The sequence below is a fragment of the Lolium rigidum genome, chromosome 3 (genome assembly GCF_022539505.1).
Source record: "Lolium rigidum isolate FL_2022 chromosome 3, APGP_CSIRO_Lrig_0.1, whole genome shotgun sequence".
In the NCBI taxonomy this organism is placed as follows: domain Eukaryota; kingdom Viridiplantae; phylum Streptophyta; class Magnoliopsida; order Poales; family Poaceae; genus Lolium; species Lolium rigidum.
Genome location: NC_061510.1, coordinates 122,357,722 through 122,429,810, shown reverse-complemented (window position 1 = coordinate 122,429,810; position 72,089 = coordinate 122,357,722). Strand labels below are relative to the sequence as shown.

General features: G+C 44.9%; 4 protein-coding genes and 3 non-coding genes across 7 annotated transcripts; 6 read left to right on the top strand and 1 right to left on the bottom strand.

Moving 5' to 3' along the window:
- Positions 1-14,044: 14,044 nt before the first annotated feature.
- Positions 14,045-19,427, top strand: LOC124702245 (uncharacterized mitochondrial carrier C8C9.12c-like). The gene is made up of 2 exons (XM_047234366.1): positions 14,045-15,138; positions 18,878-19,427. The coding sequence occupies exons 1-2, from the start codon at positions 14,155-14,157 to the stop codon at positions 19,079-19,081; spliced, it is 1,188 nt and encodes a 395-aa protein (XP_047090322.1). The 5' UTR covers positions 14,045-14,154; the 3' UTR covers positions 19,082-19,427.
- A 184-nt stretch (positions 19,428-19,611) lies between these two features.
- Positions 19,612-19,682, top strand: TRNAG-GCC. The gene has a single exon. It is a non-coding gene; the product is annotated as a tRNA-Gly (tRNA).
- A 6,236-nt stretch (positions 19,683-25,918) lies between these two features.
- On the top strand, positions 25,919-27,031 carry LOC124695447. Its single transcript, XM_047228294.1, has one exon. The coding sequence runs from the start codon at positions 25,931-25,933 to the stop codon at positions 27,029-27,031; it is 1,101 nt and encodes a 366-aa protein (XP_047084250.1). The 5' UTR covers positions 25,919-25,930.
- A 19,035-nt stretch (positions 27,032-46,066) lies between these two features.
- Positions 46,067-46,137, top strand: TRNAG-GCC. Its single transcript has one exon. It is a non-coding gene; the product is annotated as a tRNA-Gly (tRNA).
- Positions 46,138-48,222: 2,085 nt separating this feature from the next.
- On the top strand, positions 48,223-49,651 carry LOC124698133. Its single transcript, XM_047230653.1, has one exon. The coding sequence runs from the start codon at positions 48,270-48,272 to the stop codon at positions 49,368-49,370; it is 1,101 nt and encodes a 366-aa protein (XP_047086609.1). The 5' UTR covers positions 48,223-48,269; the 3' UTR covers positions 49,371-49,651.
- Positions 49,652-66,418: 16,767 nt separating this feature from the next.
- On the top strand, positions 66,419-66,489 carry TRNAG-GCC. The gene has a single exon. It is a non-coding gene; the product is annotated as a tRNA-Gly (tRNA).
- Positions 66,490-67,565: 1,076 nt separating this feature from the next.
- LOC124695446 (GDSL esterase/lipase At5g45910-like) lies at positions 67,566-69,502 on the bottom strand. The gene is made up of 5 exons (XM_047228293.1): positions 69,232-69,502; positions 68,915-69,130; positions 68,584-68,732; positions 67,944-68,220; positions 67,566-67,798 (listed from the first exon to the last, which is right to left on the bottom strand). The coding sequence occupies exons 1-5, from the start codon at positions 69,500-69,502 to the stop codon at positions 67,566-67,568; spliced, it is 1,146 nt and encodes a 381-aa protein (XP_047084249.1).
- Between the last annotated feature and the right edge of the window lie 2,587 nt (positions 69,503-72,089).

Sequence of the window (72,089 nt, the reverse complement as noted above, 5' to 3'; positions counted from 1 at the left end):
TCACAAGAATGTACGTCACGTTTGGAGGGGTGGAGGTCCCACGAAGGATTCCCCAACGCCACGAAGGCTCACCCTATTCTCTGAGCCAAACCCACGAAGGATAATGGCCCTTTCCTTATGGTTAGCTTTTCCTCCAATCCGGAGATGGGAAGCTCCACAATCACTTCACAAGCTCCACGAAGGAGAAGCCCGGGCCTCTTCACAATCTTCCTTGAAGAGATCACCGGGACACCAACCAAGCCAACTAGGAGGTCACCCTCCAAGAGTAACAAGCTCACGGTCTCTCACTCAAACTAATCGTGGTGGAGAGCTCAACACTATGCAATGATGCAAAGCAAGAACACTAGAGGTGTTTAAATCATTCACACTCAAATCCCACCAAAGCAACAAATGCTAGGATGAGATTAGAGATGAAGAGCAAAGGGAAAATCAACAAATGACTCCAAGATATAGATCCAAAGGGTTCCCCTCACTTAGAGGAGAAATGGATTGGTGGAGATTGTAGATCTAGATGTCCTCTCTTAGATCCCTCAAAAATGAGCAAGAATCATGGGGGAAACAAGAGATAGGGCAAGTTCTTCAAAGACAACAATGGAGGAGAGAGAGTACAAGAACTTGTACAGCCCAAGGTGGAAGAAGGGCTATTTATAGCCCAAGCCGAAATATAATCGTTGGGGAAGTGACCATCTCAGCATAAGTCGAGGGAGCCGGTCAACCGGGCCTAGGGCCGGGCCATCCGGTCCAGGGGCCGGCCAGACCAGGCCACAGGCCGAACCATCCGGCCGGCACCGGATCTGGCGCCGGGCCGTGACCGGGGTGGATTGGTGATATACAGAACATGGCCCCGGTTGTCACCGGAGCAGGAGCCGGTCCGACCGGGCGTGGGGCCGGACCAGTCCGGTCCAAACCGGACCTCAGGCCGGGCCATCACCGGGCGAAGCTGAAGACCTTACTGGATAGTGCCCAGTGTGCACCGGTCCAAGGGCCGATCGGCGCCGGGCTGGCCGATGCCACAGCCGACGGTTCCGGGCGGTCGGCCGGACTGCTTCAGGCCAAAACCCTTTTTCTTTTTCTTTAAAATAGAAGATGCTCCCGAACTCTGATTGACATGAAACCAATTTTGTTCGAAAGATAACGACGAATAGAACCCCAACAAAAACTATAAATATGGAGACTCCTCACAGGTTATATTTTTAGATAATTCTAGAGAGGGAGTCTCCCACCGTCAAGAAACGGTGAAGACGTCCAAACTCGAAAATGCAATAGAAGATGCATGCGGATTCCGTTTTCGATGAACTTGGGCTTGTGATGGCGTGTATTTCACACGTTCGTTGGGCAACCCCAAGAGGAAGGTATGATGAGCACAGCAGCAAGTTTTCCCTCAGAAAGAAACCAAGGTTTATCGAACCAGGAGGAGCCAAGAAGCACGTTGAAGGTTGATGGCGGCGGGATGTAGTGCGGCGCAACACCGGAGATTCCGGCGCCAACGTGGAACCTGCACAACACAACCAAAGTACTTTGCCCCAACGAAACAGATGAGGTTGTCAATCTCACCGGCTTGCTCGTAACAAAGGATTAACCGTATTGTGTGGAAGATGATTGTTTGCGAGAGAAAATAGTAAAAACAAGTATTGCAATGAGATTGTATTTCAAGTAAAGAGAATTGGACCGGGGTCCACAGTTCACTAGAGGTGTCTCTCCCATAAGACGAACAGCATGTTGGGTGAACAAATTACGGTTGGGCAATTGACAAATAAAGAGAGCATGACAATGCACATACATATCATGATGAGTATAGTGAGATTTAATTGGGCATTACGACAAAGTACATAGACCGCCATCCAACTCGCATCTATGCCTAAAAAGTCCACCTTCGGGTTATCATCCGAACCCCTCCAGTATTAAGTTGCAAGCAACGGACAATTGCATTAAGTATGGTGCGTAATGTAATCAACAACTACATCCTTAGACATAGCATCAATGTTTTATCCCTAGTGGCAACAAGCACAACACAACCTTAGAACTTTCTCGTCACTCGTCCTGGTGTCAATGCGGGCATGAACCCACTATCGAGCATAAGTACTCCCTCTTGGAGTTAAAAGCATCTACTTGGCCGGAGCATCTACTAGTAACGGAGAGCATGCAAGATCATAAACAACACATAAGCATAACTTTGATAATCAACATAACAAGTATTCTCTATTCATCGGATCCCAACAAACGCAACATATAGAATTACATATAGATGATCTTGATCATGATAGGCAGCTCACAAGATCCGACAATGATAGCACAATGGGGAGAAGACAACCATCTAGCTACTGCTATGGACCCATAGTCCAGGGGTAGACTACTCACTCATCACTCCGGAGGCGACCATGGCGGTGTAGAGTCCTCCGGGAGATGATTCCCCTCTCCGGCAGGGTGCCGGAGGCGATCTCCAGGATCCCCCGAGATGGGATCGGCGGCGACGGCGTCTCAGCAAGGTTTTCCGTATCGTGGCTCTCGGTACTGGAAGTTTCGTCACGGAGGCTTTAAGTAGGCGGAAGGGCAAGTCGAGAGGGGGCACGAGGGCCCTGGATGACAGGCGGCGCGGCCAAGGGGGGGCCGCGCCGCCCTAGGGTTTGGCTCCCCGTGGCCCCACTTCGTTTCGTCTTCGGACTTCCGGAAGCTTCGTGAGAAAATAGGCCTCCGGGCTTTTATTTCGTCCAATTCCGAGAATATTTCTTTACTAGGATTTCTGAAACCAAAAACAGCAGAAAACAAGAATCGGCACTTCGGCATCTTGTTAATAGGTTAGTTCCAGAAAATGCACGAATATGACATAAAGTGTGCATAAAACATGTAGATAACATCAATAATGTGGCATGGAACACAAGAAATTATCGATACGTTGGAGACGTATCAGCATCCCCAAGCTTAGTTCTGCTCGTCCCGAGCGGGTAAAACGATAACAAAGATAATTTCTGGAGTGACATGCCATCATAAACTCGATCATACTATTTGTAAAGCATATGTAGTGAATGCAGCGATCAAAACAATGTGTATGACATGAGTAAACAAGTGAATCATAAAGCAAAGACTTTTCATGAATAGCACTTCAAGACAAGCATCAATAAGTCTTGCATAAGAGTTAACTCATAAAGCAATAATTCAAAGTAAAGGTATTGAAGCAACACAAAAGAAGATTAAGTTTCAGCGGTTGCTTTCAACTTGTAACATGTATATCTCATGGATATTGTCAACATAGAGTAATATAATAAGTGCAATAAGCAAGTATGTAGGAATCAATGCACAGTTCACACAAGTGTTTGCTTCTTGAGGTGGAGAGAAATAGGTGAACCGACTCAACATTGAAAGTAAAAGAATGGTCCTCATAGAGGAAAAGCATCGATTGCTATATTTGTGCTAGAGCTTTGATTTTGAAAACATGAAACAATTTTGTCAACGGTAGTAATAAAGCATATGCATCATGTAAATTATATCTTATAAGTTGCAAGCCTCATGCATAGTGTACCAATAGTGCCCACACCTTGTCCTAATTAGCTTGGACTACCCGGATTATCACCGCAATACATATGCTTTAACCAAGTTTCACAAAGGGGTACCTCTATGCCGCCTGTACAAAGGTCTAAGGAGAAAGCTCGCATTTGGATTTCTCGCTTTTGATTATTCTCAACTTAGACATCCATACCGGGACAACATAGACAACAGATAATGGACTCCTCTTTTAATGCTTTAAGCATTTGACAACAATTAATTCTTTTCTCATTAGAAATTTGAGGATATTTGTCCAAAACTGAAACTTCCACCATGAATCATGGCTTTAGTTAGCGGCCCAATGTTCTTCTCTCACAATATGCATGCTCAAACCATTCAACTCAGTGTAGATCGCCCTTACTTCAGACAAGACGAACATGCATAGCAACTCACATGAAATTCAACAACGAGTTGATGGCGTTCCCCAGTAAACATGGTTATCGCACAACAAGCAACTTAATAAGAGATAAAGTGCATAATTACATATTCAATACCACAATAGTTTTTAAGCTATTTGTCCCATGAGCTATATATTGCAAAGGTGAATGATGGAATTTTAAAGGTAGCACTCAAGCAATTTACTTTGGAATGGCGGGAAAATACCATGTAGTAGGCAGGTATGGTGGACACAAATGGCATAGTGGTTGGCTCAAGTATTTTGGATGCATGAGAAGTATTCCCTCTCGATACAAGGTTTAGGCTAGCAAGGTTATTTGAAACAAACACAAGGATGAACCGGTGCAGCAAAACTCACATAAAAGACATATTGAAAGCATTATAAGACTCTACACCGTCTTCCTTGTTGTTCAAACTCAAAACTAGAAATTATCTAGACCTTAGAGAAACCAAATATGCAAACCAAATTTTAGCATGCTCTATGTATTTCTTCATTAATGGGTGCAAAGCATATGATGCAAGAGCTTAAACATGAGCACAACAATTGCCAAGTATCACATTACCCAAGACATTTATAGCAATTACTACATGTATCATTTTCCAATTCCAACCATATAACAATTTAACGAAGGAGAAACTTCGCCATGAATACTATGAGTAGAAACCAAGGACATATTTGTCCATATGCTACAGCGGAGCGTGTATCTCTCCCATAAAGTGAATGCTAGGATCCATTTTATTCAAACAAAACAAAAACAAAAACAAACCGACGCTCCAAGAAAAAGCACATAAGATGTGGCCGAATAAAAATATAGTTTCAGGGGAGGAACCTGATAATTTGTCGATGAAGAAGGGGATGCCTTGGGCATCCCCAAGCTTAGACGCTTGAGTCTTCTTGATATATGCAGGGGTGAACCACTGGGTGCATCCCCAAGCTTAGAGCTTTCACTCTCCTTGATCATGTTGCATCATACTCCTCACTTGATCCTTGAAAACTTCCTCCACACCAAACTCGAAACAACTCATTAGAGGGTTAGTGCACAATATAAATTGACATATTCAGAGGTGACACAATCATTCTTAACACTTCTGGACATTGCATAATGCTACTGGACATTAGTGGATCAAAGAAATTCATCCAACATAGCGAAAGAGGCAATGCGAAATAAAAGGCAGAATCTGTCAAAACAGAACAGTTCGTATTGACGAATTTTAAAATGGCACCATACTTGCTCAAATGAAAATGCTCAAATTGAATGAAAGTTGCGTACATATCTGAGGATCATGCTCGTAAATTGGCGTAATTTTCTGAGCTACCTACAGGGAGGTGGAGCCAGATTCGTGACAGCAAAGAAATCTGGAACTGCGCAGTAATCCAAATCTAGTACTTACTTTTCTATCAACGGCTTAACTTGGCACAACAAAACTCAAAACTAAGATAAGGAGAGGTTGCTACAGTAGTAAACAACTTCCAAGACACAAAATAAAAACAAAGTACTGTAGGTAAAAACATGGGTTGTCTCCCATAAGCGCTTTTCTTAACGCCTTTCAGCCTAGGCGCAGAAAGTGTGTATCAAGTAACATCGAGAGATGAAGCATCAACATCATAATTTGTTCTAATAATAGAATCATAAGGTACCTTTATTCTCTTTCTAGGGAAGTGTTCCATACCTTTTTTGAGAGGAAATTGATATTTTATATTACCTTCCCTCATATCAATAATAGCACCAACAGTTCGAAGAAAAGGTCTTCCCAATATAATTGGACAAGATGCATTGCATTCAATATCCAAGACAACAAAATCAACGGGAACAAGATTATTGTTAACGGTAATGCGAACATTATCAACTTTACCCAAAGGTTTCTTTGTAGAATGATCAGCAAGATTAACATCCAAATAACAATTTTTCAACGGTGGCAAGTCAAGCATATTATAAATTTTCTTCGGCATAACAGAAATACTTGCACCAAGATCACATAAAGCATTACAATCAAAATCTTTAACCTTCATCTTAATGATGGGCTCCCAACCATCTTCTAGCTTTTTAGGAATAGAGGCTTCACGCTCTAGTTTCTCTTCTCTAGCTTTTATGAGAGCATTTGTAATATGATGCGTGAAAGCCAAATTTATAGCACTAGCATTAGGACTTTTAGCAAGTTTTTGCAAGAACTTTATAACTTCAGAGATGTGGCAATCATCAAAATTCAAACCATTATAATCTAAAGCAATGGGATCATCATCCCCAATGTTGGAAAAAATTTCAGCAGACTTTATCACAGGCAGTTTCAAGCAGTTTTAGTAGTTTCGGGCAGTTTTTCGCGCTTTGCATTAGAAGTGGAAACATTGCTAACACCAATTCTTTTATTAGTATGAGTAGGAGGTGCAGCAACATGTGTAGCATTAGCATTACTAGTGGTGGTAATAGTCCAAACTTTAGCTATATTCTTCTCTTTAGCTAGTTTTTCATTTTCTTCTCTATCCCACCTAGCACGCAGTTCAGCCATTAATCTTATATTCTCATTAATTCTAACTTGGATGGCATTTGCTGTAGTAACAATTTTATTTTCAATATCCCTATTAGGCATAACTTTCGATTTCAAAAGATCAACATCAGAGGCAAGACTATCAACTCTAGAAACAAGAATATCAATTTTATTGAGCTTTTCCTCAACGATTTGTTAAAGGCAGTTTGTGTACTAATAAATTCTTTAAGCATGGCTTCAAGTCCAGGGGGTGAATTCCTATTATTGTTGTAAGAATTTCCATAAGAATTAGCATAACCGTTACCATTATTAAAAGGATATGGCCTATAGTTATTACTAGAATTGTTCCGATAAGCATTGTTGTTGAAATTATTATTTTTAATGAAGTTTACATCAACATGTTCTTCTTGTGCAACCAATGAAGCTAATGGAACATTATTAGGATCAACATTAGTCCTATCATTCGCAAGCATAGACATAATAGCATCAACCTTATCATTCAAGGAAGAGGATTCTTCAACAGAATTTACCTTCTTACCTTGTGGAGCTCTTTCCGTGTGCCATTCGGAGTAATTAACCATCATATTATCAAGGAGCTTTGTTGCTTCACCAAGAGTGATGGACATAAAGGTACCTCCAGCAGCTGAATCCAATAAATTCCGCGAAGAAAAATTTAGTCCTGCATAGAAGGTTTGGATGATCATCCAAGTAGTCGATCCATGGGTTGGGCAATTTTTAACCGAGAGATTTCATTCTTTCCCAAGCTTGAGCAACATGTTCAGTATCTAATTGTTTAAAATTCATTATGCTACTCCTCAAAGATATAATTTTAGTAGGGGGATAATATCTACCAATAAAAGCATCCTTGCATTTAGTCCATGAATCAATACTATTCTTAGGCAGAGATAGCAACCAATCTTTAGCTCTTCCTCTTAATGAGAAAGGGAACAATTTTAGTTTAATAATATCACCATCTACATCTTTATATTTTTGCATTTCGCATAGTTCAACAAAATTATTAAGATGGGCAGCAGCATCATCAGAACTAATTCCAGAAAATTGATCTTTCATAACAAGATTCAGTAAAGCGGGTTTAATTTCAAAGAATTCTGCTGTAGTAGCAGGTGGAGCAATAGGTGTGCATAGGAAATCATTATTATTTGTGGTTGTGAAGTCACACAACTTAGTATTTTCAGGGGTAGCCATTTTAGCAATAGTAAATAAAGCAAACTAGATAAAGTAGATGCAAGTAAACTAATTTTTTTGTGTTTTTGATATAGAGTGCAAGACAGTAAATAAAGTAAAACTAGCAACTAATTTTTTTGTGTTTTGATATAGTGCAGCAAACAAAGTAGTAAATAAAACTAAGCAAGACAAAAACAAAGTAAAGAGATTGAGAAGTGGAGACTCCCCTTGCAGCGTGTCTTGATCTCCCCGGCAACGGCGCCAGAAAATATGCTTGATGGCGTGTATTTCACACGTTCGTTGGGCAACCCCAAGAGGAAGGTATGATGAGCACAGCAGCAAGTTTTCCCTCGGAAAGAAATCAAGGTTTATCGAACCAGGAGGAGCCAAGAAGCACGTTGAAGGTTGATGGCGGCGGGATGTAGTGCGGCGCAACACCGGAGATTCCGGCGCCAACGTGGAACCTGCACAACACAACCAAAGTACTTTGCCCCAACGAAACAGGTGAGGTTGTCAATCTCACCGACTTGCTGTAACAAAGGATTAACCGTATTGTGTGGAAGATGATTGTTTGCAGAGAAAACAGTAAAAACAAGTATTGCAAGTAGATTGTATTTCAAGTAAAGAGAATTGAACCGGGGTCCACAGCTCACTAGAGGTGTCTCTCCCATAAGACGAACAGCATGTTGGGTGAACAAATTACAGTTGGGCAATTGACAAATAAAGAGAGCATGACAATGCACATACATATCATGATGAGTATAGTGAGATTTAATTGGGCATTACGACAAAGTACATAGACCGCCATCCAACCGCATCTATGCCTAAAAAGTCCACCTTCAGAGTTATCATCCGAACCCCCTCCGGTATTAAGTTGCAAAGCAACAGACAATTGCATTAAGTATGGTGCGTAATGTAATCAACAACTACATCCTTAGACATAGCATCAATGTTTTATCCCTAGTGGCAACAAGCACAACACAACCTTAGAACTTTCTCGTCATCGTCCCAGGTGTCAATGCAGGCATGAACCCACTATCGAGCATAAGTACTCCCTCTTGGAGTTAAAAGCATCTACTTGGCCAGAGCATCTACTAGTAACGGAGATCATGCAAGATCATAAATAACACATAAGCATAACTTTGATAATCAACATAACAAGTATTCTCTATTCATCGGATCCCAACAAACGCAACATATAGAATTACATATAGATGATCTTGATCATGATAGGCAGCTCACAAGATCCGACAATGATAGCACAATGGGGAGAAGACAACCATCTAGCTACTGCTATGGACCCATAGTCCAGGGGTAGACTACTCACTCATCACTCCGGAGGCGACCATGGCGGTGTAGAGTCCTCCGGGAGATGATTCCCCTCTCCGGCAGGGTGCCGGAGGCGATCTCCAGGATCCCCCGAGATGGGATCCCCGGCAACGGCGCCAGAAAATATGCTTGATGGCGTGTATTTCACACGTTCGTTGGGCAACCCCAAGAGGAAGGTATGATGAGCACAGCAGCAAGTTTTCCCTCAGAAAGAAACCAAGGTTTATCGAACCAGGAGGAGCCAAGAAGCACGTTGAAGGTTGATGGCGGCGGGATGTAGTGCGGCGCAACACCGGAGATTCCGGCGCCAATGTGGAACCTGCACAACACAACCAAAGTACTTTGCCCCAACGAAACGAGTGAGGTTGTCAATCTCACCGGCTTGCTGTAACAAAGGATTAACCGTATTGTGTGGAAGATGATTGTTTGCAGAGAAAATAGTAAAAACAAGTATTGCAAGTAGATTGTATTTCGAGTAAAGAGAATTGGACCGGGGTCCACAGTTCACTAGAGGTGTCTCTCCCATAAGACGAACAAGCATGTTGGGTGAACAAATTACAGTTGGGCAATTGACAAATAAAGAGAGCATGACAATGCACATACATATCATGATGAGTATAGTGAGATTTAATTGGGCATTACGACAAAGTACATAGACCGCCATCCAACTGCATCTATGCCTAAAAAGTCCACCTTCAGAGTTATCATCCGAACCCCCTCCAGATATTAAGTTGCAAGCAACGAGACAATTGCATTAAGTATGGTGCGTAATGTAATCAACAACTACATCCTTAGACATAGCATCAATGTTTTATCCCTAGTGGCAACGAGCACAACACAACCTTAGAACTTTCTCGTCACTTGTCCCGTGTGTCAATGCGGGCATGAACCCACTATCGAGCATAAGTACTCCCTCTTGGAGTTAAAAGCATCTACTTGGCCGGAGCATCTACTAGTAACGGAGAGCATGCAAGATCATAAACAACACATAAGCATAACTTTGATAATCAACATAACAAGTATTCTCTATTCATCGGATCCCAACAAACGCAACATATAGAATTACATATAGATGATCTTGATCATGATAGGCAGCTCACAAGATCCGACAATGATAGCACAATGGGGAGAAGACAACCATCTAGCTACCGCTATGGACCCATAGTCCAGGGGTAGACTACTCACTCATCACTCCGGAGGCGACCATGGCGGTGTAGAGTCCTCCGGGAGATGATTCCCCTCTCCGGCAGGGTGCCGGAGGCGATCTCCAGGATCCCCCGAGATGGGATCGACGGCGACGGCGTCTCAGTAAGGTTTTCCGTATCGTGGCTCTCGGTACTGGAAGTTTCGTCACGGAGGCTTTAAGTAGGCGGAAGGGCAAGTCGAGAGGGGGCACAGGGGCCCCAGATGACAGGGCGGCGCGGCCAAGGGGGGGGGCGCGCCGCCCTAGGGTTTGGCTCCCCTGTGGCCCCACTTCGTTTCGTCTTCGGACTTCTGGAAGCTTCGTGAGAAAATAGGCCTCTGGGCTTTTATTTCGTCCAATTCCGAGAATATTTCTTTACTAGGATTTCTGAAACCAAAAACAGCGAGAAAACATCAACCGGCACTTCGGCATCTTGTTAATAGGTTAGTTCCAGAAAATGCACGAATATGACATAAAGTGTGCATAAAACATGTAGATAACATCAATAATGTGGCATGGAACACAAGAAATTATCGATACGTTGGAGACGTATCAGCTTGTTGTAAAGCTATCAACAAGCTCAAGAACCTCTCACAAAAAAACACCAAGAAGTAATAGGGATATGCAAAGTATGCAAAGGGTTGAGCTCCCTAAGACGATGTGATCAAGTTACCCCACCGAAAACCCCTCTTGATAGTGCAACTATCTATCCGATAATCCGGTCTCCCAACAACCACCTTGAGACCGGTAAAAGGAAAACCTAGCAAGGCCATACCTTTGCCTTGCGCATCCCGCTTGATCTTGATGATAACTCTTCAAGCTCCACTCAAACCGAAATGCCTTACTTGATCATTGTTGCTTCGTGAAGACTCACAAATGCTCCCCCATACACCATGATGGGAAAGCTCCATTGATGCACATCTTCAGATGTCCATTATCACTAAATGAACGGCAAGCTTCAAGCATATGATCCTCTTGAGATGCTCAACTTGAACTTGCCCAACTCAACCTTGATGACGATCACCACTTGATGTCACCCTCTCATGGACTATATGAGATCTCACTTTTGATGCATGCCCATGGAAAGACACCTAACCCACATAGACAACACAAGGGCACATATATGATGGGTTAGTTCATGAAGCATAATTGACAAGGCTTACCATACCACATGACTTCACGTGGCACATTCTTCATGCTTCATGTGTTGACCAAACTTGAATCTATTCTCCACTCTTTGTATTGGTCAACCTTGTATCTTCTCATGCTCTATCATACTATCTTGAGGTGTATAAAGAATTCTTCATTTGCTTGCATGCTCTAAATCTTAGTTAACCATAGCTCAACTTATGAGACTATCATGACACCGACCATACTCAATCAACCACAGCCTATGCTCAAGTACTCGAAGATGCTTCTTTGAGCCTATGATCAAGTACTCATACTCGATCGACCATAGCCTCGGGGGCTACTCCCATCGGGAGCGCTGGCCGCGCACCCGATAAAATTGGCATCATCCAGAAGGAATAGGTAAGTCTTTAATTTGTATCATAGTTATCTTCGTATGCAGGATTGCATGAGCCCATACTCGACTACAAGTACTCGAGTATAGCCTCTGGGGCTACTCCTATCGAGAACGCTGGTCATGCACCCGATGAAAACTTTAATCTATGTGAAGATGAAAATGCTTGGAGCCTATACTCGACTACAAGTACTCGAGTATAGCCTCGGAGGCTACTTCCATCGGGAGCGCTAAATGCGCACTCGATAGAAAACAAGAAGAGTCAAAATCAATTAGAAGTCAGGCGTAATGCCTCAAAATACATGTTCAAGTGCACTTAACGAACATTTATTCGTCCTTTACTAACATCGAGAGTAATGCATCTAGAAGAAATTTAACCCGATAATTTCAGGCAATCCAACAGCCAAACTTGGCATCCAATAGATAAATAAATACAAAAGCCTGAGCCGCGTCATCGTGAGCTTCCAGATGCCATGCTAGAGCATGAAGATAAGACCATCGGGATCATGTCCTGTGAGGCCTAGCACCATCACAGACTACGCTCTGCTAGAAATATCCATATTGTCAACAATATGATGAAAAATTCTGACGGACGCGTCAGGTAAAACTCTTATGCTGGAACTCAGATCTCGGTAAGTCCTCTGCGGCCCGAGTTGAATTACGCCAGGTTTCCGAATTCGTGTCCGGGGACGCGAGTTTGAAGTAGGTTCCCTGCATTTGCTCAGGAAATTAACTGATTCCCGATCTGTTCGGATGCATCAGGCTGCTTTACCAATATCCCTAGGGTTATAATATTTATTTATACAGGAAATAATGCAATATTGCTTCATGATCAAATATAGTAGAAGTCGAAGAAAGAAGGAATCGAAAGTTTTGAGATTGGACCTGAGTCTGCGACTCGAGTAGAATCCCGAGGGCTACTGACATGGATATACTATATCGGGCTATGAGCGTTGCTATCACTGGTACAAAGCCCAGGAAGGTATAGATGAAATCCCATGAAGAAGTCTGGAGGAATCCGAAGGAATCTCATTAGGAAAGATAAGTTTATATCGGGTGAACTGACATGAACTATAACTCGACCTCGAGGTGGACTCTGAAACCCAGCCCGCTATATAAGGGCTGGGAGGAGCCACCGAGGGGGACACATCGAATCAGAGCAAACATCCCTGTAACCCTAGTTCCACATATTGTAATCTCAGCGATTCGCCCTTGATAGTAATATTCGTCGGTTGTCTAAGTTTGGCTGACCGATCTGTTGATTCGCCGGTGTCATCCTTCCTGAAGGCCAAGTCCATCATAATGGGCATTGACGAAATTAACCCTTTGTCACATGCTGAAGAAATTTTGCATGAAATTGTTTCGTTGGTTAGACACACGAGATTTCTCCGGTAGCTGGATGGCTGGCCAGTCGGCTAACACCCCCTATCAGCCACCTGACGCCTAACGAATTGGCCCAAGTTTATATCCTGATTATTTTTTCATTTATGTTATTCTTATGTCCAATTTATTGTCACCAATCCAAAAAATATAAATCTTAGTAACTACATGGTTTTATTGAAATGTATTGAAATGGTGAGTTTATCGGTCTTTGACTTGATGATCATGTGTTGGACTTGTCTTCCTTCTCTTTGTTCTCCTTCCGGTTCCAATAAGTTTACGAGACGTCCTGGCATCATGCGGATAATTGAGCTATCGCTAGTGCCCAATGTTTGAGCCCTTAGAGGGAGAGTGATCCCATGTGGCTTCCGCGCTTGGCTTTGTAAACGTTATTTGTGTATATACTATTCATTTCAAACTGGATTTCATTTCCTTCCAATCTAGGGAAAAAACTAACAATGTGGATCTATGTGTATGCTTGCATCAGCATACAAGTTGATACCTTGCACGCCGCGTCCCTCTGATTTTTGTTCTCTATACTATATGACCAAATGTTCCCGGAGCAAGAAGTTTTTAATTTGGTACAGACGTACTGTAGGAATACTAGCTAATATGATGATGATGGTATTCAAATTGATAACAAAAAAGGTGAGCTTATCGTTAACAAAAACATCGGCCACCTTGCACATAGAAAACCTCATTTTGTAGTCTTTGACTTGCAGATCCTGTGTTGGACTTGTCTTCCTCCTCTTTGTTCTCCTTCCGGGTCACAATCCGAACTTAATTTGGAGTTGGGCAGATAGTAGATCACAAATTCAGCAGCAGTATCATGGAGACAGCCGGTCGGCCGAGGGTCTAAACAAATACTTACACGGTACAAGATCCCAATTAGGATCAGAAAGGTTGATCTCCTCTAGAATATCCCTGGTATAGAAGGCAAACTTTCCTTGCTCCTTGACCAAACAATTAACCAGACAACGAAAACAAGTGTGGTAATTCGAAGTAGGACGAAAACACAAGAAAGAAACTGGCAGAAAAAAAAGACAAGAATTCGCCTCTTGGGAAACAGGAAAGATTGTTGCAGAGTAGACGAAATCTTGGAGGAGAGAAAGGAACTGCCAGCGAGCGGAAGAGGATGGCTGAAGATGGATTTGACGACCGGGGCACCAACTTCTCTCCCCCCTTCCCTCCTCCTAAATGGCGACATCCTCTCCAAATCTCGCCTCTTCCTCCTCATTATTCCACCATCGGCCCCCCCTCCCCCTCCCCGGCCCCGCTCAAAACCCTAACCCTAGCGGCGGCGCCGCCGGCCACCATGGCCGCCGACTACCGCACCCCGGACAGGCTCCTCCCCTCCGCCGCCGCCGCCGCCACGGAGGAGCCGTCCCAAGATCCGCCCAAGCCGGTCCTCGCCGCCGCGGGGCCGGCCGCCGCCGCGACCCACGACGGCCTGCGGTTCTGGCAGTACATGCTGGCCGGCTCCGTCGCCGGCGTCGTCGAGCACACGGCCATGTTCCCGGTCGACACCCTCAAGACGCACATGCAGGCCGCCTCGCCGCCCTGCCGCCCGACGCTCTCGCTGGGGGCGGCGCTGCGGGCCGCCGTGTCCGGCGAGGGCGGCGCGCTGGCCCTCTACCGCGGCCTCCCCGCCATGGCGCTCGGCGCCGGCCCCGCCCACGCCGTCTACTTCTCCGTCTACGAGTTCGCCAAGTCGCGCCTCTCGGACCGCTTCGGCCCCAATAACCCCGCCGCGCACGCGTCCTCGGGGGTGCTCGCCACCATCGCCAGCGACGCCGTGTTCACGCCCATGGACACGGTGAAGCAGCGCCTGCAGCTCACCAGCAGCCCCTACACGGGCGTCTCGCACTGCGTCCGCACCGTCTTCCGCGACGAGGGCCTCAGGGCCTTCTTCGTGTCTTACCGGACCACGGTGCTCATGAACGCGCCGTACACCGCAGTCCACTTCTCCACCTACGAGGCGGCGAAGCGAGTCCTTGGGGACATGGCGGCCGATGAGGACTCCCTCGCTGTGCACGCCACTGCGGGTGCTGCGGCCGGTGCGCTCGCCGCCGCGTTAACCACGCCGCTTGATGTTGTCAAGACGCAGCTGCAGTGCCAGGTGAGGATCTTATGCAATTGATGACTTGTGCATCGCTCAAAGACACAATCTTTAGTGACACACATAGCTGATTTGAGTAGGATCTTATACAATTGACTTGTGCATCGCCCAAAGACAATCTTTAATAAGGTACATAGCTCACTTGTGCATCCGCTCAGAAGAATGAGATATTTGTATGCCTGTGCTGTTGTTTCATACCATCTCCAAGATTATTGGAGTGGCTCCATAAAATAAAGATTTATGGAGTGACATTAAACAGTAAAAAATCTAGTTGCTCTGTTCCTTTGGTCTTTGTAGTGACTTAGTGGTGATCACTGTTCCTATAGGGTGCTCTGAACCATTAATGTTAAAGTGTAGTAATAATATATGGAGAAACTTTACAGTCGTGCTAAGTGCTAACAGGCCAGTTAGATTGTAGACAACTCCAGGCTCAGGACTTCCATATCACTAGTGCAGACTGCTAGATATAGCGTACACTAAACTTTTTTTTATGGGAATATGCAATTCCATTACTCAACCTGCTCAGCTAAATCGCTGGCAACAAAGTTTGTTACACAATTGGGGGCAGAGGCCACCCAAAACTAGTCAGACAAATCTGACGAAACACTGAACTTTGCAAGCTCGTGAGCTGCAGAATTGCACGCACGTCTACAGAAGGAGAAGGTGACAGAATCAAAGAGCAGCGAGCAGTTCTTCCTGGCGTCCCTCACCCGGGCACCAATGCTGGACCTGTCGTAATCCTGGCTGTTTAGGGCTTTCAGAAGGTTTGAGGAATCCGACTCAAATATGACGCGCCGAGCTCCTGCTTTCCTTGCCCCCTTGATGGCAGCAGAACACGCAACCGTCTCGGCGTGCAGGGGATCGCGGAGGTGACAAGCTTTCCCCGCTCCCGCTGCCACAAACGTGCCATGGCTGTCACGAATGATGAAACCCCAGCCCCCACTACCAGTGACTTTGTTGTAAGCACCATCGAGGTTCACTTTGACAGAATTATCCTGGAGCTTCTCCCACTTGGTGATATCAGAAGGTTTCGGTGGTTTGGATGGGGATTTGAGAGATTGAAAGTCCACAATATGCCTCTCCACACTGTGGGTAACCTCAGCAGCACTTCTCATTCTTTCACCAGCATTGGCTTTGTTTCTGACGCCCCACCATTCCGACATTAGAACCAAAGCCTTCAGTTTTGTTTCCTCCTCGCACTCCCAAAGCTTCTCGAACATGTCATGGGCTGAGTTGCAGGCCAACAACCTCTCCCTAGTCTGCTGCAACCCCAGCAAGCTCCAGCACTCCTTAAGTCTTTTGCATTTGAGGAAGATATGGCCGTTGTCTTTGTCCAATCGGTTCCATACAGGGCACCTTGTGTCAAGATCAACACCAATCCTCTGGATTTTCATGCGGCTGGCAAGGCTGTTGTGGGCTACGCGCCAGATGAACATCTTCAGCTTGTTTGGACCCTTGAGGTCCCAGATATTATTCCAAGCAAATTTGACCACACTATTCTCGGCAGAAACCCTCGAGCAAGCAGCGTCTTTACCCTTCTTCCAGTCTCTTAGCTTGGTTCCCAGCCTATAGGCTGCCTTGACAGAGAAAGCACCATTTGGGTCAAATGCCACACTGGCCAGTCTTCCTTAACATTAGAAACATCAATGGAGAGAATAGAATTGGTGTTGTCAGGATCAAACATAGCAGAAACCGTTGGGACGTCCCAGCGTACACTAAACTTGGCCTCTTCTAAACAAGGATTACGAGTCGAAGAGTCGAGCCAAGTCATTGGGGTACCGACTCATAGACTAATCGTGACTACTCTAGACTAGTGCTCGACTAGTCGACATGTACTCTAACACTAGCTAGTACAAAATACTATCGTATGTAGCAACCAGATAGGGGATTTAGTTACTAAAAATCAACATAAGTTCAACACAAGTTATGTAACATAATTACTATAACCTAGACAGTTATCCACCGGTACCTCTGGACAGTTGTTCATGCCCAAATTGAGTCGATCGAGTCGAATTACCATGACTAGTCTAGACTAGTCCATGACTAGTCGCTCGACTCTATGAACTAGTCAAGTCGAGAAAGCTAGTCGACAGTCAAGTTAGGACTCATAGACTAGTTGCGAGACCAGTCTAGCTCATAAACCATGCTTCTAAATCTGCAGTCTTTTCACGGGTGGATTTTCTCTTACAAACTTTTGGATCTGAAGTGAGTGCCGTCCGTCTAAAGTGTAGTGGCACTTCCTGCTAGGAAAAATCGAATTAGATTAGTATAAACTCAAGGCGTAATTCTTTTGCCACCGTATCCTGGCTGAAATGATATATCACCATCCAGCTGCTGACCTCACAAGGATTTAAGATTTTGCTGAGAAGTTTAAATGGTTGGTTGCAAACGTTAATAATTGTAGTCGTGGATTGCTTGAACCTTCGTGTTAATAATATCTTAATATCCTCAGCTCCTCACTGTCATTTGTAGTAGTGCGCTAATAATTTTCTAGTTGTCAATTGCTTGAATCTTAGTGCTAATCTTAGTGTAGTCAAAACAGATTAGTGTAAACTCGAGGCGTAATTTTTTTCGCCACCCTACCCTGGTTAAATGACATCCACAGTGAACTGCTGACCTCATAAATTTTTGTTCAGAAGTTTAAAATGGTTGGTTGCGCACGTGAATAATTTAGTAGTCATAACTTGCTCTGAACCTTAGTGCTAATGATATCTTGATATCCCCACAGCTCCTCAGTATCATCTGTAGTACGGTAATAATTTTGTACTACCTCTGTTCTTTTTTAATTGACGCGGTAGTACAGCCTAGTTAGTAGAGCTTGTATGCATGCAAGGCGTCGATTAAATGCGAACGGAGGGAGTAGTTGTCAATTGCTTGAACCTTAGTGCTAATAACATCTTAATATCCTCTGCTCCTCACAATCATCTGTAGTAATTCTGTTTGACATGGCAAGAAAATTATCTTGCACATACTTATGTGTTTGTAGATCGAGTGTCATATTGATCTATCACGGGTAGTTCAGGTTATTGAATTTTTACCTTCATTAATCGTATGATGAGTTAAGACTATTGATAACTCAGTTTAAAATGTTATTCTTATGTTATATACATGCATTCTGTTGGGTTTCATATCTAGCCTACCACAAGTTGCTTGGTAAAAAGGCTTTGATGTTGTTGCTAGTGCGGACGTTTGGAGCGCAGGTGACATAGAGCCCTTTTTTGATCAATTCAAAAATGGCGTTTTGAAATTTCAAAAAATTCTGGATACAGGAAATAATATAATCTAACAACATGAAAAATTCTCTCGAAATACCTGAGCCTTAAGCTAGATCACACATGAGAAGATACCTCTCGTTGCATATGTGATCTAGCTTAAGGCTCAGGTTGCATATACTTTTAAACTATATTTGCTAGTTATACTACTACACTGTTCTCTCGAAATACCTGCAGCTGCAGGTGCATGGAACAGCATTCTTGGGTGATCTAGTATACAGTTGCTTCTATATGTACTGAAACTCTTGGGTCAATGATATATAAGTAGTGTACTGAAACTCTTCTTATGTGCGATCTAGTATACAGTTGCTTCTATATGTATCACGAAATATCATTGACCAATAAAGCTGTGCATATTGTCCCCCCATAATTTCAACTTCACTTTGAACATATTCTTTATATTTTTATTGTGAATACGTTGGGCTGTTTTTACTTTCAAGGAAGTAACAGTGATCTTTGTTGTCCAGGGTGTATGCGGTTGCGAACGCTTTGCTAGTAGCTCTATAGGAGATGTGTTCAGAACAATTATAAAGCGTGATGGATATATTGGGCTCATGAGGGGATGGAAGCCAAGAATGCTGTTCCATGCACCTGCAGCTGCCATATGCTGGTCCACATACGAAGCCTCGAAGTCATTCTTTGAAAGATTCAATGAGAAAAGGAGAAAATAGTTGGAGCATTCTTTGACAGTGCGTGTATTTTCCTTGAAGTCGAAGTACTTCCATACTGCGCTGTGCTTCCGCAGCTGACAGAAGGAGGCAGTGCCTGGACGGAGCTGTTGTGTGCAAGCAGAGGATCCGCGTGGAATGATGCGCTGTGCATCGAGATCTGCCTAACGACGATCTGTCTGTACCTTGTATTTCTTTTCAGCTAAGTTATGTGTATCATTTTTTCAAGCCCGGTCTGGGGATAGAAGATGCTAGAAATAATTTCGCCCGAGTTTGATCTCAGCATATTGTTATGGCTTGCTTTGTGCCAGATTATTCATAAAATGAAAGGAGAATTTTGTTCTTGTTTTTTCTCACGGCCATATCTTGTGTTGAACTCTGATGTTTCTGAGATTTTGGCTTGATGTGTGTCTGAATAGTGGTGAACTTTGCTGTGTCTGAATAGTGATGAACTTTGATGTTGTGCCTATATACTTAGGCTGATTAGATCGGACTAATGGTTTATTAATTGGTTACTCAATTGTCTCATCAAAGCACCAGTGGTCTAGTGGTAGAATAGTACCCTGCCACGGTACAGACCCGGGTTCGATTCCCGGCTGGTGCATTTTTTGCAGTACGCTTTTGCTGTACTTGACTAAATGCAACGAAATAGTTCGACGTGACGTGATCTTAAGCTAAACTATTTCCCCGCAGCTCGTTTGCCTGGCGCAGGTTAAGTCAACGCGTTCGAAGCACATCATATGCACATGGAATCTTATCATCCAAATGTATATGCATATTTGTATAGAGCCGTGATCGTGGCAGGCCAGGCTAAGCCGTTATTCCCGGTCAATACGCTGAACAAGAAATTCCTCGGAGATTGCATTGGTTGTAAAGGCAATTCCTCGAAAGGAAGCTTAGAGCATCTCCAGTCGCGTCCCCCAAACCGTCCCCAAACCGCGCCGGATCGAGCGTTTGGGGGACGTGTTTCGTTCGTGCCGCGTTTGGGGGACGTCGCTCCCCAGCCGCGTCCCCCAAACGCCGCCCCCAAACATTTAAAATAATTTTTCTGGTATTTTTATTTCAATTTCCACAAACTAATACATAATTTGGAACGTGGTTTACACGAAAACACAGTTTGGAACATGGTTTTCCACAAACTAATACATAGTTTGAACCATAGTGGACACAAATATAAAATATTGCAAAGAAACTAAACCTAACTAGGCCGTGCATCGAAGGTTTCGTGTGTTCGCTGCTAAGAAAGAACACTCGAGGGCACACCCAGATCACCTAAACTGGAAAATCCAGCGGGAGGATGGTGCCCTTGTTGGTTCTACCGATGAGGCGAACAGGCAGAAACCTCCGTGCACGTATTCGCTGCGAAGAAACAACACTCATTCGGTCGTCCTCCTCGTCGGTGCTGTCGTCGTCCCTGTCGACGTGGTAGTCCCGGAGGCAGCGCCTCTCGTCGAAGACCTTGACCTTCATGTCCCTGTTGCCGAAGTAGGAGAACACGAGGATGAAGCCGGCTTGGAGGCTGTGGTGGCGCGCGAACTTCTCCCAGCCCGATGTTGAGGTACATCTTGCCGCGCGCGTCGTAGATCGCCTTGACGATCCACCGGCGGTAGCCGCACGAATGCTCCCGCAAATGCATCGTGCGCGGGCGTACGCCGCCGACGTACTCGGCGAAGGAGTCCGGCAGCCTCTGGATGCCGCGCGGGTCGCCCTTGAGGACGTGGACGAACTCGAACAGGACGTCCGGCTCCACGTCCATCTCCGACGATGATGAAGGCGGCGGCGTGGAAGGCGACGGCGAGCGTTCAGCTGCGCCGCGGCCACGACCACGACCACGACCACGGCCGCGGCCGCGAGGTCCGCCTCTACCAGACATGGCGTCGAGTCTTGTTGAGAGATGGTGGCGGCTAGGGTTTGGGAGAGAGGCGCTAGGGTTTGTGTGTGAGAGGGACGATGAGAGGCGCCCCTTTTTATAGGCCGGAGGGAGGCGGAGGAGCGGTGGCGCTCATTAACGCCGGCACGCAGAGCTAGGCGCGACGGGACGCGTCGCTGTGCCCTCTGCGGGAACTGCACCGTCGCTGCGCGCCAATAACTTCCGTCGCGAGGTAGGCGACGGTTAGGTTTAAATTAATTGTGCCACTGACGGGTCGGCCCCGCCACTCCCCGCCTCGCTTTTCGTTGTGTCCGGCGTCCCCGGTGCGTCCCCTGTGGGACGGGGACGGGCTCGGGGCGCCGGACACCGAATGGGGGCGCACCGGACGAAAAAGGGCTTTGGGGGACGCGGCTGGAACGCTTTTTTTGTCCGGCGCGCCCCAAATCGCTTTGGGGGACGGTTTGGGGGACGCGACTGGAGATGCTCTTACCTTGTAAAACTCGCGAAATGGTCTACACTAAACTAACAAGCCTACGCTTCATTCATCGCCTACGGAATGATTGCATCAATCTGGAAACGGAATTGCCAGTTAATTTCTCGGTAGACTGGGAATGCATGAAGCTTGTGTTCAACACTCTTGTAGCGTGGATTTACATTATGATTATGATTCATGCGTGTGAGTTGTAAGTTAAGTTGTACTAACTTAGATTTTTTTGTTGCAAGTGAGGTTATAACTACGAAAATATCTATAAATTGTTAGATTTACTTCATGATCCATACTAATTATGAGTTGCAACTAAGATTTAGTGATGACAGAAGTTAATTTTTAGTAGACTAGAAACTAGTCACACTCATATGAAAATGAGTGTGCCTATTCGGGCCGTGATATGGCAGGCTATGTTAAGTTGTTGGTCTCGCCTTCTTGGCAATATACCTAGAAGAACAAGAAACTCCTCGGGGATTGGTCAAAATGAAGGTAATTTCGTGCACCGAGGCCTTTTTTTCTAAGGATGTGAATAATTTTTGTTTTAATTCTCAGTTAGCCGAGGGCATCTTATAATTTTATAATACGTGAATAACATTTTTTTACTTTGTGAATTCTTTTTCGTGCTGAAACTATTTTTCAGTTGTAACTCTATTTATAACTGAGGAATCTTAGCTGTAAGACTTGTAACCTTACTTGCAATTTTTCTTTTTAGTTGTATCCTCATTTGCAACTAAAAAAATTAGGTGTAACCCAACTTGTAGCTTCTAAGACATATGAATCGTGCTGCTACAATTGTTCTGGAACTGAATGAGCTCTAACTTAATTTTCAGTCCACTGAAATCTAGCAAAACCATATATTCAAAATCTTTGGAAACGGTCGCTTCTCTTTCCGTGGACGCTAGCTTCACGAAACTACATTTGGTCGTCACGATCTACATTGGCGAGTACTACCTCTATCGAGGGAGTATTATATATGGCCTTCGACAATAGACGAGATGGAGTGTCAATTTTTGCAATTCAAAAGGGTAAGAGCGGAAGCGAGTACCGTATGCTTGTACCGTACGTTCGTTACGTCCCATAGATCGACCGTGGAAGGAGCATGTCGTGAGCTAGCTGCGAGTCTGCGACTAACTAATTCCGTCGAAGACGCGTTTTCTTGGTCAACTGAACAGGTCGCTGGTTTCCTCCTGTGTGATTTTACTAATCATGCGATAATATCAGAAAACATTTCCTTCGCAATCATTCAACAACGATTGCCATATAACAGTGGCACCGTTATCAAGTGTTCATCGTTATCAACGCAAGTACACCTGGAAGATGTAACCACAAGAAGGAAGCAGAAGAAATCAATGCTGCCATGCAAATCCTAGTATCACTAGCAAAAACCCTATCTTCAATAACTCTGGAAACGGTTGCTTCTCTTTCCGTAGACGCTAGCTTCACCAACTACATTTTGTCGTCACAATCTACACGGACTTGCATATAGGCTGATAGGTAATTATTATAATTTATATATGCCCTCAGATAAGAGATAAGATGGAGTACTTAGTGCAAGGTAAGTAGTTGGTGAATGAAGATCTGGTCTCATCAGTTCTTGCAATTCAAAAGGGTAAGAGCAGAAGCGTGGGGAGTATACAGGGCCCCCGCGTCCTCCCCGCACAGGCGACTCGGGCGGCGCAAACCATAGCCGCCAGGCCGGCCGCCACCCTCGGTCCCTCCCGCCTCCCCTCCTCTCCGCCGTTGCCTGGGTGCTCCAACGGGCAAAACCCGCTCGGTAGTGGGCGGTGGCGGGGATCTCGTCTACAGCTGGGCATGGGCAGCCCGGCCCGGACGACCCGGCCCGAAAATCCCGGTCCGGGTTGGGTCGGGCTTGCACTTCGGCCTGGGCTCGGGCTTGCAGTTTTTGCGATTTAGGCAAGGTTCGGGCCGGGGTTTTGCCAGTTCGGGCCTGGTTTGGGCTCAATTTATAGGCTCGACGGTTGGGCCCGGCCGGGTTCGGGCTTGACATTTTAGCCTCGGGTTTTTGGGGCTTGGCCCGAAACCCGACCCGGCCCGAGTTTTGCCCAGGTGTACTTGTCCCACGTCATGGATTGAGGGCGGGTGCTTGGGGGGGGCGGTGGCGCGAGCCGTGAGGGCGGACGCTTGGGCCTGCTCTGGCGCGGACGTCGGGGGAGGGGGGGGGGCTAGGAAAGTGGTTTCGGAGGCGCGCCGTGCTTGGGCGCGGTAACCTGCCATGGCGGTGGGGAGGTCGGCTCGGGGCGGTGGCTGGTGGCTCCCTTCACGGCGAGTTCCGTGCGGGGCTGCTCCAACACCCGTGGCGACGTGGCTGCGCTCGGCGGTGGTCTGCGGGCTTTCGGCGCCAACCCTCCCCGATGACTCACGATGGTGGCGTTCTTCGGTTGGGGTGGCGGCGGACATCTCGTCGATGGGTCTGTGGTCGGTGGTGGCCTCCTCTTTCCGATGAGACCGACCGGCGGGCGACAACGTGGGGGCATAGGGTTCTGCCTAATAAAGATGGTTGCTCTTGGTTCCTCTTCCACGAAGATGGTGACTTTCCTAAGGTCGGTCATTCTTCTTCTGCCCAAAATGGCGAGTTCAAGAAAGTTCCGCTAGCAATTGTAACAGTGCACATTATGTCTGGAGTTTGCTGTATCGGTTGTTATTCGGTCGTGTGCATCACCCATGCTTTTATTCCGGTCATTTGGTTCTAGAGGGAGCAATTGAAACTCTGTTATGTGTTGCCATCAGATGGCATTCGGATACATGGTGAAATCAGAGATGAAGAATATCATGAAGGCATGTTTCGAGGACTGACAATGGAGGTTCGAGTCTTTGTGGTTTGAGAAAGTGGCTTGGTGTTCTGGGTTCGCAGTACCAGTGTGCAAGCGAGGGTGGAAACACATGTGAAGTTCAGAGTCTTATCTTTTAGGTTGAAAATCCAAGGTCTGCCCTTAATTGGTTGTGTCCTGCAATGGCATTGTTGAAGGCATTATTTTAAGAGCGGAGACTATCTTCGGGGTGAAAATCTGAGATCTTTTGATCGGGCGACGACAGTGTCAGTGCATTGTTCCCCTCTTGGATGCGTCCCCTTTGAAGAACCTGGAGTCCAAATATTGTTGCTGCTAGAGCTGGAATACCGTAGCGGTGCTTTTTTGTTTCTTAGTTCTCTTCTTCTGTTTTTGGTTGTACGCATTCGTATAGCCATTAGGTTGTTACGTATCTCCTGTTATTAATATATTCTCTTTACCGAAAAAGAGTAGAACCGTCGTATCATACGTCCATTACGTCCCATAGATCGACCATCGAAGTAAATTTGATAAAATTTTCAAATTTTTAGGGAAAATGAAAATGTTTCTGTAATTAAAAAAAATCATGAACTAACAAATCTACTCCCTCCGTCTCATGAAACTTGTTTGATCTTCTCGTATAGAAGTTCTCTTTTTCTAAGATTGGGCAAATTTAATGGAAAAAATCATTTGAAAAAAATGAAAAATAAACTAGTAATTGGAGCATAGGTAAACCGAAAAAGTTTGACATACCATGCGAAGAGGATCCTAAGAGCCTGGATGATCACGGTGCAATCCACACTAGAGGAGAGGGCAACAAGGTGGCTGATGGCTGATGCCCTTGCTAAGATGGCTAGATTAAAGTTGCATTTGGTGAAGCCAGTTACCGGACATTATTTGTGATCTTGTAACACATGACCAAAACTCGATTGTCTACCCGATAATATAATGCTCTCTTACCCTAAAAAAAAACAAGATAAAGTTGAAGGGTTATATTAATTCTAGATTTTTTTTTTGTTTAAAGGTAGCTACCCGAACTTGCCGTTCGGTATATTAATTCTAGATTTGGATCCATATGCAACATATTATATACATTGTTTGTGTTTTATGCAAAAATATATCATAAGTAATTTTTGCAATAGAGACATCAATAGTAAATATTTTGTGCAATTTCCTCGTCAACTGCGAGCCTGTTAGTAATACCATCAAAAGACGCGTTTTCTTGGTGAATGAACCCCTCACGGTTTTCTTTTTATCTGATTTTACTAATCCCAAAGGTATACCTATTTCTCACTCGGTTGAAAACTAACTTCGTTTTTAATTAAATTATATCATCAAATTTAAACTACAACTCGTGTTGCGCACAAACCACGAAGAAAATCTAACAATTCGCATATTTTTTCTTAGTTGTATCTCCATTTGCAACCGAAAATCTCGTAACACTTGCAATCGAAAGAACTCTAATAACAATCTAGCTTACAACTCATATGCACGAATCACAATGCAACTAAGTTCTCAGCTCAGAACTAGCAAATCCCTATCAGAAAACGTTTCGTTCGCAATCATTCGACAACGATTGCCATATAATAGTGGCATCGTACTGCAGTATATATATAGATGATCAATTGTTCATCGTTAATTCGTTATCAACGCGTACAGCTGGAAAGACATACACAGAAGAAAGGAGCGCAGACGAAATCAAGGCTGCCATGTACGCGACCAAGCCGCTGTCTCTGTTCAAGAGCCACCCGGATGCGGCGTCCCAGCCGCCGCCGGAGGGCCCGAACTCGGGCTACATCGTGGTGAAGGGCGACGACGACGGGGAGGACGGTGAGACGTGCTGCTGGGGGCAGTGCGGCGGGACGCGCGTGCGGGACCTCCCCTTCCCGCAGGACCGCGTGCTCACGCTCCGCTACACGGAGCACCACGGGGAGAGCAGCTCCACCTACACCGACTCCGTCGTCTTCGTGCCCGTCCCCGACACGCCCCTCGCCTCCAACCGCTACTACGCCGTGATCGCCACGGGGAAGCACAAGGGGCTCGTCAGGACTTGCTCCAGCGAGGAGGACATGGCTGCATGCTGTTTCTGCCGCTGCATCAGCGACGTGGAGCCGCGCCCGTTCGACCCGGCCGACGTCTACCAGCAGATCGAAATCGTCCAGCGACGTCGCGGGCGGTTCACGGCCAGGGCCGTGGCGGCTGACGGCTTCCCGCACTTCCTCTACCGCAAGAAGTACTGGCGCGTGTACGCCTCCAAAGCCAAGAACCACTTCGACCTCGGCGACGCGCCGGGCATCAACGCGGCGCTCCGGTCGCGCCAGCTCGCCGACGCGAGCCTCCCGACGGCGATGCCAACGGTTGTCGGGAAATGGTACTGCCCGTTCTATCTCATCATAGAAGACTGCATGTCCCGGTCGCAGCAGATGGACCGCGGAGTGTTCTACGAGGTGGTGCTGGAGCAGCGCTGGGAGACGACGGTCGGGGACGAAATCCATGGAGGATCGAGGCTGTGCAGCACGAGGGTGCTCTACGGCGGGGACGTGGAGGCGAGAGGCGCCCACCTGCACACCGACGGTTACGTGTTCTTCAGGGTTGGGCCCGCGCTGAGCGTGATTGTGCACGCGAGCCTGTGGGACAGGATGCGATCGGAGGCGTACAGGGGAGGGTGGGTCGACGAGGAGGAAGATGCCGGGAAGGTGGCCGGCCGGTCGGTGCTGGTGGAGAGGTTCGTGGTGAAGAGGATGGACGGGAGCGTGGTGGCGGACTTTGACTTTCTGCACTTCAACAAGGTCAGAGGAAAGCAGACGTGACATCCCTGGCTGCAGAAGTTTAGAGTATGTATTCACCCCGTCAGAAAATCTTAATCTTGTTTTGTGTGACAGTAATACCTACTTTATTTTTCCTAATGCTGGGACATGTTCCGCGAAAAAATAAAATTCAGATGTGGGTTTCAATTTTCTGAAACGTTTTCAGATTTTCTTGCTTTTTGTAAGGAGTTGTTTGTATGTAAATTAAGACTTGTGTGCCACATAAATTCAGCAATGTTTCTCTCAAAAAAAGATCAGCAATTTTTTTTTACTGAAACACAAGGGAAAAGCTTTGCATGTTTCATTCATTAAGAACAAGATTGTTCCCCTCCCCTCCTCTCCTCTCAAAAAAAAGATCATTGCCCAGTTTTTTCGATAAAGGATGATTTATTACTTTTAAAAGCAATTACATCCAGTCTCTGCATAACCAGGATGCACACAGTCGTTTTGTTGTCTCAAGTCCAAAAGGATAAATAATAAAAACTAGGCGAGATACATATCGGAACGATGAATCATATAACGCCTAAGGTGTAGGTGGGGCATCTATCCGTAGACTATGCTGCCACCGCCTCCAACCGTGTACAAACCTCCGTAAATAGGTCTCGGTTCTCCACTCGCTGAAGAGGTAACCATGAACGGAGAATACTTGTACATCTGTAGATGACCTGCAACAAAGAGCAATTTTTGTCATTAAAGATCTTGTCATTTCTACATAGCCAAAGCGCCCAGATAACTGCTAGCGCCCCCACCCTAAGAAGCAACTTAAACCTTGAATCGATACCATGAAGTCAATTGCTAAAGACATTGGCGACACTAGTCGGAGGATACAGGGTGGACGCTACTTGGATGACTGACCATATGGATCTCGCGAACTGCACTGGAAGAATACGTGTTTGATTGTTCCGTCCTGATGACAAAAAACGCACCGTGTACTTCCATGCCAATTCCGCTTAACAAGATTGTCTTTGGTGAGAATAACCCCACGACGAAGATACCATCCAAAAAATTTAATTTTTAATGGTATCTTCTGGTATCTTCATCTTCCAAATCTTCTTATTGCTATCAACTGGTAAATCAGAAAGAAGGATCGCATTGTAAAAAGATTTTACGGAAAAAGTACCATCTACATGAAGGTTCCATCTAAATTCGTCTGGTTCAGGCGATAAATGAATATCTCCGAGCCGTTGAATTAGAGTATTCCATGCCACAAGTCTTTGTCCAAGTAAAACCCGTCTGAACGTCACATTCGGAGGTGAGGTAGCCATTACGGTAGCAATGGTATCACCTTGGCGACGAGCAATCCTATACAGAGCAGGATACTGTTCACTTAAGGGTGCATTGTCTAGCCAAGCATCTTCCCAGAACCGTATCTGTGCTCCATTCCTGATTGAGAAAGTACCATGGCGAAAAAATACATTTTTTGTCGCCATAAGACCAGCCAAGTGAGAATCCCCAGGTTTCCATACCACTTGGGATAATGTCTTCGAACCGATATACTTTCTCCAAAGAATAGTTTGCCAAGTCCCATCCTCAGTAAGTAGCTTAAACAACTATTTACCCAGTAGAGCTGAATTCTTGATCTCCAGGTCATGAACTCCAAGCCCTCCTTGATCTTTGGGACTACAAACTATACTCCACTTAACCAGTCGATATTTCTTTTTCTCGCTGTCCCCTTACCAAAAGAATCTGGATCGATAGTAATCGAGTTTATGTAGAATTCCTTTCAGTAGGATAAAGAATGATAACATATACAGTACCATATTTGTGAGTACCGAATTAATGAGTACCAATCTTCCTCCCAGGGACAACAATTTACCTTTCCAACTACTAAGACGTTTTTGTAATCTTTCTTCCACTAATTTCCATTCCGCGATTGTAAGTCTCCGATAATGAATCGGAATACCCAAATAACGAATAGGAAATTGGCCTTGCCCGCAACCAAACAACTCTGTATACAGAGCCATATCGTTTTGGGCATCACCGAAACAGAACAATTCGCTTTTATGGAAATTGATTTTCAATCTCGACAAGCTGCTCAAAAGCCGCCAAAATTAATTTCAGATTTTGAGCTTTTTCAAGATCATGATCCATAAATAGAATTGTATCGTCGGCATATTGAACTATAGATAAACCACCATCAACCAGATGTGGAATCACTCCTTCAATCTGGTCATCAGTCTTGGCCCGCTCTATGAGTATAGCCAGCATATCCGCTACAATGTTAAACAACATCGGTGATAACCGATCCCCTTGGCGTAACCCTTTTCGTGTTTGAAAATAGTGGTCGGTGTCATCATTAACCCGGATTGCGACACTACCTCCATACACAAAATCATTTATTAGAGCGCGCCACTCTGGAGGAAAACCTTTCATCCTGAGTGTCTGCTGTAGGAAAGACCACTTGACTTTATCATACGCCTTTTTAAAATCTAGTTTTAAAATAACCTCATTTAATTTCTTAGAATGCATCTCATGTACCGTCTCATGCAAGACCGCCACTCCATCAAGGATGTTCCTTCCTTGCATAAAGGTTGTCTGTGATGGCTGGACAACATGATCCGCAACCGTATTAAGTCTAATGGTGGCCACTTTCTTGAAAATCTTGAAACTTACATTTAAGAGGCAAATAGGTCTATATTGTTGAATCATTTCTGCCTCATTAACTTTCGGTAACAAGATTACTTCACCAAAATTTAGACGAAATAATTCTAGTTGTCCAATGTGTAGGTCACTGAACAAATCTAGAAGGTCCGATTTAATCGTATCCCAGAAAGTTTGATAAAACTCCGATGGAAAACCATCAGGACCCGGTGCTTTGTTGCATTCCATTTGGAAAATTGCCTTCTGAACCTCTTCCTCAGTATGAGATGCGGTTAGTAGACCATTTTCTTCCATAGAAACTTGGGGTATATCGTCCGTTAAGTCCTCATTAAGAGAGAAGGTGCTTTCCTCCGGAGGACCAAACAGACCTTTATAATAATTAGTAATGTAAGATTTGAGTTGCTCATGGCCTTCAATCAACCCTTCATCTTGAATAAGAGAGTGAATATGTTTTTTCCGATGTCTCCCATTGGCTAAGCCATGGAAATATCGCGTATTTGAATCTCCTTCCAATATGGATTGAGCTTTGGAATGTTGATACCATTTGAGTTCCTCCTCGCGAAGAAGACTCGCCATCTGCGCATTTGATTGATTTTTAAGTTCAATCTCTTGCGTAGACAACGGTCTAACCTCCGCAACAGCCTCAAGCTCATCAATTACATTTGATAAGCGAGCCTTCTCTTTTTTAAGGATACCAGCCGTATGGGCAGCCCAACCAGAGAGATGTTTGCGCATTGTCCGCATCTTATTATTCCATCTCAAACTTGGAGTTCTGCCCCCGACCGGTCTCTCCCAAACCTTCTTAACCATATCATGAAATCCCTCTCGATGTAGCCAGCCAAGTTCAAATTTGAACGGTCGTTTACAAACAGGACGGCGATGCAGCCTGCTGAGGCTGCGCAGCCGACTCCACCATGGCCAGCGCCTGCCCACGTGGAGGCTCCGCAAGCAGCTGCAGGGGCAGCGTAGTCGGCGACGAAGCCCCCGGCAGCACGTCCCGTGATGCGTGCAGTTAACACACGTCCGTTGGGAACCCCAAGAGGAAGGTGTGATGCGTACAATAGCAAGTTTTCCCTCAGTAAGAAACCAAGGTTTATCGAACCAGTATGAGTCAAGAATCACGCGAAGGTCGTTGGTGACGGAGTGTAGGGCGGCGCAACACCAGGGATTCCGGCGCCAACGTGGAACCTGCACAAGACAATCAAAGTACTTTGCCCCAACGTAACAGTGAGGTTGTCAATCTCATCGGCTTGCTGTAAACAAAGGATTAATTGTATAGTGTGGAAGATGATGTTTGTTTGCGAAGAACAGTAAAGAACAATTGCAGTAGATTGTATTTCAGATGTAAAGAATGGACCGGGGTCCACAGTTCACTAGTGGTGTCTCTCCCATAAGATAAATAGCATGTTGGGTGAACGAATTACAGTTGGGCAATTGACAAATAAAGAAGGCATAACAATGCACTTACATATATCATGATGAGTACTATGAGATTTAATCAGGGCATTACGACAAAGTACATAGACCGCTATCCAGCATGCATCTATGCCTAAAAAGTCCACTTTCAGGTTATCATCCGAACGCCTTCCGGTATTAAGTGTCAAACAACAGACAATTGCATTAAGTATGGTGCGTAATGTAATCAACACAAATATCCTTAGACAAAGCATCGATGTTTTATCCCTAGTGGCAACAACACATCCACAACCTTAAAACTTTCTGTCACTGTCCCAGATTCAATGGAGGCATGAACCCACTATCGAGCATAAATACTCCCTCTTGGAGTTACAAGTATCAACTTGGCCAGAGCCTCTACTAGCAACGGAGAGCATGCAAGAACATAAACAACATATATATGATAGATTGATAATCAACTTGACATAGTATTCAATATTCATCGGATCCCAACAAACACAACATGTAGCGTTACAAATAGATGATCTTGATCATGATAGGCAGCTCACAAGATCTAACATGATAGCACAATGAGGAGAAGACAACTATCTAGCTACTGCTATGGACCCATAGTCCAGGGGTGAACTACTCACACATCGATCCGGAGGCGATCATGGCGATGAAGAGACCTCCGGGAGATGATTCCCCTCTCCGGCAGGGTGCCGGAGGCGATCTCCTGAATCCCCCGAGATGGGATTGGCGGCGGCGGCGTCTCTGGAAGGTTTTCCGTATCGTGGCTCTCGGTACGGAGGGTTTCGCGACGAAGGCTTTAAGTAGGCGGAAGGGCGGAGTCGGAGGGCTGACAGGGGCCCCACACGCTAGGGCGGCGCGGCCCCACCGTTGGCCGCGCGGCCCTAGTGTGGCGGCGCCTCGTCGCCCCACTTCGTGATCCCTTCGGTCTTCTGGAAGCTTCGTGGAAAAATAAGACCCTGGGCGTTGATTTCGTCCAATTCCGAGAATATTTTCTTTGTAGGATTTCCGAAACCAAAAACAGCGAGAAAACAAGAATCGGCTCTTCGGCATCTCGTCAATAGGTTAGTGCCGGAAAATGCATAAATATGACATAAAGTGTGTATAAAACATGTAGGTATCATCATAAAAGTAGCATGGAACATAAGAAGTTATAGATACGATTTGAGACGTAGACGAGAAGGGCGGCTGCGCCATCGGCAGCGACTGCGGCACCGAGTCTGTCTGAGACGAAGTAGAAGACGAAGCCGGTGCCCCCCGCTGCGTGCTCGGTGAAGAGGAAACCGGACGAGTACGACCCTGCATGTAAGTCCGAACTCTGGAGGGTGAAGGAGCCCGTGAAGACGTCGGGGGTGTAGCGACCAAGTGAGGAAACTCTACTCTCGCACGAGCCACAATCTCCCGCCCTCTGTCCGTCATCGGCGAGTGGTTGAAAGGAGTCAAAGCCACCTGCGCAGACGGCACCGCCAAAGAGCTAGCAGTATGCGTCGGAGGATGCCCATCAACATCCATGTTAGCAGCCTCTGGTGCCACATCTCATGTGGCATCATCAAACCTCTCCTCCTCAAAGTCGTGCGAACCATCATCATCCCCTTCGTCCTTCCACAAATAAGGCCAAAATCGAGGGTCTGGCTGAAACCCCACAGGCTCCCGACTGAAGCGAAACCTGTAAGCACTAAGCTGTAGCAGAGCAATCACCTCCATGCAACCATTATCTTTCTCAAAAGCTGTAGGATCACGCATAGCCACAAGAACATGATTAATCCCCTGGCTCCAAAGAGAAAACAAATCAACATCGAGAGTGGTACCAATAAGAGAGCCCACTGCCCAGAGCCCTAAGAAATGCCGAACAGAGTTAGGTACCCTGTCGACGTGCACCCAAACCGGCTCCATAATAAAAAAGTGGCTTAACATCCTGATGCACCCATGAAGAGACTAGAGCCTGAGCATTAATCTTGGGCACACTCATCTGCATGCCATCAATCCGGGACAAATTTTCAACTGTAGGAATACAAATAAGGAAAGCATTAACCCCATGGGGCACCGCTTGCCACTTCCATGCAGGATTCCCGGGACACATGCGGGCCGTAAGACTCTGAATATCAGCTGCAGAGACAGTCCCCTCCCCAGACACCTGCACCAAAGCTGTTGGCGCTCCAGAAGTAATCAGCTGAGGCTTATAAACTGAGTCCAGGAGCTGAAGATCAAGCGTGGCATCATTACCGCAACCAACAAAGAAACTCGTAGGTCTAGGTAACTTCAAGACTGGACACCTAATGGTCGGGTGTGCCCCAGAATCACAAACCAAACAATAATGAATAACCTTACATTATTTTGTTGCATGAGTATTTACGGCGCACTTCCAACATCTTCCAGCCTTCTTCTGTTTCCCCACTGGTGCAGCAGGATCAGGAGCAGGGACAGCAGCAAGCGTCTGCACAAGAATCAAAGGAACATCAGAGTTTACCACCCAAGGTGGCTGTCCCATGGTCATCGGCGCTGTCTGACCCAAAGGCGGCACTGGCTGCCCCAAAGGCGGCCCTGGCTGCCCCACAGTAGACGCCGACTGGCCCACTGTAACGGCACTCTTCTTCTTCCTTCTCTTCTTCACTTGCCCAGGTTGCGGCGGTGGTTGCTGATGTGCAGGTTGCTGCATATGTGGCTGCGCCATACTCGACTGTCCAGGCACAGGATACTGAAAAGGACTTTGAAACGGTTGATATGGTATCTGCGGCATGTACTGCATCTGAGGTACCTGCGGCCGAATTGGCGGGCGATACCCCATTGTTGGTCTTGGCGGTGGCGCAGCCGGTCTTGGGGCAGGTGCGGGCTGCTGCAACGGCACCCCTGCCGGCCATCCTTGAAATCCAGGAGGTCCCATGTAAGGACCTGAAGCAACAACAGTGGCGGTCGCCGAAGCAGCTGACCCAGGCGCAGCCGGAGCGGGCCCAGGTGCCGCCATAGCCGCCCCGGGAGGCGCAGGAGGCCGCGCAACCCCGGCCATCTCCACGGACGAGGAGACCCCAACGACGACTTGCGCGAAGGATCGCCGCAGCCCCGCACTTGGCGATGGCGTAGATGCGGGTGACGACGATGGTGCGACGGTGGCGGCTTGAGGGCGAGCGTCGGTGGCGAAGATGTCTCTGGAACGAGACGAGAACTGGTCGATCGCCCGTGGTCGTATGCCCAGTTAAGTGCGGAAAACCGGGTGAAGATTGCATGCGTCATTGATTCAAAAGAAGATTGTTGCCCCGTCGGCTCACTTCAGTGCTCGTAATTGGTGTTAGGTGGTTTAAAGATCTATTTATAATTTTAAGTAACTTTTGGTGTTCTTTGTACTATTGTTGATGATGATTAATAAATCGGCGGTCTTTTCCGCAAATCAATATAACTAGGACCAAATCCACCCTCGTCGCCGCGACTAACAAAACAACAAATCCCAACCGCACAAACATAAACCAATGGGAGAGAAGAATTCATGTCTACTAGCTATGAGAGGAGAAGTCATGTCTACTATGAGAGGAGCAGACTTGGAACTCTTCCGCACCACCGAACTAGCTAGTCTCCTACCTCTACCGGAAGAAAGAAGTCATGGCTGCTATGGGAGGATGGACTCTTCAGACTTCAGCGGGGGTGAAGCAACAAGCTCTCCGCACCAAGGTTTTTTTTCTTGGTTAAGAATATTTACCGAGGGCACCGGAATTAACGGTTACCGCAAAATCTCGGTAATTTACCGAACGTGTTAATTCAAACAAATTTTGAATTCAAAATTTTTGGACCTTAGAACAAATAATATAACTATCCTAATTTCACTAAAGTGGTTTCTAGGCTGAGCAATTATGCCCTCACCCTTTCCTTCCGCCAGGTCGGGGGTTCGAATCCCCTATATTTTTGTTGTTTAGCCATACAACAGATTATGTAAACCTTGCAAAATAAAATAGTTCGTGACTGGAACTCGAATCTCCTACCTCTACCGGAAGAAAGAAGTCATGGCTGCTATGGGAGGGCAGGGCATACTCTTCAGTGGAGGTGAAGCAACAAGCTCTCCGCAGTCCACACAAAGCTACGTACACCAGTTTTAGGATTATTTGCATGTAAATTAAGACTTGTGTACCACATCTGCACATGAAAGGCCACCAAGGAGGTGCAGGAGAGGCTTGACGACTTATTCCTCGGCAACGAAAGCATTCAAAGCTCAAAGTTTGACGAGGTCAATACCGCCAGGTTCGTCATGGATGAAGGGAAAACCGCCAAAGACATGTACCAGCGCCTCACCACCCTCGCCGTGCAAATGAGGGACGTTGGAGCTTCCTATGTGATGACACGTGGGTGAAGTGGAAATTATATAATGCCCTCTTTCCCTATGAAGAACCAAGGTTGAATGCCATCCGACAAAACTCTGACTAGCGCAAGATGACATCCAATGAATTTCTTAGTGATGCCATGGACATATCCAAGAACAATACCGATGAACTTGTTGCACGTGCCCACAATGCACGTAAGAGAAATCATGCCTTGAAGGGCAAGGTGTCAAAAGAAAGTGAAGTTGACGAGCACTCAATAGATTGGTGATAGTTGCAAGTACACAAATCAATTGTAACTAGTTTTGAAATAAGAGTATCGAACCACAAGGAGCTACTAGTTAAGGTCTTAATGCCCATTGCTACTATATATTAAAGGATACTTATAAGTCGTTATTTAATCTCAAATAAAGTTGTTTTAAAATATTATTGTAATTGGTTGTTAGAAAGTAAACAAAGCAATAAGTAAAAGCGTAGTGAGAAATGGGTTGAAACTTAATAAGATAAAGTATTCCCAGGGATTATTGGATCCACCTCTAGAATTATGATTCATGTTAATCAAGATAAAATATGCTTTTAATCATATTATGTGTGGAGAGAGCTCAATAACAAGATGCGTCCAGAAAGCCATCGGTCATCGCATCTCTAAATAACCACTGCGGCTAGCCTTATGCAAACCACATATTGACCATCGTAATTAAGGGTTTTACCCCATGGTTATCGATATGAGCTTGGTGAGTCTCTCTTTACCCCCCTCTTCCCTATGTTAAAGTGCCGATACAGTAACGTCACTTCTCGCCGTACACTTTACACACTTTAAAAGGTAGTTCCCTCTCGAGACCATAAGGCAAATATTACATGGTGCACAACACATAATATCAAGAGAGAGAACTAACACACATTGATAAATTAAAACCATAGATCATGTTAGATTCATCTCATATTCATGCTAGGGTTTCTCCATCTCCTGAAGAATAAAAGGAACTACTCACGCACGGAAACAATCAAGAACATCATCATATCCTTATGGATGGGATGAAAGTAATGGTATGAATTCGAATACAAATCCACAATAAAAATCGGGATTACAACTATGGTTGAAGGAGAATGGGATCGGTGATGGTGATGGAGATGCAGAGGTTAACGATGAAGGGGATGATGCCTTGTCCTCCGATGATCCGTGTAGCAGCCCAGATGATGTTCTTCTCCAAAGTTCCTCCTCCAGATCTATCCCAGAGGTGGTGTTTCTGTGTTTTTTGAAGCTGTGTGTCTCAGATCTCTATGTCGTCTACGTGATATGAAAGTATTTGACGAGGTGGTGCTTCTGGTACGGTGTACGGGTGGACGGTACGGGCGGGGCCCCCCGTACTGATGCTCGCTAAACTTACTGGAACTTGTCCTCGCATTTCCCTTTAACCTAGGTGCATGGTTAAGTGCTTAGATGATTTTTATCACGTCAAAATACCATAAAAATATTTTTTTAAAATATTTAATTATTGCCTTAATATTTTATGATCCTGTGTAGACAAGCATAAAAAGGCGCGGAAGTGCGGTAAAATACAAAAAACCTATTGCTACTCAGAGATATCTATATGAAATAAAAGTGTAAAAACATGTTAAAAATGCACTCATCAATTGGGCACTGATGTCTACGCACGCTTCTATTCATGTAGACAGTGTTAGGCCTCCAAGAGCAGAGGTTGTAGAACAGCAGCAAGTTTTTTCCCTTAAGTGGATCACCCAAGGTTTATCGAACTCAGGGAGGAAGAGGTCAAAGATATCCCTCTCAAGCAACCCTGCAATCACGATACAAGAAGTCTCTTGTGTCCCCAACACACCTAATACACTTGTCAGATGTATAGGTGCACTAGTTCGGCGAAGAGATAGTGAAATACAAGTAATATGGATGGTGGTAATATTGCAGGAAGTAAAGATGCAGTAAAACAGTAAACAAGCGGTGTCAGAAAATAGCTTGCTGGCGTGGGAGCAATTCTCCGTGGTGTAACTTTCTATTCGGAAGCAAGGCCTAGGGATCATACTTTCACTAGTGGACACTCTCAACATTGATCACATAACTGAATAAACAAATACTACTTTCTCTACACTCTCTTGTTGGACGACAAACACCATTCATTGTGTAGGGCTACAAGAGCACCTCAATGCCGGAGTTAACAAGCTCCACAACATTCGATGTTCATATTTAAATAACCTTAGAGTGCATAATAGATCATTGCAATTTAGACCGAGAACTAACATAGCGCACACACTGTCACCATTACACTATGAAAGGGGGAATGGATCACATCAATACTATCATAGTAATAGTTAACTCCATAATCTACAAGAGATTATAATCATAACCTACGCCAAGTACTACATGATGCACACACTGTCACCATTACATCATGAAGGAGGAATAGAGTACTTTAATAACATCACTAGAGTAGCACATAGATGATATTCAACTAGATCACAAATCTCATGATCACATAAAGATCACATGGGAGAGAGAGATGAACCACATAGCTACCGGTACAACCCTTAGCCTCGAGGGAGAACTACTCCCTCCTCATCATGGAAGACAGCAGCGGTGATGAAGATGGCGGTGGTGTCGATGGAGGTGCCTTCCGGGGGCACTTCCCCGTCCCGGCAGCGTGCCAGAACAGAGACTTCTGTCCCCCGAATCTTGGTTTCGCGATGGCGGCGGCTCTGGAACTTTTCTCGTATCGTGGCTTATTCCTTTAGGGTTTTCGCGACGGAGTCCTTAAGTAGGCGGAAGGGCAGCCTCGGAGGGGCCCTGGTGGGGCCACACAATAGGGGGGCGCGCCCCACCCCTTGGCCGCGCCGCCCTGGCGTGTGGGGCCCCCCGGCTCCCCTCTGGTCTCTCTCCGGTGTTCTGGAAGCTTCGTGGAATTATAAGATACTGGGCGTTGATTTCGTCCAATTTCGAGAATATTTCCTTACTAGGATTTACGAAACCAAAAACAGCGAGAAAACGAGAACTGGCACTTCGGCATCTTGTCAATAGGTTAGTTCCGGAAAATGCATAATAATGACATAAAGTGTGTATAAAACATGTGTGTATCATCATAAAAGTATCATGGAACATAGGAAATTATAGATACGTTTGAGACGTATCAAGCATCCCCAAGCTTAGTTCCTACTCGCCCTCGAGTAGGTAAACGATAACAAAGATAATTTCTTAAGTGACATGCTATCATAATCTTGATCATACTATTGTAAGCATATGAGATGAATGAAGTGATTCAAAGCAATGGTAAAGACAATGAGTAAACAACTGAACCATATAACAAAGACTTTTCATGAATAGTACTTTCAAGACAAGCATCAATAAGTCTTGCATAAGAGTTAACTCATAAAGCAATAGATTCAAAGTAGAAGGCATTGAAGCAACACAAAGGATGATTAAGTTTCAGCAATTGCTTTCAACTTGTAACATGTATATCTCATGGATAGTTGTCAACATAAAGCAATATAACAAGTGCAATAGGTAAACATGTAAGAATCAATGCACAGTTGAAACAAGTGTTTGCTTCTAAGATAGAAAGAAGTAGGTAAACTGACTCAACATAAAGTAAAAGAATGGCCTTCGCAGAGGGAAGCAGGGATTAAATCATGTGCTAGAGCTTTTTAAGTTTTGAAATCATATAGAGAGCATAAAAGTAAAGTTTTGAGAGGTGTTTGTTGTTGTCAACGAATGGTAATGGGTACTCTAACTACCTTATCAACCGGACTTTCAAGAGCGGCTCCCATGAAGGACGTTATCTCTACCAAGCAAGGTAGATCATCCCTCTTCTCTTTTGTTTACACATGTATTTTAGTTTCATTATTTATAGATGACACTCCTCCCAACCTTTTGCTTACACAAGCCATGGCTAACCGAATCCTCGGGTGCCTTCCAACATTCACATACCATGGAGGAGTGTCTATTTGCAAAATTAAATTGCTTACTGATAGATCAGGGCAAAGCATGTGAAGAGAATTATTAATGCAAGTTAATTAATTGGGGCTGGGCACCCCATTGCCAGCTCTTTTTGCAAAATTATTGGATAAGCGGATATGCCACTAGTCCATTGGTGAAAGTCTGTCAGAAGTAAATGACAAGGTTGAAAGATAAACACCACATACTTCCTCATGAGCTATAAAACATTGACACAAATAAGAGATAATAGCTTTTGAATTATTTAAAGGTAGCACATGAAGTATTTACTTGGAATGGCAGAGAAATACCATGTAGTAGGTAGGTATGGTGGACACAAATGGCATAGTTTTTGGCTCAAGGATTTGGATGCACGAGAAGAATTCCCTCTCAATACAAGGCTAGGCTAGCAAGGTTGTTTGAAGCAAACTCAAGTATAAAACGGTGCAGCAAGACTCACATGTGAACATATTGTAAGCATTATAAGACTTTACATCGTCTTCCTTGTTGTTCAAACACCTTAACCGGAAAATATCTAGACTCTAGAGACCAATCATGCAAACCAAATTTTAACAAGCTCTATGTAGTTCTTCATTAATAGGTGCAAAGTACATGATGCAAGAGCTTAAACATGATCTATATGAGCACAACAATTGCCAAGTATCAAATTATTCAAGACATTATACCAATTACCACATGCAACATTTTCTGTTTCCAACCATATAACAATGAACGAAGCAGTTTCAACCTTCGCCATGAACATTAAGAGTAAAGCTAAGAACACATGTGTTCATACGCAATAGCGGAGCGTGTCTCTCTCCCACATAAGCATGAATTTATTCAAACATAAACAAAAATAAAAACAAACAGACACTCCAAGTAAAGTACATAAGATGTGACTGAATAAAAATATAGTTTCAAGAGAAGAAACCTGATAAATTGTTGATGAAGAAGGGGATGCCTTGGGCATCCCCAAGCTTAGATGCTTGAGTCTTCTTGAAATATGCAGGGATGAATCACGGGGGCATCCCCAAGCTTAGACTTTTCACTCTTCTTGATCATAGTATATCATCCTCCTCTCTTGACCCTTGAAAACTTCCTCCACACCAAACTCAAAACAAACTCATTAGAGGGTTAGTGCATAATCAAAAATTCACATGTTCAGAGGTAACACAATCATTCTTAACACTTCTGGACATTGCCCAAAGCTACGGTAAGTCAATGGAACAAAGAAATCCATCCAACACAGCAAAAGAGGCAATGCGAAATAAAGGGCAGAATCTGTCAAAACAGAACAGTCCGTAAAGACGAATTTTTTAGAGGCACTGGACTTGCTCAGATGAAAAAGCTCAAATTTAATGAAAGTTGCGTACATATCTGAGGATCACGCACGTAAATTGGCAGATTTTTCTGAGTTACGTACAGAGAATCCTACTCAAATTCGTGACAGCAAGAAATCTATTTCTGCGCAGTAATCCAAATCTCGTATCTTCTTTACTATCAAAGACTTTACTTGGCACACCAATGCAATAAAATAAAGATAAGGAGAGGTTGCTACAGTAGAAAACAACTTCCAAGACACAACAAAACAGTAGCAAAATAAAACATGGGTTATCTCCCAAGAAGTGCTTTCTTTATAGCCATTAAGATGGGCTCAGCAATTTTAATGATGCACTCCCAAGAAATAAGAGTTGAAGTAAAAGAGAGCATCAAGAAGCAAATTCAAAACACATTTAAGCCTAACCCACTTCCTATGAAAAGGAATCTTGTAAATAAACAAATTCATGAAGAACAAAGTGACAAGCATAGGAAGATAAAACAAGAGTAGCTTCAAGATTCTCAACATAAAGAGGGGAAACTTAATATTATTAAGATGCATACAACCATGTTTCCCTCTCTCATAATAACTTTCAGTAGCATCATGAATAAATTCAACAATATAACTATCACATGAAACATTCTTATCATGAGCTACATGCATAAAATTATTACTCTCCACATAAGCATAATCAATTTTATTAGTTGTAGTGGGAGCAAATTCAACAAAGTAGCTATCATTATTATTCTCATCAAGTGTAGGAGGCATAGTATAATCATAATAAAATTTACTCTCCATAGTAGGCGGCACCAAAAGACCACTATCATTATAATCATCATAACTAGGAGGCAAAGTATCATCAAAGAAAATTTTCTCCTCAAAACTTGGGGGACTAAAAATATCATGCTCATCAAAACCAGCTTCCCCAAGCTTAGAATTTACCATAGCATTAGCAACAATGGTGTTCAAAGCGTTCATACTAATATCATTGCTACTAGCATGCAAATAAGATTCTATAGGTTTTTTAATTTTCGCATCAAACCATCCATGTCTTAACTCAGGAAATAGAATAAAAAGCTCATTGTTATTTTCCATTATGCCTAACTAGTGAACAAGAAACAAAAAGATGCAATTGCAGGATCTAAAGGAAATAGCTTCGAGCACTTACAACGGCACCAGAAAATAACTTAGTTACCTGGGACCGGAGTGTGAGTGCCTCTTACCTTTCCTCCCCGGCAACGGCGCCAGAAAATAGCTTGATGTCTACGCACGCTTCTATTCCTATAGACAGTGTTGGGCCTCCAAGAGCAGAGGTTTGTAGAACAGCAGCAAGTTTTCCCTTAAGTGGATCACCCAAGGTTTATCGAACTCAGGGAGGAAGAGGTCAAAGATATCCCTCTCAAGCAACCCTGCAATCACGATACAAGAAGTCTCTTGTGTCCCCAACACACCTAATACACTTGTCGGATGTATAGGTGCACTAGTTCGGCGAAGAGATAGTGAAATACAAGTAATATGGATGGTGGTAATATTGCAGGAAGTAAAGATGCAGTAAAACAGTAAACAAGCGGTGCCAGAAAATAGCTTGCTGGCGTGGGAGCAATTCTCTGTGGTGTAACTTTCTATTCGGAAGCAAGGCCTAGGGATCATACTTTCACTAGTGGACACTCTCAACATTTATCACATAACTGAATAAACAAATACTACTTTCTCTACACTCTCTTGTTGGATGACAAACACCATTCATTGTGTAGGGCTACAAGAGCACCTCAATGCCGGAGTTAACAAGCTCCACAACATTCGATGTTCATATTTAAATAACCTTAGAGTGCATAATAGATCATTGCAATTTAGACCGAGAACTAACATAGCGCACACACTCGTCACCATTACACTATGAAAGGGGGAATAGATCACATCAATACTATCATAGTAATAGTTAACTCCATAATCTACAAGAGATTACAATCATAACCTACGCCAAGTACTACATGATGCACACACTCGTCACCATTACATCATGAAGGAGGAATAGAGTACTTTAATAACATCACTAGAGTAGCACATAGATGATATTCAACTAGATCACAAAGCTCATGATCACATAAAGATCACATGGGAGAGAGAGATGAACCACATAGCTACCGGTACAGCCCTTAGCCTCGAGGGAGAACTACTCCCTCCTCATCATGGAAGACAGCAGCGGTGATGAAGATGGCGGTGGTGTCGATGGAGGTGCCTTTCGGGGGCACTTCCCCGTCCCGGCGAGCGTGCCGGAACGAGACTTCGTCCCCCGAATCTTGGCTTCGCGATGGCGGCGGCTCGGAACTTTTCTCGTATCGTGGCTTATTCCTTTAGGGTTTTCGCGACGGAGTCCTTAAGTAGGCGGAAGGGCAGCCTCGGAGGGGCCCCGGTGGGGCCACACAATAGGGGGCGCGCCCCACCCCTTGGCCACGCCGCCCGGCGTGTGGGGCCCCCCGGCTCCCCTCTCGGTCTCTCTCCGGTGTTCTGAAGCTTCGTGGAATTATAAGCTACCGGGCGTTGATTTCGTCCAATTCCGAGAATATTTCCTTACTAGGATTCCTCGAAACCAAAAACAAGTAGAAAACAGGAACTGGCACTTCGGCATCTTGTCAATAGGTTAGTTCCGGAAAATGCATAATAATGACATAAAGTGTGTATAAAACATGTGTGTATCATCATAAAAGTAGCATGGAACATAAGAAATTATAGATACGTTTGAGACGTATCAGGCACCCGAATACATGAAGTATAGTTACCATGAACACATGTCGCTTGCGGCCAAGAAGTTTTTTCGGAGGCAATAAGGCAAGGGGTCCCAAGTCAAGACACTACTCCCTAAGAGACTCACCAATTGCAATGCAAGATACTCTCCTCGAGATTCCTCAAGAAGCTTCTGAAGTGGCCCAAGAGAAGGGCAAAATGCTAGGACGAGCTATAATTGCGGTGACAAGAATCACTTCGTCGCTGATTTCCACTTTGAGAGAAGAGAAGAATGGTGGAAGGCTTGTACTCAACGATAAGTCCAATTCTCTCTCCAAGGGCTACACCAAGTACTCCTCCACCAAGAACCTCGACAAAAAGATCCCCTCCCCCCAACAAGAAGACAATGGTCTTCGTGGCTCGTGAAGAGTACTCATCCAATGATGATGATGATGATGAGAAGAAGACGAAGTCCACCAAAGAGGATGAGGGAGTGGCCCCCATCGTCATTACCGCTCCCTCTATCTCGCTTTTCTCAATGCTCTAAATGAGAACCTCATCATCGACTCTCCATGGCGCGTTAACAGTGGTATCTCCTTCTTCCAAACCAAGTCCGACATCTAACACTTCCAATATTATTGATGTTGAGAGCCTTGCCGTAAAACGTGAGGTTATGAGTTTGAATGTGTTCTTGAATAACATGCAAGGGGAGACCAAGAAACATGTTGAGGCTCTTATGGCTCTACTAGGTGAAGAACAAGACCTCCTTGAGGATAAAGAGAGGATTGAGAGGAAAGCCATCGATGAGATTAATTGCCTCTCCCACTCAAGTCCATGAAGAAGAACACAATTTGAGGCTCACTCTTGAGGAGAGTGTTCTTAATCTAGAAGTGTCTAACTACCCAAAACATTTCCAAACCCAGTAAGGAAAGATACCATGCTATTTTCTTAGTTAATGTGCTTAAAAATGAAAGGCTTGCTTTTGATGTTGGCCACACCAAACTACTTAAGGACTCGACAATCCTCGACGAGGCCCACAAGGCCTTGAAGAGAGAATTTGCTAGTCTCTCAAAGTCTTGTGGGCAACCTCAAACGCAAGCATGTAAGGAGAAAGAAGTTGAAGTGCTTGATTCCACTAACCCTTGTTGTGAGCACTTGAAGGATATTGATAGTTTGTATGCCAAGATGGCGCAGCTTCTCACCCTCTCCTTAGCTAAGGAAGGCTCGAGCAATGAACGGATTGTGGATGCTCCCAAGCCTAGGAGAAAGAAGAGAAAGAACAACAAGAAGAACAATAAGAACAAGTGTGTTTCTCGTGAGGCCGGGATCTCTACCCCAAGGAGGGGTGGAATGCGCGGTCCCATGTAGTTCTTCGAAAGGTTCAATGTGGAAAATAAAAAAAATAGTTGGAGCATTCTTTGAGAGTGTGTATTCTCCCTGAAGTCAATTATTACCTCGGTCCTAAAATATAAGCCTTTTAAGAGAGCTAAATTATCTTTCTAGAAAGTCTTATATTTCGGTACCGAGCTACTACGTCCACATTGGTTTGTACATCCACAGCTGACAGAAAGAGGCATCACTTGGGGAAGTTGTTGTGTGTAACAGAGGATCCGCTTCGGAAAGGTCCTTTGTGCATCGAGACCTGTCTAACGACGATTTGTTTGTACCTTCATTTCAGCTAAGATTTTTTTTAAATATCTAATAATAGTCAATCATAGTTGTATAAAGAACCCAAAAGGCAATAACAATTATAAATTAGTGTTTAGATCACCTAGCGACAACTACATGCACTAGCGCGAGCAAAAGCCCGCCGCTGTCCTCGCCCCTCTATCACCAGAGTTGGACAAAAGTTACTGTACTAAAGTTTGTTGTTGTAGATAAATTGAAAGTCGCTATCCTAAGCGCCAAAGGACCATCACACCAAAGAAACAACCATCGCCAAAGATGAGATCCGTAAATCCGAAGACGCAAACATGAAAACACACCAATGGACACGAAAACCGATATGATCCTAGAAGATCCGTGCGACGCACAACTCCACGCCCCTGCCAACGCTAGACACGCAACCGGAGCGAGGATAGGGCATGGAGGACCTTATGTCGATTTCAAGATGTAGCCGGTGCCTCATCATCTCGAAGAATACATTGAAAAATAACTTAAACAAATAATGGGAACCCTCCCGCCAATAAGGGCCCGTGGTCTTCCACGCATCCAAGAACCCTAGATATGATTTACTTCATGATTGATTCGCTCGGTCTCTCTTGCGTCACGTACCAGTTTGGTCATGGCATTCTTTTTTTTCCACCTATGTTATGTACCATTTTTCTGCTAGGGATAACAAATACTAGGAATAATTCTGCCTGAGTTTGACTCAGAATATTGTTATGGCCTTCTTGTGCCAGGTTATTCATAAAAAATGTAATGAAATGAGATTTTGTTTTTCGTTTTTCTCACGGCCAAATATTTTGATGAACTCTGAGATTTTGGTGTTGTGTGTACTATTAGTGATGAACTTTGATGTGTGTGTGTGTGTGAATAATGTTAAACTTTAATGTTGTGTCTGCATACCGTACCCAGCCAGAATAGATAGCACAAATACAAGATAAAAAAGACCGTGGTAACTCACAAGCATTCAACTAGTTCCTTTTAGATATTAGAGGTAATAAGATTATAGCAGATGACGCCCTTACTGTAAACTAGTAAATTAATTATGAAATTTTAACATGCAAGCACCAGTGGTCTAGTGGTAGAATAGTACCCTGCCACGGTACAGACCCGGGTTCGATTCCCGGCTGGTGCATTTTGTTTTATCAAACTTTTTGTTTCTCTTCTCGCTGTGCTAAACTGCCATTATCAGGGCATCTTATTTGTTGGATAATGCAAAGGAAAATTTCGTGTACTACATGCACCAGAATCATGAACATGCATGCGCCAAGGATGTTGGAATTTTTTATGTTTCCGTGAACTTGTTCCCTGTGCTGTCTTATTTTTCTCCAGCTCGTTTGTAAGAGCAAGTATAATAGATCCTTGTCAGCTGGCTACAAGGTACTCCACATCAGCAAAATCTTAGGTGGAAGAGAGAGAAGGCATGAGAGAGAAGAGAGCAGGCGCTTGGTATGTAGCCCGGCTACACACAAAAAACGAGACAGTGCAGCCAGCTTGTAGCTTGCGGAGAGTGCTTTGGCCGGCTCTTCCATCCCCATCTAGTCTTGCATGCACATGCAATCATTAATTATTAGATCTAATTAAATATTTCATAGAGCCAACACAAGAGCTAGCTTATTGTACATGTATAGGCTTTAAGTGACATGGCATGACCTTATAGCCGGTGGCAGGCTATATTATTAACCTTGCTCTAAGGCGCAGGATGGAGCCAACGTCAGGCGTACCCACATTAAACTAGCAGGTGTCACATACTCACATGACACCAGCAACGTCAGGCGTATTCCATTTTATTTGACGTATTCTGTAGATTTCCCGTGTATGACACCCTCAGCTGTAGGTGAAAAAATCTATGTGCTTCATTCAATAACACCGGGTTGATTTTGCTCTGGATCCGCCCCATGGGATCGGATCATGGAAATGTAAGTTGCATGTGCATATCGTGCCGTGAGCGTGGCAAGTCATGTTAAGCTGTCTATACGCTGAACAAGAAACACCTCGAAGATGCCAGTGGTCAAAATGAAAATGAAGGCAATCCATGAAAAAAAAACTTATATTTCAATACTCTGGAAAAACGGTGGCTTCTCTTTCCGTAGAAGCTAGCTTCACGAAAGAAGCTTAAGAGAAGAAGCAGTGACAGTACCGTATACTTTACCTTACGTTAGTTATTACGTCCCACAGATCGACCGTCAAAGAAGCACTCCTTCCGATCATCAATAAACTTCTAACTTCATTTTAGATTAAAATAAAAAAAAATAGAAAGAAAATGTGGCAACATATATGATAAGCAGATTAATATCACTAGATTCGTCTCAAAAAGTAGTTTATGATATACCAATAAGTATTCTTTCCTTAACTGGTTTTCATTACAGTCAAACTGCGTTAACTTTAACAGGGGTGAAACTGGAGCAAAGGTCTCTCTGATGCATATGTATACAATTTTGTTTGAACCCTTGCTAGCTTGAATTATTGCCTCCCTGATGCACCTTTTTTTTTTGAAAGCTTGCACCTTTCTTTGTCTACCCTGATGCATAGGCCCTATTAAGCTCATAAGCGGGACTAAAATAATTCTTTGACCCTGATGCCTGTGCATCAGGTATAGACTGTTGAGAGCTCCGCCCATGAACTTTGATCAACTTTATTGAGAAAACTATCTATATCTACAATACAAAATGTATGATATATTAAAATATACTTCATTATATTTTTAGTGGTAATTGTTTGATTTCTTAGATGTTTATATTTTCCATATAAACTTTGTTAAAATTTACACTGTTTGAATTTGAATTAACATAATACACATTATATTTGGCATAAAGGTAGTATGTTAATACTTATTGTTATTAGGTTAGTTAGTCCCTCCTTTCATAAAAGCATGTCCCAAAGCTTTGTCTAAATTTACATGTATGTACACCCTATAACACTTTAGATACACGTATATTTTGACAAATTTAGGATATTGGGAGGTCGTATTAAATTTAAAACGTTTCACTGGATTTCCTGGATAGAGAGAGTATGTCGTCATCTAGCTCACTAGCTGCGACTAGTCCCATCAAAAGACGCGTTTTCTTGGGTCACTTGACAACTCATGCGAACTTTCTTCCTGCGATTTGACTAATCAGCGCGATAAGATCAGTGAAGATCGATTTCCATACGATACTGGGACCGTACCGCAGTATATATACACATGATTCACTGCTCATTGTTATCCACGCAAGTACACCTGGAAGACATACACAGAAGAAGGAAGCAAAGGAAAGCAAGGCTGCAATGTACGCGACCAAGTCCCTGTCCCTCTTCAAGAGCCAACCGGAGGCAGCATCCCGACCGCCGCCGGAGGGCCGGAACTCAGGCTACCTCGTGGTGAAGGGCGACGAGGACGGGGACGACGACGAGACGTGCTGCTGGGGGCACTGCGGCGGGACGCGCGTGCGGGACCTCCCGTTCCCGCAGGACCGCGTCCTCACGCTGCGCTATACGGAGCACCACGGGCAGAACAGCAGAACCTACACTGACTCCGTCGTCTTCGTTCCCGTCCCCGACGCGCCCCTCGCCTCCAACCGCTACTACGCCGTCGTCGCCACGGGGAAGCGCAAGGGGCTCGTCAGGACGTGCTCCAGCGAGGAGGACATGACCCCGTGCTGCTTCTGCCGCTGCATCAGCGACGTGGAGCCGCGCCCGTTCGACCCGGCTGACGTCTACCAGCAGATCGAGATCGTCCAGCGCCGTCGCGGGCGGTTCACGGCCAGGGCCGTGGCGGCCGACGGCTTCCCGCACTTCCTCTACCGAAAGAAGTACTGGCGGGTGTACGCCTCAAAGGCCAAGAACCACTTCGACCTCGGCGACGCACCGGGCATCAACGCGGCGCTCCGGTCGCGCCAGCTCGCCGACGCGAGCCTCCCGACGGCGATGTCAACGGCTGTCGGGAAATGGTACTGCCCGTTCTATCTCGTCAAAGAAGACGGCGTGTCCCCGTCGGAGCAGATGGACCGCGGCCCCTTCTACGAGGTGGCGCTGGAGCAGCGCTGGGAGCAGATCCACGTCGGCTCGAATCTGCACAGCACGAGGGTGCTCTTTGGCGGGAGCCTGGAGGCGAGGCAGGTGGTGTCGAGCGGCGCCGAGCGGCACGGCGACGGCTACGTGTGGTTCAGGGCAGCGGCCGGGCAGAGCGTGGGTGTGTGCGCGAGCGTGTGGGAGAGGATGAGGTGGGAGGAGTACAGGGGCGGGTGGGTCGAGGAGGAGGAGGAGGCCGGGAAGGTGGCCGGCCGGTCGGTGCTGGTGGAGAGGTTCGTGGTCAAGAGGATGGACGGGAGCGTCGTGGTAGCCTTTGACTTTGTGCACCTCAACAAGGTCAGAGGAAAGCAGGAGTGATATCACTTACTGCAGAAGCGCAGAGTATGCACCCGTTAGAATATCTTCAGCTAATTTTGTGTGATAGTACTAGTACATATTTTTTTTCCGAAAGTTGTTTGTTGTTCCAAAAAAAGAGTATTTTTCAGATATTCATCCTATTTTTTGAGGAATTTATTTGTATGTGAAAAAGGAGTAAGATTTATGTTTTTGTGTACATAAATTCAGCAATGTATTGTCACCTACATGTCCGATTTCGGGAACAATGTGTCATTTGGGTTGCCTGGACATCATTTTCTCAATCGGCTTATGTTCATATTTAACAAGTCCAGCACAAAACCATGAGCATATCGTTAAAGAAATGCATAAGTCATAGACTCATAGTACATGTTCAGACTCAAATTAATCGTGTCGTTCATCAACCCGGTACCAGCATGATCATAAATGATACACAAAACAAATCGGACATAGAGTGCTCAATCAGTGCGAGACAAAAATTTGTCATAAACTTTTTCATACCGCAAGCCTTCCTCATATCGTCCATGATAATTTATGGACCAACATTACATTGGCTTCCTCGGTGAACAACTTGAGATCACCTCCTTCACATTCATTGTCGCTCTCAACATGTCGGTTGAGGCCTTTTTGTATTTCGATCATGAGCTTCTCCTTCTCAATCACTGCCTTCTCGGCTTGTACCTCTATGAAACTCTTGAAGTGTTTATCTTCCTTTTGCTCCCTCATCTCACCTTTCTTTCCACTTGACACCTCCTAGACACATCATTTCAGCCAAGGATTCTTGAGATGAGCTTGATGTAGCAACACATTTTGCAGCATGTTTCTCAAACTTCCCTCCCATCAGGCCAACTGCATGCTTCTCCCCAAGGGCGGCATCTTAATCTACATTGCTTGTTTGGGAGAAATCATTGTTTGCACGCTTCTTTTCATAAGAATTTTCATTGGTGGCTTGGAGTTGAGTGTAGCGACGAGATCTTTTCACTTTGGACACATATGGATCCTTGCCCAACTATGTATCAAGGTTAAGACTTTGTTGTTGTGCATCTTCTTGAAGAGAGATGAACCCATGGTCTCATATAGGAAAAAATACATGTATGGGATGCATTACAACATAGGTAACAACTATAACATGGTCAATAAATGTAAACCCTACTTGGTCTGTCACTCCTATGCCACTAGTGGGCTTACTCTTTTTTAAGGGGTTTTTTAGTAATTTTTACTATCATTAGGGAGGGATCAGTATAGTCTATCCCAAGCTTTGATTATATTCATACTACACCCGGGTGTAGTTACATCCACACATATTTCTCATAATCTAGAGAGTATCTATCATGCCGGATAGTATGTACATGTAACATGAAGTATATAAGATTATTTCGGTAGTATATATACTGTTGGCCTTATGCCGGACCCCTATGTCGGTTCCGACAAAGTATGTCGGTCTTTATTCCTTAGCGCCTTTCGAGCTAACCGAGTTAGGCCAAGTTTAGATCTTCCCGCCATGGCCTACCGACATAGGTATGTCGACAGGGTATGTCGGCATGGCTAACCCAGTCAGTTTAACCTTTACCTGCAAAACAAGGTTTCCCCGACTTACCCATGTAAGTCGGTCACACCGAGTTTAACCTAGTCGTTTAGGCCACCATCTTAGCCTACCGGGGGTCATCCCCTAACAAGCTACAAGGCTTTGTCAATAAGGTGGTGACATCGCCAAAGTTGTTCAAAATTTGTGCAAGGTTGGAGATATCCGAATGAATGGGGGCCATGAAAATGGAGGCATCATTGGCGTAAACGGAGGTCCAAAACCTAGCTCCTCTGCAGCGGAGGTGGCTAAGAAGAACATGCTCGGTGGCGACTTCAAGGATGTGTTGTATGGGGTCAATAGTGATTTCGAAAAGCAAGGGGGAGAGTGGATCCCCTTGCCGTAAGCCGCATCCATGCTTGATAGGGTCATGCCATCGAGGAGAACTCTTGAAGAAGAGGTGCAAAATAGGGCTGTAAGCCAATAGCTGAAGTGTGGTGAAAATGCAAGGCTTTGAAGGAGTTCAAGAATATAATCCCAACATACATGGTCAAAAGCCGTCCTAATTTCGAGCTTGAAGAGGAGGGCCGCTTTTTTCCTACGGCGAAGCCGCCTAGCTTAGTTACAGGCAAACATGATGAAGCTGTCATGGAAGTTTCTAAACTTGATGAATACACTTTAGACATGGGAGAAAATATCGTTCATTCCAGGGGCCAAACAATGAGATATGATTTTGGCCACAATCTTGACAAAGCTGTGGAGAGGCGTCTTTGGATCTACGAAAATGGATGTTGGAAAAGTATACGCATGCCCATATAACGCCGTGATGGCGTGATCGTGACAGGCCACTAGGCTAGTTTTGAGCAGCTGTTTCTTCGGTCAATATTAGGCAAACACAAGAAACTCCTCGGAGATTCCAATAGTGGTCAAACCAACGGTAATTCCTTGGAACAATCTAAGGATTTGCACAGGCAGAGCCGCAGAGGTGTGTGGTGTAGGAGTAGCAATTCTTGCTATCGAAAAGGATAAGAGCTGAAGTGGTAGTTAACATGTGTGCACTGTACGCTACGCCCAGCGCTTGCTAGCTGCGACTAATCGCATCAAAGCCGTGTTATCTTGTTCCGTGAGTAACTCATGCGAAACTTTTCTCCTATCAATTTTTTCGATAAAGGGAATACAGATGAAGCCTGGTGATTAGGGGATATGTGAGCACCCTTTCTCTGCTCGACACATGTCTAACGATGTTAGCACTGTACACGCATCGACATGGTCCAGCGCGTCGAGTGGAAGGACGGAGAGACGCGCGGAAGGTGCACGGTGACGCTTAGCCGGGGAGACACTGACGCGACATCATATGCGCAAGGTGGAGGCGGCGAGGTGGAGGTGCAGGCCGACGAGGTAGTGACCGTTAGTGAGTAGCAGAATCCAACGGTGGTGGACCAAATCCAACGGTGATTACGGGATGCTCACATATCCCCCTGATCACCAAATCCACTCTCAAAGAGAATATGTTAATATCAGAAGATACTAATCACATCCAACCTCTACAACAACGCAATGTCCTAATAACTTTACGGATGCACACACAGCTAAAAAAAAGAGAAAATAAAACTAAGAACTAAAAGTCCCGCTACAGTATCTCAGTCCTAGCAACAGTAATATATCCACCGCCAAGACAACATCTAAAATTCAAACTCTTCAAAAGCAACGCCTCCAAGAAGGAAACAGTGCACCAGCGCCGTCGTCGCCCGATCAAAGATCTTAGATTTTCACCCTGAAGATAGTCTCCGCTCATAAAACAATATCTTCAACAAGGACATTGCCAGACACAACCAGTTAAGGCTAGATCTTGGGTTTTCACCCTGAAAGGTAAGACTACGAACTTCGCATGTGCTGCGCCCCCACTTTCATACCACTATTGCGAAGTCCGGAACACCAAGCAAGCCCCAGAACAGCGCAAACACTTGAACTTCCATTGGCTAGTCCTCCAAATCCGGCCTTCATGATATTCTCTTCTTCTGACTTCACCTTGGATCAGCTGTCACTTGGTGTCAACACAGAAAAGAGCTTCGCGCAGCACCCTCTAGAATCAAACGGTCGGAATAAAAGCATGGGCGCGCACGACCGAATACCACCGATCCAGCAAACTTCAGGCAATAGAAGCACTGTTACATTCGCCGTCGACGCCTTCCAGAACTCAACACTCCGACCAGATCATGAAGGGCAAGCCTCAGGCAGGTCTTCATCTTCGCCCAAGAGAGACCCTAGGACCACCGCCTTTATTCAGGTCGGGCCCCCACGCCGACGACCATCCCAGGCTGGCCATGGTTGCCGCCGGAGACACCAAGCAGATTGCGTAGTCCGAAGACACCGCACGCGCCTGGGCACTGATGACCCACAAGTATAGGGGGTGTATCGTAGTATCTTCGATAAGTAAGAATGTCGATCCCAACGAGGAGCAGAAGGTGTTGGCAAACAGTTTCGATGAAGGTTTCACTGTAAATGCTCACAGACAAGTATTCAGGGGGTTTTGATGTAACAGATGAAATAAGTACGAGTAAGTAAAATGCGAGAGAAATAATTGCAGCGAGTGGCCCAATCCTTTGTAGCACAAAGGACAAGCCGGTTTGTTTACTTATAATGACCAAACGTTCTCGAGGACTCATGGGATTTTAGTCTAGTGCTTTCGCTACATACGGCTAAATAATCTTCATTGTTATGATAAGTGTTGTGTGGGTGAACCTATGCTAATGTACCGCCCTTCCTAGGACTAAATACATACTTGTGATTATACCCCTTGCAAGCATCCGCAACTACAAGAAAGTAATTAAGAATAAATCTAACCACAGCCTTAAACTCGAGATCCTGCGATCCCTCCCGCATCGATATACCAACGGGGGTTTAGGTTTCTGTCACTCCGGCAACCCCGCAATTAGCAAACGAATACAAGATGCATTCCCCTAGGCCCATAAATGGTGAAGTGTCATGTAGTCGACGTTCACATGACACCACTAGAAGAATAACACCACAACTTAAATATCACACCATTGAATATTACTCAACCATAGTTCACTACTAACATTTAGACTTCACCCATGTCCTCAAGAACTAAACGAACTACTCACGAGACATCATATGGAACATGATCAGAGGTGATATGATGATGAATAACAATCTGAACATAAACTTGGTTCAATGGTTTCACTCAATAGCATCAACAACAAGTATAGATCGATACCGGGAGAGTTTCCCCTATCAAACAATCAAGATCAAACCCAAATTGCTACGGCGGTGACGGTGTCCAGCGGTGATGACGGCGGTGATGATGGTGGAGATGATGATGATGGTGATGGTGATGATGTCCAGCTTGACGTCGGTGACGATGGCGTCGATTTCCCCCTCCCGGAGGGGAATTTCCCGGCGGATTCCTGCCCGCCGGAGAGCTCTTTTCTCTCCGATGTTCTCCGCCCCGCGAGGCGGCTGTAACTCTTCGTGAGGTACCCCTTCCGGCTTAGGTTTTCGGGACGAAGGATTTCGCGAAGAAAAGGAGGCGAAAGGGGTCGTGGGCCCTCCACACCACATGGCGGCGCGGCCGGGGCCTCGGGCCGCGCCGCCCTATGGTGTGGGCCCACCCCGGCTCCTCCTGGCTCCTCCTTCTGGCTTCCTCCGTCATCTTGAAAAATAGGATTTTTGGTATAATTTCCTTCCACAGGTGATCTTCCGAAATATTGCCTTCTGACGGTGCTTTTTCCAGCAGAATCCTGGCTCCGGTGCTTGATCCTCCAATAATGATGAAACATGCAAAATAGATGAAATAACATAAGTATTGTGTCCCAATATGAAATATATCAATGAATAATATATAGCAAATTATGATATAAAATAGTGATGCAAATTGGACGTATCAACTCCCCCCAAGCTTAGACTTCGCTTGTCCCCAAGCGAAACTGAACTCGATAGACATGACCACATGTTTATGGAGTGAAGAGTCGATAAATAAAATACGGACAAGAAACATCATATTCATTCACACAGGACATTATAGTAAACAACCTCTTATAACTCATATTGAAACAAGTATAAGGTAATCACAAGTAAAGGTGCATGAGAAATCATAATTGGTGATGGCAAACTCCGTTCCTGGTCAGAGAACAATTAATAGATTATATTTATTTATTGAGCAGCTCTCTCATGTTAAAGTTTATAATGCACAACTTGCATACTCAATCATAATGGTCTCTTCATAATCATTGATAACTTGCAAAGCTATATTCATTCAGATAAAACTTGTACTAAACAAGAAAGAATAAAAGACATGATGTAGTAAATCACAATATAATGGTTTGATCACAACTACTCAAATGCTTGCTTGAGATGGAGAGAAATAGGTTTACTGACTCAACATAAAGTAAAAGACAGGCCCTTCGCAGAGGGAAGCAGGGATTAAATCATGTGCTAGAGCTCTTTCAGTTTTGAAATCATATAGAGATAATAAAAGTAACATTTTGAGAGGTGTTTATTGTTGTCAACGACTGGTAGCGGGTACTCTAACCCCCTTGCCAGACAACCTCCTAAGAGCGGCTCCCATAATATTTTCATTTTGTGTGGCACTCCTTCCAACCTTTCTTTCACAAACCATGGCTAACCGAATCCTCGGGTGCCTGCCAACAATCTCATACCATGAAGGAGTGCCTTTTTATTTTAGCTTTATGATGATGATGACACTCCCCCCAACCTTTGCTTACACAAGCCATGGCTAACCGAATCCTTCGGGTGCCGTCCATCAATCGCATACCATGGAGGAGTGTCTATTCAGTTTAATTAATTTGGGACTGGGAATCCCATTGCCAGCTCTTTTTGCAAAATTATTGGATAAGCGGATGAAGCCACTAGTCCATTGGTGGAAATTGCCCAACAAGATTGAAAGATAAAACACCACATACTTCCTCATGAGCTATGAAACATTGACACAAATAAGAGATACTAAGTTTTGAATTGTTTAAAGGTAGCACATGAAGTATTTACTTGGAATGGCGAGAAAATACCATGTAATAGGTAGGTATGGTGGACACAAATAACATAGGTTTGGTTGAAGGTTTGGATGCACGAGAAGTATTCCCTCTCAGTACAGGTCTTTGGTTAGCAAGATTAATTAGCAAGCATAAGAGTCGAGGGAAACAAACAAATATACATATGATAGAAACAATCATGCATCTTCCTTGTAAGCACAAACAATTTTAACTTCAGAATAATGAACTATGAGCTAACAAGAAAGACAACGAAACATCTACATGTATTTCTCTTCTCTATTTAAACCTCAAAGTGTTGTTGCTATTGACCAATGCTAAGTTTGCCAAAACCAAATAGATTTATTCAATGCTCCCAAAGTGATACCAATACTAACAACAAGATGAATCATAGAAATTGCAAACTAAAATAAGATGTGCAATATGTAAATGATAAGACTTCTCATTAATATTCCATATCGATAACTCACACCAAGGGATACATAGACAACTAAAGGAGAGATACTTCCAAACGCAACCCATCTTATACGATAACTTCCCTATTCATGATATGACACTACTTGACAATAAAAGTAAAAGGTAGTGATAATGTGATACCGCGGCACTCCCCCAAGCTTGGAACAAACCAAGGGGATGCCAATACCGATGATGAATTACTCCTGAGGAGATGGTGGCGATGAATTCCCGTCATCAGACTTCCAAGGAAGAGGCTCTCCATCAAGAAACGACATCTTGGTCTCGGGAATCCTGAAACTGGCAGCACGGCTTATGTATTTAAACCTGTTTTCATACTCACAGTTTTGATTCTGAACGTCATAGAGTTGTGCTTGGAGCTTGTTGGTGGTGTCGTGAAGTGAGAGGATGTCGCTCCAAAGCTTTCCAGTTTCCTTCTCATGTTCGAGCAATGAGTTCGGACACAATCTCGTGGAAGATATCCACCTCACGCTCAGCCATCTTCTTGTACTTGAAAACCTCTTGTTCTAGCTTCTCCATCCTGTCTTCCGAGGCTTCCTTCTCCTTTAGGACCCCGGACATCCTTGACCTGCGGGTTCTCCTTCAACGAGCAGCAACTCCTTGGGGTGCATCTTCAGCTCCTCCATGTACAAGTTGCCAACATCCTTGCTGGAGTTGTCCTTCGGGGCTTCCGACGAAGACATGGTGGCTCTAGATCCGAAGCAAATCCTGGCAGAAACAACTCGAAACAAAACACGTCGAGAACACGATATACGGACCTCCAGGGGTCCGGGGGATTATATAGCAAAAATTTTCACGACCAAAGGAAAGTACCAGATCGAACCGAGTCGGAAAGGGGCGACGGGGCGGCCGGACCATAGGTCGGCGCGGGCCCGAGTCAGGCCGCGCCGCCCTATGGTGGCACCCCTCGTGCGTCCTTTCCACTCCGTTTCGAACTAGTAATTTCTCATATTTTCCAAAAACAGCGAAAATATTGTTCGGAAAGTAAATTGCGTAATTTTCATTACCGATCTGTTACCTATTCAAAGTCGAGTTACGGCGGACTGTCAATTTGTCCTTTGATGAAAGCTTCCGGTGTTTCCACTTGAATAATATCAACATCAACATTATAAGAATCACCCGAGATATAATGCTTGAGTCTTTGTCCATTCACCACTTGCGTAGCATTGCCTTGGAGAGAGCTAATCTTGATTGCTCCTGAGCGATACACCTCCTCGACAACATATGGTCCTTCCCATTTCGAGAGTAATTTCCCTGCAAAGAATCTGAGACGAGACCGATACAATAGGACCTTATCTCCAACATTAAACTCTCTTTTGATGATCCTTCTATCATGCCATTTTTTAACTTTCTCTTTAAAGAGTTTAGCATTTTCATAAGCTTCACTTCTCCATTCATCTAGAGAACTCAATTGTAGCAACCTCTTATCAGCGGCAAGTTTAGGATCTTTATTTAATTCTCTAACAGCCCTATAAGCTTTGTGTTCTAGCTCTAAAGGTAAATGACAAGCTTTTCCGTAAACCATTTTATAAGGTGACATTCCCATGGGGTTTTTATAAGCAGTTCTATAAGCCCACAGTGCATCCTTCAATTTACTAGCCCAATTCTTTCTAGTTTTATTAACAGTCTTTCCCAAAATAGATTTAATTTCTCTATTCGATAATTCTACTTGACCACTAGTTTGAGGATGATAAGCGGAAGCAATTCTATGATTAATACCATACCTAGCAAGAGTTTTTCTGAAACCTCCATGAATAAAATGAGAACCTCCATCAGTCATAATATATCTAGGCACTCCAAATCTAGGAAAAATAATATCCAAAAGCATTCTTAAAGAGGTCTCACCATCAGCACTTTTTGTAGGTATAGCTTCCACCCATTTAGTAACATAATCAACAAGCAACAAGTATATGAGTGTTACCTTCGAAGACGGAAAAGGTCCCATGAAGTCAAATCCCCAACAATCAAACGGTTCAATAACAAGAGTATAATTCATAGGCATTTCATTGCGTCTGGAGATATTACCAACCCTTTGGCATTCATCACAAGATAGAATAAACTTTCTCGCATCCTTGAAGAGAGTTGGCCAATAAAAACCTGATTGTAGAACTTTGTGCGCGGTTCTTTCTCCGGCGTGATGTCCTCCATAAGCACTGCCATGACATTTACTCAATATCTCTTGTTGTTCATATTCGGGAACACATCTTCGCATAATACCATCCACTCCTTCTTTATATAAGTGTGGGTCATCCCGAAATAATGCCTCAAATCATAAAAGAATTTCCTCCTTTGCTCGAGCTGAAAAGGTTGGAGGCAAGTACTTGGAAACAATAAAGTTAGCATAATCAGCATACCAAGGATCTGTCTCGCGAGCTCACCTTTATCACGGCCAATTGTTCATTTGGAAAACTATCATTAACGAGAACAGGATCATAAACAATATTTTCCAATCTAGACAAATTATCAGACAACAGGATTATCAGCACCTTTCCTATCTACAATATGTAAATCAAATTCTTGCAAAAGAAGTACCCATCTAATAAGCCTCGGCTTAGCATCTTTCTTTGTCATTAGGTATCTAATTGCAGCATGATCGATATGAATAGTAACTTTTGAATCAACAATATAAGGTCTGAATTTATCACAAGCAAAGACTACAGCCAATAGTTCTTTTTCAGTTGTAGCATAATTTCTTTGAGCAGCATCAAGAGTTTTACTAGCATAATGAATAACATTCAGTTTTTTATCTACTCGCTGTCCAAGAACAGCACCTACAAGAAAATCACTAGCATCACACATAATTTCAAATGGTAAATTCCAATCAGGAGGTTCAACTATAGGAGCAGCTTGTTAAGGCTTTCTTAAGAGTTTCAAAAGCTTCCTTACAATCATCATCAAAAACAAATGGTACATCTTTTTGAAGAAGATTAGTAAGAGGCTTTGAAATCTTGGAGAAATCTTTAATAAACCTCCTATAAAACCCAAGCATGACCAAGAACACTACGAATACCTTTAACATCCCTCGGATAGGGCATCTTCTCAATTGCTTCAACTTTAGCTCTATCAACTTCAATACCTCTCTCGAAATTTTATGTCCCAATACAATTCCTTCATTAACCATAAAGTGGCATTTCTCCCAATTAAGAACAAGGTTAGTTTCTTCACATCTCTGCAAAACTTTATCAAGGTTTCGCAAGCAACTATCAAAAGAATTCCCATAAACGGAAAAATCATCCATGAATACCTCTACAATACTTTCACAAAAACCATGAAAAATAGCAGACATGCATCTTTGAAAAGTAGCAGGAGCATTACATAAACCAAAAGGCATACGTCTATAAGCATAAGTTCCATAGGGACAAGTAAAGGTGGTTTTCTCTTGATCTTTAGCTTTAACAAGCAATTTGTGAAAATCCAGAATAACCATCAAGAAAGCAAAAATGAGTATTTTTAGACAATCTTTCTAGCATTTGATCAATAAATGGTAAAGGGTAATGATCTTTCTTAGTAACTTTATTAAATTTTCGAAAATCAATGCACATTCTATACCCTACAACCACTCTTTGAGGAATGAGCTCATCATTATCATTAGGCACAACAGTCATACCTCCTTTCTTGGGAACGCAATGTACAGGACTAACCCATCTACTATCAGCAATAGGATATATAATACCAGCTTCAAGAAGTCGTAATACCTCATTCCTTACCACTTCCTTCATCTTCGGAATTAGACGACGCTGAGGTTCAACAACAGGCTTTGCATCATCTTCCATATTAATAGCATGTTGGCAAATAGATGGAGAAATCCCCTTCAAATCATCAAGAGTGTAGCCAATAGCTCCTCGGTGTTTCTTCAATATTTGCAATAATCTTTCTTCTTCAAACTCAGTAAGCTTAGAACTAATAATAACAGGATATATTTTCTTATCATCAATATGAGCATATTTAAGATCATCGGGTAAAGGCTTTAAATCAAAAACAGGATCTTCCTTTGGTGGCGGTGTTGTACCCAAATCTTCCACCGGTAAATCATGCTTGAGAATAGGTTGGCGAAGAAAAATTTCCTCAAGTTCATCTCTTTCTTTCCTAAAAATTTCGCTCTCACTATCCTCCAAATGTTGCTGCAAAGGATTGTTAGGAACAAGAACAATAGATGCACACTGCTCCATTTTAAAATCATTACTAGGCAAATCAGCTTTATAAGGAGTTTTAGTAAATTTAGAGAAGTTAAACTCATAAGATTCACCAGCAAATTTAGTCAAAATTTTCTCTTTCTTGCAATCTATAATAGCTCCACAAGTATTTAGAAAAGGTCTACCAAAAATGATAGGACAATAATCACTAGCAGCAGAACCAAGTACCAAAAAGTCAGCAGGATATTTAATCTTACCACATAGAACTTCCACATCTCGGACAATACCAATTGGTGAAATAGTTTCTCTATTAGCCAGCTGAATAACCACATCAATATCTTCAAGTTCACAAGAATCAATTTCGTGCATAATCTCCGTGTAAAGCTCATAAGGAATAGCACTAACACTTGCACCAATATCACATAGTCCATAATAGCAATGATCACCAATTTTAACAGATAGCATAGGAACACTAGCTTGTTTGGGTTTATTAGGATGTGAAACAATATTAGAAGCATCTTCACAGAAAATAATATGACCATCCTCAACATTTTCGAGTCACAAGATCTTTAACTATTGCAACAACGAGGTTCAATTTTTATTTGTTCTTCAGGTTCTCTAGGTTTCTTTTCACTTTTATGAACCGCACTATTTATAACAGAGTACTCTTTCATTTTAGCAGGGAAAGGAGTTTTTTCAATATAAGCTTCGGGAATTACACGATCAGCAGTTTCAATTACAACACACTTATTAATAGATGAATCCATTTTATCTTTATATGGTTCATGATACTTGTCAAAATTCTTCTTAGGCAATTCATAATGAGAGGCAAAAGCTTTATAAAGATTTACGACAACTTGGGAATCAAGACCATATGTAGCACTCATATTACGAAATAAATCAGTATCCATAAAAGCTTCAATGCATTTATAATCATAAATTATACCCGATTCTCTATCCTTGTCGTTCTCCCAACCTTCAGTATTTTCTTGGATTCGATCAAGAAGGTCCCTTTTAAACTCTTCTTTGTTGCGTGTAAATGATCCAGAACAAGAAGTATCCAAGCAAAGTCTTGTCTTGAAAAGAAAGTCTTGCATAGAAATTATCAATAATAACATTACCGGAAGCTCATGAATGGGGCATTTGAGCATTAAAGACTTCAATCTCCCCAAGCTTGGGCAATACTCTCTCCATCATGAGGCCAAAAATTATATATGCGATTCCGATCCTTATGAATTTCACTTGGAGGATAGAACTTAGAATAAAACCGGGGCACAATATCATTCCATTCAAGAGAATCCCCATTATCCAAGTAATTTATACCAATGCGCCGCCTTACCGGACAGCGATAAAGAGAATAATTTCTTCCTCACTTCATCCATAGCAATACCTGCACATTTGAATAACCCGCATAATTCATGCAAAAACAGTAAATGATCACCGGGGTGGACAGTTCCATCCCCTTCATAGCGGTTATCCATAACACGTTCAATAATTTTCATAGGTATTTTATATGGTATCACTTCCTCACCTGGCGCCTCATCTACTACCGTTGCAGTAGTAGTAGATTTCCCAAATAGAAATTGAAGAGAAGAGCTCTCCATAATGACTTATGGCAGCAGGTAGAAATAAAATCAGCACAACAGTAAAGGTTTTCCTTACCAATTCCACTTACCAATAGCACTTCACTCCCCGGCAACGGCGCCAGAAAATAGTCTTGATGACCCACAAGTATAGGGGGTGTATCGTAGTATCTTCGATAAGTAAGAATGTCGATCCCAACGAGGAGCAGAAGGTGTTGGCAAACAGTTTTGATGAAGGTTTCACTGTAAATGCTCACAGACAAGTATTCGGGGGTTTTGATGTAACAGATGAAATAAGTACGAGTAAGTAAAATGCGAGAGAAATAATTGCAGCGAGTGGCCCAATCCTTTGTAGCACAAAGGACAAGCCGGTTTGTTTACTTATAATGACCAAACGTTCTCGAGGACTCATGGGATTTTAGTCTAGTGCTTTCGCTACATACGGCTAAATAATCTTCATTGTTATGATAAGTGTTGTGTGGGTGAACCTATGCTAATGTACCGCCCTTCCTAGGACTAAATACATACTTGTGATTATACCCCTTGCAAGCATCCGCAACTACAAGAAAGTAATTAAGAATAAATCTAACCACAGCCTTAAACTCGAGATCCTGCGATCCCTCCCGCATCGATATACCAACGGGGTTTAGGTTTCGTCACTCCGGCAACCCCGCAATTAGCAAACGAATACAAGATGCATTCCCCTAGGCCCATAAATGGTGAAGTGTCATGTAGTCGACGTTCACATGACACCACTAGAAGAATAACACCACAACTTAAATATCACACCATTGAATATTACTCAACCATAGTTCACTACTAACATTTAGACTTCACCCATGTCCTCAAGAACTAAACGAACTACTCACGAGACATCATATGGAACATGATCAGAGGTGATATGATGATGAATAACAATCTGAACATAAACTTGGTTCAATGGTTTCACTCAATAGCATCAACAACAAGTATAGATCGATACCGGGAGAGTTTCCCCTATCAAACAATCAAGATCAAACCCAAATTGCTACGGCGGTGACGGTGTCCAGCGGTGATGACGGCGGTGATGATGGTGGAGATGATGATGATGGTGATGGTGATGATGTCCAGCTTGACGTCGGTGACGATGGCGTCGATTTCCCCCTCCCGGAGGGAATTTCCCCGGCGGATTCCCGCCCGCCGGAGAGCTCTTTCTCTCCGATGTTCTCCGCCCCGCGAGGCGGCTGTAACTCTTCGTGAGGTACCCCTTCTGGCTTAGGTTTTCGGGACGAAGGATTTCGCGAAGAAAAGGAGGCGAAAGGGGTCGTGGGCCCTCCACACCACATGGCGGCGCGGCCAGGGCCTGGGCCGCGCCGCCCTATGGTGTGGGCCCACCCTGGCTCCTCCTTCTGGCTTCCTCCGTCATCTTGAAAAATAGGATTTTTGGTATAATTTCCTTCCACAGGTGATCTTCCGAAATATTGCCTTCGACGGTGCTTTTTCCAGCGAGAATCCTGGCTCCGGTGCTTGATCCTCCAATAATGATGAAACATGCAAAATAGATGAAATAACATAAGTATTGTGTCCCAATATGAAATATATCAATGAATAACAGCAAATTATGATATAAAATAGTGATGCAAATTGGACGTATCAGGCACCGCCGCAGCCGAAAGCCAGCCCTCCACAGCCGGCCGCCGAGAAGCGAGGAGAAGGGGACCTAGGGTTTCCCCTTGCAGCCCGCCCCCACCCCTCCCTCCGCCGCCGGTAGGGCACTCCACCACCTCGTCGTCCGTCATGGTGTCCCCGAGCCAAGGCCAGGCACCACCATCGAGGTCCCCGACGAAGGGCCGCGCTCCGGCCCTACGAAGACGACCCACGCTCGACCTCCTCGCGCGAGATGACGAAGAATCCCCGCCGCCGCCGGCCGGCCTTTGCCAGACGCACCCCGTGGCGGCGGCGAAGGAGGGGAGGGGGAGAGGGGGGAGACGGCGACGGCGGGGTAGAGTTCTCCCCGGCCGCCACACGGGGGTGGCTCGGGAGGAGGATGCCAGATCTCCCTACGGTAAGATCAGAAAACATTTTCTATCATTCAACAACATTTTTCATATAAGTATTAGCATAGTGTGTACATAAAAGGATCAAGCAATTGGTCATTGTTATCAACGCAAAGACATATACAAAGGGTGTCATGTACTCTAGCAAGCCGCTATCTTTCTTCAAGAGCCACCCGGAGACGGTTCCCCGGCCACCGCCGGAGGGCCAAAACTCAGGCTACATCATCGTGAAGAGCGACGAGGACGACGACGACGATGAGACGTGATGTTGGGGGTTGTGCGGGGGGACGCGCGTGGGGGACCTCCCGTTCCCGGAGGACTGCGTGCTCACGCTCAGCTACACGGAGCGCCAAGGTGAGAGAAGAAGAACCTACACCGATTCCGTCGTGTTCGTGCCCGTCACCGACCAGCCCATCGCCTCCAACCGCTACTACGCCATCGTCGCCACGGGCAAATGCAAGTGTCTATTCAGGACGTGCTCCGGGGAGGAGGACATGACCCCATGATGCTTCTCCCGCTGCATCAAAGACGTGAAGCCACGACCGTTCGACCCGTCCGACGCCTACCAGCAGATCGAGATCGTCCAGCGCCAGCGCGGGCAGTTCACAGCCAGGGCCGTCGCCACCGACGGCTCCCCACCCTACCTTTACCGGCAGATGTACTGGTGCATGCAGCGCTTGCCATTATTTGGTCAATATGTTTATGTATACATGATAAGGTTTTTAATGATGATTTTTTCTCTTATGAAGGTTGTCTACGAGTGCTTATGTACGCTCCATTTATGATCATGTCTACATTGTGTGGAGAAACATGACATATTTATGAAGATGTCTCCACGGTTAGAGAATATGGCTATGGATATTTTTATCCAACATGAATGCCAGCGTAGTCAACAGATTTGCCCTCTATCCCATAGGTGGTTGTGCAGTTGTTGTGATGTTTACTTGTATTGCGCTTTTCCACGTGTTTTTGGTTAATAATTTTGGTCCTGAGTGGCTTTTGTGTATCTTAGTTATGCAGAAGCCAGATGTAATGATTAAACCGTTTAAGTAATAAAGTGTCCCTTGTCGAAAAAAACAGAGTGCACACAATATGTGCAATTCAAGAGATGATCCTGATGTGTTGGATCATGTTGAAGCAATGTACTTCTGCATTGCACTAGGTACAATAGACGACCCCTTGAACTAAATTGTGACACAACTTAATCATCACCATTGCACCAATGTCAAAACAGAGTGAGGTAGTGCTTCGTATGTGCAATGTTCGTGGAAAGACCATTCATAACGGGCATGCAGTTCATGCAACCCACTGGGCTCTTCCACACATACATCGTAACTTAATCATTAATTGACCCAATCAATCATCAAGCTCATACATGGAAGGCAAAAAAAAAAAACACTAACCCTAACCCCTAAATGGGGGAAAGGTCAAACCCTAAGCACAAAACTTCATCAAAATCGGGAGCAGGTGAAACTTTAGATAATAAAGTACCGCCAACTTGAACAAACCAGAGATAGATCTGTAAACTATGTCTGCTTCAGAAAGAAAGAACAAACTTATACAAGCACAACCAAACAAATGCAAATCAAACCCAAAACTCTCATCCTAAGTACATATCTAGGGTCTTAAATGCTTCATAAGCTAAGTTGGGGGCTTACCGCTATTGGCGACGAGTTGATGAAGCATGTGCGAACGATTGTTGAAATGATGGTGTGTCGACACATGTGTCAATGGAGGGAGTGGAGGTGTCCGTCTATGTCTTCCTGATGTCAAAGATCGTGGTAGCGCTATGAATGTGCCGGTGGTGAAGAGAATTGCGACACTCCATCTCCCTCTTCCCAGTTGCGTGCTTTTTCTTTGGCACATGTTGAAACATGCGGCGCAAGCTCTGTCGCTTTGAGGAACATGCGATAGAGCGTCAGTCGTACGCGCAGGCTACCTGATAGCCTAAATTTCTCCGAAGGGCTGCGGTGGGGAGTATGCTAGTAAGTAGTAACCATACATTCCCTAAGCAATAGTCTGACCATGCGAACTTGTGCAAGAACTTTGGACTTGTAAAAGGTGTCCAAGGTTCAGTATGATAAGACACGAAGCCGTCGAGACGACCATCGCAAACTGAGACTCTCGCATGTTCATATTTTGTTGGCTAATCTTGCTGTAACGTATCCACACGGTCTCTTCAAAGACGCAAGTGTAGGTCGATCAGATAGCTGCGATGTTGGAGGTCCAACAAACTAACAGTATAGATCCACTAGTAGAGAAAATTTCACATGGAAGCACCAGTGGTCTAGTGGTAGAATAGTACCCTGCCACGGTACAGACCCGGGTTCGATTCCCGGCTGGTGCATGTTGTTTCCTAACCAGTTTTTTTTGGCATAATAATCCCCAGCTTAGAAGCAGAGCTGCTAATGGTAGAACGAGCATGCTGTTATTTCGGCAAATAATCTCAACAAGAACTGGTCAAATGGTACATAAACGGGTGCATATCCTACGGAGAAGTTTTTTTTTCTGCATCCTATAGATAATTTATGTAGCCGTACATATATGCTATAGCTAATATATGTGTATCTTTCATGCATTATCTTTGTCTAAATTTTTCATAATTCATTTTTCATAATTCTTAACAATATAATCATATGCTTATATAAAAATACAGGTTCTTACACCTTTAGGAATGTATTCATGTCTAATCAATGTGTATCTTTGCATTGGAGGGGATGAATGAGACAGAATTGCATAACACTTTCGTCACACTAAATATGGTGCCCTCGCATTTACGGTGGCCACCGTGTGAATTTTGGAGAAAAGAAGAACATAGATGGCTAATTAGAGAACCAACATGAGGTTGGGTGGTTGTACCCTCAGCCCACCAGAATTCAAACCTCAGGTTTAATATCTGTGTGGCTCATAAATGCGGAATATTCATTCAGTGGAAGGCGACATTTTCGTCGACAGCGAGGCGCCTGTGGTGACTTCGTCAATTTCAAAATCCAATCCGTCGGCTCAGTCTTCCGGAGGTGCTCATAGGGGTAGGGTGTGCATGGGTGCGTTCATAGGGTGAGTGTATGCACGTGTATGTGAACGTCTATGTTTGTATTGTGTTTCTCAAAAAAAAGATGGCTAATTAGACAATTTCAATGCTTGTGTGTCAATTATAAACTTCATTTTTATAGGGGATGGAACCGTGGGAGAGCCATATTGGCAATAGCTCTTGAGCGCAGGGCTCCATCTGTATATATGAGTATTCTCTTTCCAGAAAAAAACAAAATCTTGCAAGCCAAGAAATTTTAGTGTCCATGGCCTTCTCTTTCCCGATTGTTTACATTATATTCAGAGTAATAGTTCAATACAAATTGCATCGTTGTAAACGGTTGTGATAATATTGTTCATACAAGAATAAACATTCATGAATGATGTACGGTGCTACGGATGCACGGCATCGAAAATAGGTGGGTGTGCATACGGGCCGCGGAGCCAAGCGGTAGCGATATGCTTGTAAGCCGCCTCCGTGAGGTGGATGCCGTCCCAATTGATGTGTGTGGCAGGGTCGGGGCATGCGGTGGCGCCAGGCAACCCGCATGGGGCGGTTGCATTGTAGTTGTACGGCCCACCTGCTCCGCAGCATACGCGGAGCCCCGATGTGGTGGCGCTGAACCCTGCCACGTTAATTCGGTCTAGGATTAGCAACCCCTAACAGCACAAATGAATGTCCTAAGGTTATTTAGTTTGTGGGAAACTCAGTCGGGTTGTCCACTCTAACCATTTCAATTCTTTGAGGGAAACGAAACATAATTCGCGTACCGAATGCGGTTGGTTTCTTGAGGAACGCCATGACCGGCTCGTAGTAGTCGGCGTAGACGATCTTGACGGCGGGGTACTTGCACCGGAGCCGACGCACGGCCTCCAGCAGCGCCGAGTTGTGGTAGCGCGCAAACGCGTTGTCCTCCCGCAGGCACCCGGTCCGGGCGTCGTAGTCGCTCCTGTTTGGGCTCGCGAACAGCGTCAGTACGATCGGAATGCAACCCGTCGGCAGTATCCCCGGCACCACCACGTACCTGGCTCCCGCCTCGACTACTGCCTGCAAAACAAGAAAGCAGAGAGAATATTTCCTCCTTTTTTTTCTTTTGAATTGTTTTGGGAATTGAGCAAGTAAAAAGACGTTGACCGGCGGGGAAGGATCACTAGAGGTTAGATGACACCTCTAGTGATTTTTCACGAGGATTACACCCCATTCACACAGTGGCGAATCTAGCCCATTTCGCTAGGGTGGGGCAGGCCTTAGTTGGGCTGTGCTTTTTTATTTTTTTCCATAATTTCTATATAATACATATGGGTTGGGCCAAATCTTAGGGTGGTCCCCGCCCCACCCTTCCACCCTGTTGGCTCTAACCAACAATCCATCGCAACACAAGTAATCAAGCAGCAAGCAAAAGTTAGTTACCTCGACGCCTGCTGTGATGGTCTGTACTACTTTCGGCACGTATAACGCGACCTGCTCGTTGGTTTTCCCGGCGGCCCTCATGAAGTTATAGTCGTTCCCGCCAATCTCTCCCATGAAGAAGAGAGATCTCCGGAAGTAGTCTCTGCAGCCTGAAGACAGAATTAATCAATTCATGGACGAAATCCTTCTGAGAAGAATTGGGGACTCATCACCACATCACATCGGATAATGAAAATAAATTCACTCGTGGACGAAATCGTTGTGTATACCGAGACCCATCATCACAAGCATCACATAACGTAACCAAGGGGGGTCCTAGCTAGTATACTACCTTGGGGCGTTGAGCACAATGTGGGCTTGAGCTTCCGGAACCACTCGAGCTGCACGTTCAGGGAACTGTTGAAAGGGGGCACGGTGGTGATGTTCTTCTCGAGGAAGAAGCCTAGATCCAGCGCCGTGGCGGCGATCACGCCGAAGTTCGCTCCGTGGGTGAAGTTACGCTCCTCGCCGAGGATCGGCGGGATGAAAGGGAGCCCAAACTCATCGGCTGCCAAGTTGATCAATCAATCAATGGCACGGGAAACAACACATGCTAATTAATAAGATGGCTTCTTCCGTAACATAGACTGAAATCTAACTAGAACATACCGATGAAATCGAGGATGAGACGTCCGTTGGAGGCTCGGCCGGTGGGGTGGCCGAAGAAGGTCTCTCCGTAGGGTAAGTTGCTGAAAGGAATGACAGGAAGCACCGGCGCGGCAAGCTTCCCGTAGTTTCCCGTGTCGGTGTACGAATTGCCAAAGCTGAAGATGGTGCGGATCGGGTGCCGGCGGCCAGGGTTCGCCTCAGCGTAATGTACGCGAGCTGCTAGAATGAGGAGGACGAAGGCTATGGGCATTGAAGGCGGGAAACGCTCCATAGTTTCAATGTGGCATTGCTGCCCAAGTGGTCAAGTATAGATATAGCGTCCTATGGTACGTTACGTGGCCGAAATGCACAGGCATTGGACTTGGCTAAACGTACGAGTTTTTTTTTTTTAATCTTTAGAGTTGCTGTCATCCACGAACTGAATATTGCTTCTAAATTCTAAATGCTATGCAAGTAACCCAGACCCAGTTAGGTTTATGTTGAAAACCTCCTTTCCAGAAGCACTTCACTGAGTAGTGCAGATCAGCTAACTCGAATAAACAAAAAAAAACGCCACAACCCACAAGTAATGAATGGCCTTCAAGGAAATCACAAATACAACCCAGTCGTTGGTGGCGGAGTTACGCGACGAGGGCGACACTGTTCGCGCTCACAAGACCCTTCCATTCGAGGTGAGTAAAATGCGCCGTATCGAGTCATCTGGGGGACGCTGTTTCTTCATCCCATGTTTAGGGGACGTCGCTGTTCAGTCGATGTACTCTATGGGCTCGCGGTGGTCGCAGTGAGACATGCGGCTAGCGCAGCCTTCTGCAGCGCAGGCGATACCACCGTGAGCATCTCTAACCGCGTCCCCCAAAACGTCCCCAGTCGCAGTGAGCATCTCCAGTCGTGTCCCTCAAAGGTTTTTGGGGCGCGCCGGATATTTTTTCAGCCCCAGTCACGCGCCCCAAATGCCCCTTTCGCCCGGCGTGGCCCAATATGCGCCGGACATAGCGAGAAGTGAGGCGGGGAGTGGCGGGCCCGACGCGTCATTGACCTATTGAAATTTAACCAGTCTCCCGCTACATCGCTCCTTCCCGCCACTTCCCGCTGCCAGCCGCACATTTGTCTACCATGCCAAAAGATTTAACCGCCTCCCGCCGATTCATTTCTCCCTCCCGCCTCCGCTACTTGATGACCCACAAGTATAAGGGGTGTATCATAGTACTTTCGATAAATAAGAGTGTCGAATCCAACGAGGAGCAGAAGGTGTTGACGAGCAGTTTTGATCGAGGATTCATTGTAAACACTAGCGGACATGTCGAGGGTACTCCTCGGCAATGCCCTCTGATTGGGGCTTAGGGTTGATGGAATCCTGTAGGCTGACACGAGACATCGATTAACAGACAAGCGAGGAGAGCGATTTACCCAGGTTCGGGATCCTCGATGAGGTAAAACCCTTACGTCCTGCATGTCTGATCTTGATTATGAAAATATCAGGTTACAATGGGGTGCCGAAGGTTTCGGCTGTGGTCTCGTCGAGAGGCTAAGTGCTACGTGGACCTAGCTCTAGACTTGCGGTGGCTAAAGTTGCTAAGATTGATTGTGTCCCTCGGCAGCCCCTCTCCTGGCCCTTATATTTCGGGTAGAGAATAAAGCATGCCTCCACCGAATGTTCTTCTCTCTTGATAGTTCTTGTCCATCTTGTAACAGCATCATCTTCTTCTATCGGGTGCATGTTCAGCGCTCCCGATGGGAGTAGCCCCCGAGTCTAGGTACGGATGCTTACAATCCGTGCGTAGACTCAAGTTGTGCCACTCGAATGTTTTCTTCTGCCCAAGTTTTCGACAAGTCTTCATAGGCCAACCGATACATTTGCATCGGAGCTTCAATTTTCCAAGTAAGATTTTAATGCGTCAAGGATATTGAGCAACGTGCCCAGCTTTGCTGGTTAACTGCCGATGGCAAAACAATGTTACCCTACACAGAATCAAATCCCCAGGCATGATCCTGGAGTGCAAAAAAGTTTATCGGGTGCGCGTCCAGCGCTCCCGATGGGAGTAGCCCCCGAGTCTGGGCACGGGCGCTTGTGACCGGGTGCAGACTCGAGCTGAGCATTCCGTCCTTTTCTTCAAATATTTCTTCACGCCCTTCTTTGCAGGAGAATCTTCGAGTTCACGTTTATCGGGTGCGCGTTCAGCGCTCCCGATGGGAGTAGCCCCCGAGTCTACGTGCGGCTGTTTGCAACCGCGCATAGACTCAAGTTGACCACCTGACGATCTTGGTTTCTCCTCGGATGCTTCCAGCGAGCTTCACGACGTCACTGATGACGTAACCACTGTTATGGTTTGATTGACAAGACGTGACCTGACGGGCCCACCCTAGTTCTGCGCGGGCAGTTTTTAGGAAATGACCAGTGCATGCGCATCGACCGAGGCGCCTCCTTGATTTCCGCACATTGTGGGAATAATGGACCGCCGGTTCCGTTCTCTTTAGAGCGACACGTGTACGACTAGATCTCGTCCACCTCCCACGATGGCTTTGGAGTTATGGTCACGATTTCCCATCAATCTCGTGATATAAATAGGGAGCCTTCCCGTTGTTTTCACTTTTTACGTTTCCACATTGCTCATCTTCTTCCTCAGCCTTCCTCCGTTCCTTCTCTCAAGAGCTCCGGACGTCATGGGTAAGAAGAAGAGCACCAACGCCTCAGGTGCAACCAAGGTCAGCCGCGATTGGGGCGCCTCCACCATTTCCAATCGCGAGGTGAACAAGTTGCGCTCCCTCGGCCTCATCTCCTCGTCCGACAACGACATTCGTCTTCCAGGTCCATCCTCTCGCCCAAAGCCCCCAAAGGGCTTTACTGTTATGTCCGTCGC

Coding starts and splice junctions, on each gene's coding strand:
- LOC124702245 (XM_047234366.1), top strand. CDS start 14,155: ATGGCTGAAGATGGATTTGACGACCGGGGCACCAACTTCTCTCCCCCC. Junction 15,139..18,877: donor AGACGCAGCTGCAGTGCCAG/GTGAGGATCTTA, acceptor TTTGTTGTCCAG/GGTGTATGCGGTTGCGAACG.
- LOC124695447 (XM_047228294.1), top strand. CDS start 25,931: ATGTACGCGACCAAGCCGCTGTCTCTGTTCAAGAGCCACCCGGATGCG.
- LOC124698133 (XM_047230653.1), top strand. CDS start 48,270: ATGTACGCGACCAAGTCCCTGTCCCTCTTCAAGAGCCAACCGGAGGCA.
- LOC124695446 (XM_047228293.1), bottom strand. CDS start 69,502: ATGGAGCGTTTCCCGCCTTCAATGCCCATAGCCTTCGTCCTCCTCATT. Junction 69,131..69,231: donor TCTCATCCTCGATTTCATCG/GTATGTTCTAGT, acceptor TCAACTTGGCAG/CCGATGAGTTTGGGCTCCCT. Junction 67,799..67,943: donor CAAGAAACCAACCGCATTCG/GTACGCGAATTA, acceptor TTAACGTGGCAG/GGTTCAGCGCCACCACATCG.